Source organism: Fulmarus glacialis, unplaced genomic scaffold, assembly GCF_000690835.1.
Source record: "Fulmarus glacialis isolate BGI_N327 unplaced genomic scaffold, ASM69083v1 scaffold10497, whole genome shotgun sequence".
Taxonomy (NCBI): domain Eukaryota; kingdom Metazoa; phylum Chordata; class Aves; order Procellariiformes; family Procellariidae; genus Fulmarus; species Fulmarus glacialis.
In genome coordinates, this window is record NW_009222613.1 from 1 (window position 1) to 72,089 (window position 72,089).

At 38.3% G+C, this 72,089-nt stretch overlaps 1 protein-coding gene across 1 annotated transcript; it reads left to right on the forward strand.

Annotated features, from left to right (window-relative positions):
• Positions 1–386: 386 nt before the first annotated feature.
• Positions 387–44,891, forward strand: ACYP2 (acylphosphatase 2, muscle type). Its single transcript, XM_009581506.1, has 4 exons — positions 387–393; positions 486–502; positions 2,674–2,783; positions 44,777–44,891. Exons 1-4 carry the CDS (start codon positions 387–389, stop codon positions 44,889–44,891), a joined length of 249 nt encoding a protein of 82 aa, XP_009579801.1.
• The last annotated feature ends 27,198 nt before the right edge of the window (positions 44,892–72,089 follow it).

The window sequence follows — 72,089 nt, forward strand, 5'->3', positions numbered from 1 at the left end:
TCCCCAGCGGGAAGAGGAGGAAAAAAAAAGGTTGTAAATATGTCCCCACTGTAAGGCTCGCCCCGCTCCCTGGGGAGCACAGGGTGTTCTGGCAAAAGGACTTTCCGTTTCCGCGGCTATGGCCGCGTCTTCTGTCAGCGCGGTTATGTGGGAATGGCCCCTCCTCCCCCCGGGTTGGCAGCAAAATTTTAAAATGAAAATTGAGTCACAGGCAATTCCCATACTGCAACATCTACATTAGAGAAAGCTACGTGCGCTAACTGCGTTGATGAAAACAATTGTTTGTCCGAGGGAAGGCTCGAGGCCAGTTTGCAAATTCTGTGGAGTTTGCCCAATGTTAAAATTTCATAACTGCTCTCTGAAATTTCTGTAAGAAAAGACCACAGATGACTTGTATGCAGTTTACTGTAGCTTTAATATAAAGTGAAATTCCTAGAAGTGGCATTCTTTCAAATTATTTTAATGTCTTTTTCTTTCTTTTCTAGGTGTTTGTTTCAGGATGGTAAGGCAATGTCTGATTTACCCGTTCTACCTTACAGTGTAGTATTTCCAGTGCTAAAAATATGGCAGCAGGTCTGTAGAGCATAAACATATCCAACTGCTGTTTTGAGCTCTAGCTTAGATGGTTAGGTATTGCAGGTGGATTTAAAAGGAAAAAATATTTGGTTTATATTACTGTTATATTAAAATGGATTTTTGAAAGCTTACTAATGTGTTGCTTGTTTGTTTAGTATCTAAAGATTGTGTTTGAATTATTTGTGATCAAACAGCCACAAGAACATTATAACATGTTAATCTTTAGAAAGGTTAAATCTGAAGATCTTGATAATAGTTTCTGAAACAATGTGTTCCAGCTTGATTTTTTTAATGGCAATTATAGTACCAGTATTTAAAGAACCTTATTGTGTTTCCTTGTAACAACATGCTACAAACATGCAGTCTGTGGCTCGTATCCCAGCCAAACGTCTCCACCAGCTCTGAACATACAGCAGGTAGTTTTGCATTTCACAGAAACCCAAGAAACAAGAGGATGCGTTTCAAATAAGAACTGTATTTTGTCTGAAAATTATGGGCCATGCTTAATGTTAGACTTAAAAGGTTTTTATGCATAGTTTCTATGTATTGTGAAATAGTGCAAAATTGAAATGGATAGAGGATTACAATATAGTATGTCTTGAATTTAATTATTTTATCAAATGGAAAGTGTATGTCCACAAGAATAGGTGATGGCCAGGTGCAAGCTTGTTCTGCCTTGCTTTGAGCTGACCTGGAGCCATGTGAACACACACCACAGTGCCAGTCCTGAGCTAATAAGCAGTATTGAGAAACAGGTTGTCAGCTGCATTCACATGCTTTTGGACGAGTTTACACAGAGAAGCTGCTCATAATCAACTTGAAAATAACTCTTCATAGTTAGCAGCACCTTTTCATTGCCTAGATTACCCCAAAATTTTTCTTTTGGAACGTAGTCATATTCGTCTGAAGTTTGGCTGTCGGCATTCGAGTAAGTGTCTAAAGAGGCTGGTAGCACAGTGTGCACATTTAGTATCTGTTTTGGGTATTACTGCACATACTTTAAAATGTTTGGTGGCTGTTTCTCATCAAAATGTATTGAAAACTCTCAGATCTTACTGTTAGAGCCATTAGTCTGTTGATGTTCTGTAATACAAAGTAAAAAGAAGGGCCATGTAGTCTTATACCTTTTTACTAAATGTGCAAGAAGCAAAAAGGAGGAGGAGGTACCTTTGATGTAAATAAATTTGCTATTACTGAAATGAAGTACTATGTATTGGCTAATGGTGTTTTTAGGGTCCTCCATGCGACATAACTTTAATGGATTTCTGCAAAACAGGCTTTCTGTTCCCTACCATTTCAGTGTTCAGAGACAAATTATGCAAACCATGCATATATTTCATATGTACATGAAAAACAGAAAATGATAAAGTTTAAAAAACAAAACAAACAAAAAAACACAAAACAAAAGCAAAAAAACCCCCAATCACCTCAAAAAAACAGAGTACTTGGAAGTTCCTGATTTCATCACAAGAAGTGAATAGCTGGGAAACTATAATTTGTTGTGGTATTGCAAAAATATTAGAAAAACAGTATAATTAGATTATGACCTTTGCTGCTTTGTTGGTAGTGATGCAGCAGCTGGGTGTAGAATTTAAGGGGTGAAAGTCAGGTGGAAAGGATTTAAAATGAAACTGGAGAAAAGGAACTATGAAGTTTGTACATGCAGCAAACTTAATGAGTTTGGACACTGTTGAAGAGGCAAATGAGCAGTGATAGGAGCTATAGAAAGGAATAGAGTATGCACAAGGGAGTGGTGTGGGATTAGTAGAGTCCTTTGTGATCAAAATTGTGTTAATAGTCCCTGAAATAAGGGGAGCAAGTTTTCGGCCTCCATGTGAATGAAAAAAAGCCTCACGCCATCAGAAGGTTTCTATGCATGTACATAAGACAAAGCAATGGGGAAGATGACTTTTATTTTGAGCAGTGTAATGTCTTGGTAGGAGCCATCATATGTATAGTTTTTTGAAGAAAAGTATTAAAAGCTGTGAAAATGGAAGCGGGAATTAACACATGCATTGATTTTGTATATGTAAAATCTCATTCTTGTTCAAAAGTTGTCTGACACTGATTGTCCTCTCTCATTATTTTTCAAATCAGTACACGGAAGAGGAAGCTAGGAAATTAGGAGTGGTTGGCTGGGTTAAAAATACCAGTCAAGGAACTGTAACGGGCCAAGTTCAGGGCCCAGAAGATAAAGTAAATGCAATGTAAGTATTTTTTTGTGGTTCTTTTAGTCTTACTAAAGTCATTTACAGAAATATTTTTAATCTAAAGTGACAAGTAGATTCATATGTCAGTAATGTAACAGTACTTTCAATAATGAGTTTTGGTGTTGAGGAGGTAGACTTTTCTACAGCTTAAAAGAATGTAAGCTTTAAAAATAGCGTGTGGCATCAGCCAGTTTTAATTTCTAATGTCACACAGTTTGACAGTGTATTTCCCCAATGTGTTCTTTTCTTGCAAAATGAAGGAAAAGCCTTTATTCATACATGTGAGCACAGATCTGGTTTTTAATTCTTAAAACATCTCTGTAAAGAAACAGACTGAAGAACTTCTTGAAATACTTGCTCAATCTGTGGTTAAATCAATTTAAAGGAAACTGGGTTTAAGTATGATTTTTTTTTTCCTGATTTAAAAAAAAATAATACATTAATACACATTTCAGCAAAGGCCTGTAGTCTCTACCATCTGGAAATAAATTTTGAAATATTTTGGTGTCCTCAAAAGAATGAGTATGATTTTCTTTATTAAACTGCCAATTTCCAAATGCTTACAGCTATCACTGAGGAAATGATGTCGGGGAAAAACACAAAGCCCAATTCAGTTGCTTCTAAGTATCATTTTCTGAAAGTGTATATAGGGAGATTGTTGGAAGCTTTTAAAAATCTTTCAGTGGTTTGTTCTCTCAACAAAGAATGAGTGGTGGTAAAACTTTCCTTTGTAAGCTTTATTATGGATGGACTATGATTAGTGCAAATTCTGCCAACACTTTCCAATACAGGAATTGCTTCAAAACTGAACTTCAGTGAAGTGAAGTTGGCTTTTTGAAGAGAAAATAGTGTTACGCTTTTTGGTGAAGAGATTTAGATATTATTATCTAATGTGACAGAAGTATTTGTAGTAATTCTCTTTGGTCTTGAGCTTAACATTAGGTTGCTTATCTTGGGCTGCAAAACATTTACAAAGCCAGAGAAACATCAGTTGTTTGTTTCCTGGTCAAGTTTATACTTATTGTCTGGAAGATCTTTGTTAATAGCCTGATCTAAATATTTTGTAAATTTAGTATCTTGGTGCCATCTCTCTAGTTAATTTAGAACAAAACAAAAATGAACATATGAGGAAATCGGGATTTGGTTTCTATTTGTTGGAGTACTTTCTCATTTAAAAATTTCTAGTCGGTTGATTTATTCTCATAAAGCACGTTTCAGTGAAAGCACAGCTTAGCTCCTCGTATTTCTTGTATTTGCATGAACTAGGATTGCTGCAGAATGCAGTGGTTTTGTCCATCCTTTTCCCTTTCCTGTTATGTGTCGATGGGATTTAAGGGAAACTGTGCTTACCCCAACACCAGAAAGTTTGTGTGTAATAGGGGATCTTGCAGTAGAACTGCAAAATTAGACTAAGAAGACTAGGCTTGTTCTCAAAGATGTGTTGGCATACAGACTATTCCAAAAGGAAATAAAAGTTTTTGTTTTTCATTGTTATACAATTTTAAGTAGGGTCAGCAAGCTGGATTGTGACAAAAAGAAGTTGAAGCTTTTGATGTACATTGTGTTTGATATTCAGAGCAAATAAAAAGTTGTTTTGAGTTGCTGCTTCTTCATTTCATGCTGGAAATCAATGTTTTCCTCTGATGTGGGAATAACATTGCAATGCTGAAGTTGAAGTACGATTTTGAAGTGTGCATTGAGATATGGATTATTCATTTGGAGATCCTAGAGTAGAATGCTGAAGGAGAAACAGTTCACTTGTCCTTGTTCCCTGTGTGTGTTCTGATATATCAAAGGTGGTGAGTTTATTTTTGGCATTAAATTGGTGAACTTGCACGTGAAAAGGGAGCTATTGTATATGAACAGCTACTCTGAAAGGCCCTTATTTCTCTCTGCTAGTACATGTTAATAGAAGATCAAAACAGGTTTGAGTTTTTGAAGTTTTTTCCAGAGCTTACAGCATTTTTTTGTAATGCTCAGTCATGCTTCCTAGGAATTCATAATACTGGGTTCTAGATTCAAGGGTTATTTAAAATGCTATATTAAATAAAAACAAAATGAGGCTTGCTTCTGCTATGGCAAATTAATATAAACCAGTAATCCTAAACGTACATTTGTATTCAAACTGTGGTAAATAATCAGGAGTAAATTCTGGCACCAACTTCCTATGCAAGCTCTGGTTTGTATTTGCTAGATATTCAGAACTTAAGAGACTGTATGTGTATGAGACTTCTTAAAAATTGGAGATCTTGTATGTTCAAAGAAATTGAACGCTTTTCTGAAAAATACAGTGCATGAATCAATATTGTAAGATATTTCGAGAAAGGTTCCTGGTTGAGTGCTATTTCAGATATTGGAACAACGTGTTACCTTGTCGAAATCTTTCAGGAACAGTTTGTGCAGTGTTTTTTGGACAGGTATTTTCACACTTACATAAGTTTCCAAATTAAACTTTAGACACAAAATGGCCTGATTTTCAGAGGTGCAGCACTTGGACTTCTAAAAATCACATATTAATGGTAATAAAATTATTTGTCAGTTGTTTTACTGGTTCTGGCTTGTTAATGTTAGTATTTTTTAGGGGGAGGTGGAAGGGGTGTTTTGGTCTATCATAAACAATGTTACCTTTTCATGATGCTAAATAGAATCAAGAACAAAGACTAAAAAGGGAGTAGGGATGCCATTAGAAAGTACAGTTCTAGAACAGGTAAATAGAAAGAGCAGCGTGAGAGTGAGGAAAAGAGGGATAAGGGTTTGAGAGGAAGATAAAGATAGGGAAAGCATAAACAAATGTGGGAGAACCACCATGAGGCAATTCAATGTTACAAGAAGCATGGAGTGAATAACAAAGCATGCCTTTGTTCTGGAGCAGTAATGCGGCAGACATCTAACCCAATGGTTTTCCAGGAGCAGTCCTTTGCTCCTGATTTTCTGACCCTTTTTATTGGATTTTGTATCACTACTTGTATTGTGAGGCACAGCTAGGAAGCATCCAGTACAGGCTCAAGAAACAATGCCTTTATGTGATTTTTCTTATGCAGGCTGCAAGGTAAAATATAATCTGGGAGGAATTATGAGGACGGTCCTGGTGATCTATTTTAAGCATTATTGTAATGCATCCGTGGGGTTTAGATGGAGAGTGACCAGAACCAGTATAAAGCGGAGAAAATAAGATTTAAAGCAGGAGAGTTGGAGGTATGACTATCCACCCATACTTAAAGCTCTCTAGTGAAGTGAGAGCATGTTAGAGAAGATCTATTTTGAACATCAGTTGGCCAGGTAACTGATGATCTTTGGAGAGTCATGGGTAGTCAAATACAACTTTATTGCATTAGAACTGAGGGATTAGGTGTGGGAAGGCAGCCAGAGGCTGTGTATCTATTGCTGCAGATGCAGCAAGGAAGAATGTTTGCTAGTGCAGGCAGTGGGATTTGGGTTTGGTTCCTTCCCATCCTGCCAGGAAAAAGTACTGGCGTCTTTTACCTGAGCCTGGTGTAGTTTCTTAAGTAGCGTGCTGAAGCCAGGATTTTGTCCTAAAATGTGGAAGTAATTGTTTCCCTGCAGATATAAAATATGGTTATGATGAATTACTTGGAAAGATGACATGCAAAACAGAGTTTGCTCTGGAGCGTGTAACAACTTAGCAGGGGCATTCTGACTCTTGCAGAAATAAGTGGAAAATGATGGGTAAGTATGAAGGATTGGGGCCTGAAAAGTGTTGCACGTGCAAGTCGTTTCATTCCTTATTGGACCATTCACTTAGTGTTGAACATAAGTATAAATTTCTGTTGAAGTGGTGTTGGGAGGCTGACTTTGATTTACATTCTGTGGTGGTGAAATCTTGATCATACTGAAAACTGGCAAAATTTACTGACTTCCCTGAGGCTAGGATTTCAGTGTGAATTTCACTGACACGCAAGAAGCTTAAGGTATGAATGAGAAGTTTTTGATTTTAGATATTTTCATTTCAAGATTTTTCTTCAGTTTGTTTTTAATGAAACTTTTAGATTCTCAAAGATCAGGTGACTTTTACATAATGTATTTTGAAGTCAATTTTTTATTTTAATTGGGAGATCTTGCAGACTATTTTAGAGGGTATTTTTGAGAAGTCTTGAGAACCTTTTACCTGTAAGCTTGCTTAATATCTCTTGCTTTTTAACCTCTAGATGGAGCTGTTTGTTCTGTAGATAGTTTCAACTATACATGCTTAGTTTGAAGTGAATCTATTTTTAGACTGTTATGGCAGAATCCATCTTCTACCTTTTTCCTACTGTATTTTATAGTCCTGTTCTGTTTGCTGGTACTGCTCCATGTAATAATACCCATTATCCTTAGATACTAAAAGCTCATTTTCAGTCTTTTGCCTGTCTGTAAGCCAAAGAATACTAAAGTCACAAGAAAAGCAGAATCACAGCATTTCTAAAACATAATGACATAAGGTTTTATGGTAAACTGAAGGCTTTTTTGCCAGCCCAGGTATTGTTAAATAGGGTAGAGGAGGTAGTCCTTTGGTTTCTTTTTTTCAGGAAGACTTAGAGTACAGGGTTTTTCATTATAGTATCTTGTGATATTTTTTCCATTTTATTCATTAAATAAGGTTAGAGCCTTCATAGTCATTGTGGTTGTTGCCATAGCAACTTGCATTGACAGGCTAGAAATTGCTTTCTTATGAGAATTTTTTGAACTTTGAATCATGACATATCACTTAGTTATCCATTAAAAAAGGAAGATAAGACTCTTGCAGATTGCCAAGTTCAGAATTTATTCCAAAAATCAAAGATTTCAAATCAGGCTGACACTTTAAATTGTAAAATCTTAGGACATTTTTTTAGACACAAGTAGTATATAACAGCATGGTAAGTATTCTTCCTGTCTTTGTAGAAAGGCATGATATTAAATATAGATTGCTTGTCTTGGAAATTGTTTTTAATTCGTAAATTAATGCTAATTTAACATAATGCTTTAATTTTTAATATTAGTGTCAGTTAAGAAGAATTAATATTAAATATATAAATGACACAAGATTTGAAAATTACTTCAGTGTGTGTCTGCATAGAAAAATCTAGATTTTTACCATGTAAAAGGGGAGAAGGGAACTCTGTATTAGTTAACATTGCACCTGTCATTTTGTCTCAGTTTCATTAGTCGGGTGTATCCAAGATTCCTGTCTGTACCAACTGGCATTGAATAAATACTTTTTTCCTCAATATAATTTTTTAATTGTTTGCAGAGAATAGCCCTGATGGCGTGAAATGGAACTAAATGCTAGTAGAAAAATCCTCCATATTTAGACTATGACTGGGTTCCTTGAGCAAAACTCTAGATCTTAATACCCAATTTATGTTGAGATATAAAATGAACAGATTTTAGTCTGTATTTTGAGATTTTTCTCCATTTTAGAAGGATTTTTTTTTAAATTTTCAGCTCAATAGAAATGTTGTTTAGGAGAGGAAACTTTAACACTTCTTTGCACATGAATGTAGGCATAATGGTAGAAATTAATCTGCAGGGGACATTGTACAGACAAGGAAGGAAGTGGTTTAGGTTTTTAGATACATTAGAGACATCTGTGATATACCCATAAGCCTGCTATTGAAAAGAAGACAAAGGCAGCTGAGTGAAAAGTTCAGAGAGGTTGGAAATATTGATGGGTTAGGGGGAAAATATGGAAGTCAGTTTGGATTTGGCAACAGCTGATCTGTGAAATGTGATTGCAGACTGCGGATCAGTAGATTCAAGAAGTGGTGAGTAACATCAGACTAGCAGAAAAGGTACAAAACTTCCAGAGATACTGTTATGTTTAGGGGGCAGAGGGGCAGCATGATACAGTAACCAAAGGTGTGCTGTAATAGAAAAAAATCATAATGGGAGATGGTCCTAGAGATAGAAGGAAAATTGCAAAATATGTTAGTGTGGGAGAGGAGAATGTCAGAGGGATGAGCTAATTGGGGTGGAAGTGAAGTACCAAGGGGGGTTGAAACCAAGTGTATGGTCAAACACGGTAGAGAGGATTTAGCAAGAAAGATATCATTAGACTTTCTTAATACAGGTACTTCTAAAACAAATTAAGTAGGCTGTGAGAAACTCTTACCATTATTTAGAGGTGAATGCAGTTGTTCTCAAAATAGGCTCCAAATTTATAGGTACACATTTTCAGCGTTGTGTTTATTAAAAGGTTGTAAAAACATATTACTGGAATGATTTAATTACTAGCCATGTTTAACGAACACACTGGCTGAAATTCTATTGTATCTTTCATCTGATTAAGGAATGTGTAGGCCAAGGTGAACATGAGCATCCCACATGTCTAGAAAAGCATATAGACATAGAATTGCAAGCTAGATTTGAAGCTGATCATGCAAAGAACACTGGTCACTATATGTTTCAGTGTTACAGAAAACATTTATAAAATTGTGAGGACTAATACTTTTTGCCATGCTAATTTTCTATAAAAGTACATCTGCTCTAATGCAAAGCGTTTAATGTTTACCTTGTGTCTTGTCAGTGAGGTATCTGTGTGCCATAATAGCATGGCTGAAATATTTCCTGGATGTGCTGCTCTTGGGAAGCTGACAGTGATACATTTTGAAGGAAAGGAGAGAGGGGAAATTAAAATCACATTCTTTAAGCTTTCTTATTTACTTTGCTAAAATGTGAAATAGTGAAAAAGGGTTAGGATGTGTTCTCGTTTATGATTGTAATGAAGTACAGTTTTTACATGAATCACGCTGAAGATGATTTACAGTATTTCAGTGACTCAATAGCAGTCAGATGACAAGAAATATGATGGGGTTTTTATAGTTCAGTGTGGGTCCAAGTAGAACAAGCTCAGGTTTTTTGGTTTGGTTTTATTTTTATTTGTTTAAAGGTAAAATTAACCTATTACTGGAAAATTAAATTGTGTTAAACTATAATCTTTGTAGGTAGTAGAAAGGTAAATGTGACCATCTCTCTTCACACCGAATGTTTGAGGTGTTAATTTCTTATCTATGATTATTTGTTTATTGCTTAAAATTGACAGGCTAAATTGTGAACTATAAGTTATGCAGGTTCAGAGCTTGGTCCTGTAAATTAAATTTACTATTTGTTACTGATGATGACCTCAGAAAGAATGGAATTAAACCTTGTTCTTTGGGGTTTTAGCAGTTCAAAACTAGATAAATGAAAAACTAATTACAGTTTATTGTAGCAACTGTACTCTGCTTGCAAAGACAAGGAATGGGACAGGTAAGTCAGAAGGTGTAGTTTTTTGTTACTGGTTTCTGAGAATAAAACCAATAAAATATTAATGATACTTAGCTGAAGGAGAGAGCTGCATGCTTCCAACACAAAACTGGAGGCCTAGTGGCTTACCCTTATTCTGCCCTTGCCATTTTATTTTGTACAGCAGTTCTGATGGCCCTCTTGTTAGTCACTTAGGGGCATAGCAAAAGGCAATTCTCTCCCTCTGGACCAGGAGTGAATGAAGGAAGAGAGGCGTAGCTCTCCACTGAAGGTCACACAGCCCACCAGTGACAGTGCCAGAAATAGAAGTGGACTCCTGGCGCAGATCCTGTCCTTTAGACTGTGCTGGATTGTCACTGTTCTTTAGTTTGAAATGCCATAAACCACTAAAGCTTTTAACCATGGTTATCTCTTTCTGGATACGGAATAGTGCAGGAAGAATGTTTTCCACACCCCAATTTCTTCTGCTGGGATATTAAGATAGCTGTCTTGTATGACCTTGTTGGAATAGTGCAGGAAGAATGTTTTCCATACCCCAATTTCTTCTGCTGGGCTATTAAGATAGCTGTCTTGTATGACCTTGTAGATTTTTTCAATCTAGTAATTTTTACAGTCACTGTGAATTTGCAGTAGCTCAGTGGAATAAAGTGTCTGCTTTCATTTCTGATCACTGAAGTTTTCATAGTAGTAATATATTTTTGTAGTAATTAACAAATTATGCTAAATGTAGGCTTATAATACAAATAGTTAATTAGGATTTACTGAATTCTGTCGTCTTAGAGCTTAATCCTCATGTTTTCTTCACCTTTTGAGTACTGGATTTTTTGAAGGAGTGCAGGCTAAGCAGTTTAGTCACTTTTGAGAATAAAAAGTTCCTGTTGAAGATCACATGTTGACACTTAAGGTTACTAAGTTAGGGCATTGTTTAATTCTCACAGCTGTTATTCTAAAATATATGTTATAGTGTAGTCTCGTACCATAAACACAAGTCTACTGAGGTATTTTCATTTGTTGGAGGGAGGGGGCCACCTCTCAACAGCTTATGGCATTTGATGCTTGAATTGATTCAGTGAAAAATGTTTCTTCCTTCCAGCTCCCTCTGAAGCTGCCAGAAATGTCCATTTGCTTTACTGGGAGTCATATGACTCCTGTTGATCATTAAAATTTTAAGGTATTCCACACTTTGCATGTTTGTAGGTCTCTGTAAAGGGAAGAAAAAAGTTGCTGCAGGCCTCTCATACATACCTGGTCTCCTGTTCTTATTACTAGTGTGCATATTAATATTTGTTTAAATGTCAGATACAGAGAAGATACAAAGCTGCTTTCCTTTTATGTTTATAAAGCATCTACCAGATATTACTCCTGCATTTAAACAGGGCTGAATTTCTGGAATTATGCCTCTGGAGTAAGAAGTGTTAGTCTGTACAGTGTTTTGGAAAACTCAGTGTGTGATCTTGGGCAAGGTGCTTAATTTTTTTTTTACTATGTCTCTCAGGTGGCTTGCTTCTTTGGAAATGATGGTTCCACAGGGATGTTGCATTAATGCTTCAAAGTCCTTTAGCAGTGTTAATACATGAAGTTCTAATTTGCTACAGAATTCTAGGCTTTCATTTGCTTAGCTGATGACTCTCTGTATTAACATTCAATTCTCAAATCTCTGTTGCAGTTGAAAGCAAGTAGGATTGCGAGGGTAGGATTGTATTGGATTGTACTATAAGCACAGGCAAGTGGAATTGTTGTCTGAACACCCAATTTAGGGATTTTCTTCCTTAATTAGAAGAGTGATATGCCTCCCTTACTTTACTTTTTGGTGTGGATGTAACTTATTTTGACTCTAAATTAATCTTATTTCTTAAACCACGGTAACTATTCTAGAGCAACTCTGTGCAGGATTGGTTGAGCTTTCTGGGAAACTCTTTTCAAAATGCAAATGCCAGTAAGATGTGTGATTTCTACTGGAAACTTTATATTCATTTGAGCATTTTAAGCATTTATGCATTCTAACGAATGAAAATGATAAAGTTGGTATTACTGGGACCACGTGTAGTGCTTTCATATTTTCAAAGCAAGGATGTTTTCTTATTACTGATACAGTAGGATGTGGAACAGTTCAATGCCATTATTCTGGCTTTTTGTGCTGAAGAAAGATTGTTCTAGGTGTCTTTACTGCTCCAGCACAACACTCACAGAAATACTGAGTAAAAGTTCAGTTGAAACTATATTTTTAAGGAGGTTTTTGTACTCCAGCTTATCAAGGGGAATAACTGGGTGCACACAGTTAAAAATAGATTTTTGGCAACAAATTGGTAATTATCAATAAAAGCATGTACTTGAAAATTGTAGGTTTCTTTGAAACCTATTACAGATGCTATATTTGACAAATTTTTTTTTTATATTTGACTGCCTGGGTTTTTGTGGTAGGAGATAAAACTATACTTGAGTGATGTAAGATTATAAATGTTTGTCCCATTGAATGTGGCTTACTCCTCAAGATTGCTGAGACAATGTCTGTGTTGCCTTCTGAGGCACAATCTTCCTTTGTCCCTGTTGAACAAGCCAAAAGCTGTGGGACTCTGTTTTCACAGCAGTGAACCTAAGCTGCTGTACTTTGTTTCTCAGAATTTTTCTAGCTTGTTATAATTTCCTATGTAGAAAAGACTCGGATACTGGTGAGACTGAATTTATTCATGTGCATGGATTACACACATGCAATTGTATATAAACTCCAGTGAGTTTATATATAGGTGTCTTGGCCACAGCTTGCATGTGATGTTTCAAACAAGTTCTGAAAATAAGAAACAACTGATGTGGTTCTTAAAGAACAACTTCATTGTTTTGCTTTTTTATTCATACACACTTTCTTTGACCTCAAATTCTGAAGTGCTTTTTCTACTGAAAAAAATGGGGGCGTTTTCAAATGTTTTTTTTTAAATTGCATTGCTTAAGACTAATGTGTTTCAGCAGATTAGGCACAAAGATTGTGTAGGATGGCTTTGACTTCTGTCAGTGTTGTCCAGAAAGCCACACCAAAAGTATGATATAAATTCTGGTATGAAAATTTTTGGTTTTGGTTTCATGTAAATTCTGATGTTTCTCCCTAGGTAGGTACTAATTGACATTAGCATGAACCAAGAAATAGCCAGGGATACCTACACTGTAGCTGGATATCATAGTGGACCTTTGCCTTCTGAAAAGTGCAAGGCATAAGAATTAACAAATATTCTGTATGCTGAAAGGGTAACTGATACTATTTATACAAACTGAAAATTTGATAAGGGTGTCCGTTTGATGTTCTAACCTACAGAAGCTTACTGAGAAGGAAAAGAATTCAGCTAACTGGTCTAAAAACGGAGATTAAATGTGCAGAGCAATGTTAAAAGATTATTACTGAATTTCTAAAGCCAAGCATGCAAAAGTCAGGATAGACTAGAAATGAGTTTTACTACAGTACACTGTCTGTTTTGTTCTCTGATCTTCCCACTTCATGGTTGAAGGGGTTTGTTTTCCTTTTGTGTGTGCTGATTATATTTGAAGATTAATAGTCCAGTAAGTAGGGAACAAGCCTGTTATGACCACTTTTCTATCCTAAGAGGGATGAAGGGTGTTATTCTGGGTCTAGAGATTTGTGTTTATAATCCACAGGAGAAAGCAACATTAAACTAATATTAAGGTTGCATAATGTAAGGATGAAAAGACCTTAAAAAGAATGCTGCTGCTGTCCCCAAAACAAGTGTTATGAACTAGGCAAACAGATTGAGGATTAAGCTAGTAGTAGCCCTTGCTTCTGGTGAGAAATCAGGAGGGAATATTTTTCAGATGCATTACATCATGTGTATAGTACCAGATGCAAGAGCTCTTCCATAGAAATGCAAAGATTTTGTAGTCCAAATGGACAGCACACAAAGGAAGGGGCAGATAGTTAACCATGAGTCCTGTGTTGAGTGGGTGGATTTGATTTAGTTCTGAATTCACTAGTGTAATTATGCATGTATCTTATGAATCTTACCAACATTCTGGTGGTAAAAATGCTGACTTGGAAAAGCATCATCTCTCTAGAATTTAAGCACTTAATTAGCTAGGTAAATCTAGGACTTTAAGTGAAATCTTTATTATTTATGCCATGCTGCACAGATAGCCAGAAAGGAAGAGGAAGCTAGTTAGAGCTTGTTTTATGGGGAAAGAACTCTGAAGCCTTTTTATGTTGCTGACAGATACCTGTTTTTATTCCACAAATTACTGTAGTACTGATTTGATTCATGGGCAAGCTGTGTTCAGTTTATTTACCATAATTTTATAGAAGATGAGTATGTTTCACACTTATGTACTTAAGATATGCCCTTTGCCAACAGGAGGAAAAAAATCAAAATTGCTTCTGATGCTGCTCTTCTCTCTACCACTATTAGTGCATTGCAGCAGTAGAAAAAAAAAATATATTGCTGGGTAACTTAGTTATATAATACATAACTCAATTTTACCTTGTTCTTTTTTCCCAACTCCTCCCTCCACTCCCGTGTCTTACACTCCAGGGAAATACAGTGTTTATTTGCTTAATGTGGTGCCCTGAGATTTTTCCCGTGAACTATGCTGGATGTTACCAACTATCCTGCAGAATTAACATTACTTTTTGTATCTTTGCCTTTCTGTTTTATGTGGCCCCTCTGAAGGGGATACTGAAGTCTCTTTACAGAGAATCATGTATATAAACTTGGAGAAGACACTGGGTTTGGCCTGACATTCTTTTGCTCTTGAGTTGATTTACTGTATTCACTCTATGTTACTGTATTAGAAGCTTTCTTTTCAAAGCTGGTAGTCTTTGTAATGTTTTTTTCTGGAGTTAGGATGAAACAGCTGCCTGTTTTAATCTACAATGAATACTCTGCTTGTGTACCTTAAGTACTTTCCACTGGTGTTCAGACTTGTGCTCCTATGTTGTGATGCTGTGGGCTCTTCCTGCTTGTTTCCCTGCTGCTAAAGGAACAAAGAAAATCAGTCTGGAAAAAGTCTGAAAAGTATTCAGAACTTAATGAAAGAAAAGCAGGGTTTAAAATGGGCAGCTGATAGTGTGTTTGGAAGAAGATTCCTTGAACTCCCAATGACTGTTCTGATGGGAGAGGGTCCTGGACAAATAGTTTTCCTTCCTTTTTTGCCTCTAAGCTATGGAATTTTAATATTTACTAGGAAACAAACCATCTGTCACAACAAACCCAATCTATTCCAGCTCACAAATCTCCCAGGGATCATTTAATGAGATTTCAGTCATATTTTTGGATCTGAGCAGGTTTGATCTACCATATAGGAACTCACCTGAAATCCTGTTATGCTGTACAAACGCTAATCCTGAGCCTCTGGCCCTGCTCATTGTATAATATAAGCCATTCCTTGAAATTAGATTTCAAGGTGAAAACTAGGAATTTTTCAGACAGCACAGCTATACCCCACTGTCAGTCTGTGTAGGTTTAAAATCTTCTTTAAATTTAGACGGGTCAGTGTTTTGCAGAGGAGATTTTTAAGAGTTTAGGAAAATGAGATGGTTTGGCTCTGTATTTTAGGAGGGGTGGAGAAGAGCAGCTGGCTGCTGCCAGTCTGAGATCTCCCTGACCTGCCCTGCTTTTGCAGACTGTGGATCCAGGAGCTGGAGTCTAGAAACGGAGATCTTCCTTGTCAGTCAGGGGGCTGTAAGGACTCTGGCCCTAAGGGAGGTCTGCAGAGGCTGTTGCAGAGCCAGGAGTGTTGGAAGGATTGGTCTTGAGCAAGTCTGCATAGCACAACTATCTTGGGGCTGTGAACTTTGAAAGCTCAGGCATCCCAGCAGCCTCACACACAAACTGGCAGCATATTCTGATGAAAACCACTTTGTTGGAGTGCAAGTTCAGTTCCTTTTGGAGATGAATCTGTTCAAACTCTTAGGTCAGCTGCCTATTTTCCAGTGAATCACACCTGTAACCTGTCTGTGGTTTGGAGTACATACAGAAGGAATTTTTATTTGTGCCGCTGCAATTTACTGTTGCATGTGCTGTGGCCTACTTGGCTGGGAAACTCTGCTTGAGCAGTATTACTCTGCTTCGGTGATAGGAAAACACATTTGCTGTTCCCAGCTGTTCATCACAAACATCACTCATGTGATGTCTACTTATGTTTGAAAAAAGCTAGGATGCGGTCAGCTTTGCAACAGTTCGGGCAAACAGGGCTCCCGTGATGCCTTGCAAAATGACTGCTGTCCTCTTGGCTGCTTTTCCAGATCTTTTTGTTAGAGCATGAATTGCTATATTATATTATCATGCTGCCCTCACGAACACTCGGCAGTAATCCCCACAATGTGTTGTGCGAGACCTGCTAGGGAGAGCAAAGCTGATTGAATGCTGAGGGTTCTAGTGATGAACCCTGCTAACGCAGTTGTATTTATTTGTGTTTTCAGCTTTCCTCTAACTGCTATATCCTCTCAATTAGGGGAAAAAGTGCTGAATATTAGCATGAGTGAAATGATACATCTCTGTTTGGTTTGAAGATTGAAGTGCTTTGTATGCTAAGTGTGCCAGGGATGTCAGGATATGTATCGGGATCCCCTGAAGATCAAGATCTAATGGATTTCTGTATTGTCCAGTTCACACAACACATCAACAGTTTTATGTGAAGTTCAACTGTCAGGACCTACTGTTACCCAGCCTAGGGGCTGTTTGATGTTATTATTGCAGTTAATTACATCATAAATACATCAGTAGCAATGTAGTGTAACTTCAAAAAAAGATAGAGTTCATATTTACTTTATATTATTGTAATGATGCTGAAGTTCATAGCCGTGAAGGTACTATCTATATCTGGAATGAGGGCTGAGGCGAATTTTCGTAAATGCTTCTCTTTTCAAATTCCTAGCACAAATGTGAATTGAAATTGAAAACAGTTCCGTTGAGTAGCTACATATGGATTATTCCCATGCTGTACATAGAGGAACTGGGGCACAGAGCAGCATCAGTACAGTCTCATGCAGCAAATCTGTGGTGGAGTTGAGAGGGAGGTGTGGGACTGTTGATACCCAGTCCTGCACACTAATCATTATAACAAAGTTTCTTCCTTTAAGTTGTTGGGGTTCCATGCACTGGTTAGCTAAAGTCAATAAAGCACTGAAGAATAACACCTTGCTCTAAATTTCAGGGTATAGCATGCTTTTATCTAGTTTCCAGTAACTGCATTTGGGCTGTTTCAAACTATATCATTGCATTATTGTATCGGTTGATTTCTCTGGACCACCTGGAGCAGTCAGTTTCTGCTAGGTTCAGAAGAATTCATATCTTTCTACTTTCAAAATCCCCCTGATGTTAAACAGTACAAAGAAAAAAAAAAATTATAGGCTTTAGTCAGTAAGGACTCCATTCTGCTTATTAATGTGTTATAAGAGATTCCTACTACCAAAGAACAGATAATAAAATTAAGCAATAAAGCCAGAGAATGAGAAAGTATTAATTTACAAATGGAAACGTGTACCACAGAGATGAACTGATTGGCTCAATCACCCAGAAGTGTTGCAGACTCTGAATTCAAGTTGATTCCTGATTCCCAGTCTAGTCCTTCACCACTCTATTCTTTTTGTCCTTCTGATCCTCTAGTTTAAAACAAAACTGTTCAACTTTGTCAGTATTTTATAGCTATTGATAAGAAAACAAATGCCTTTTGTAGTTCTTGCACAATAGAAGTGAAGTGATTGTTATGTATGCCAGCTGGCAATTTTTTGTTAAATGCTAGCATTAATAATAATTGGATAATTACATACAAATTTTCTTTCTGGCTCATGTCCATATGGATAGTATGGGCAGAAAATTCTGAGCCATAGCAATGTGGAGTGGAAGGTATGAGCAATTAATCGTTTCAGTGAGTACTTGTAAACAAGGTCAGCTCAGCAGGCATTCAGGAAATCTCTTATGAAATGTGATGCTGTCTTCATTATCCTTTTAAAGGGTTTTGGTGTGGGACCAGAGCAGCAGGCAGGATTTATCTCTGCCATGCTGTTTGAGTACATACAGCAGATTTCTTGGGACTTGCAGACCTATAGATAAACATTTAAAAAACCAGACTTGTAGTCTTTTATTAAAACTGTATGTTAGTCTCATCTCCTGAATGCTGTTCTCTTGCCTGAGTTTAGTCATAATTATTCAGTGAATTTAGGCTAATGAAAGTCTATTCAACTTAGTGTCTTGTTTACTATTTTAGCTAATATTAAGAGATGTTCCTGTTATTCCCAACCAGAAACCTGTACAAGGCTGACAACGTAAATATTGAGCCCCACACATTCTGAGAAATGCTAAATATTTTGTTTGATTGTGTTGGGGGCAATCTAATAGACTTAAATCATCTCAAGTTTTCTAGTTGTCAGGCATGTAAGATATGCCTGCTGGAGAGAAATGGAAATTGCAAAGTATGGAGCGCATATGGGACGCGGGCATGAAGCAGCATGTTGATGGTATAGGTGCCAGTGTTTGCCTTGCCTGGCGAGTTAAAATGTCACATTGATGTGGGAGGGGATGCTGGAGCTTGTGGGACAGTGCTGTGACCTGTGCAGGGATCACTGAAGAATCCTTCCCACTAGAGACCTGCCTGATGCCTTTACCCTGACAACAGTGCCCCCGAGGAAGCCACGCTGTGCTATTGGCTCTCCTCTTCCTGACTGTGCTTCAGCTGTCCTCCCCAAAGGAGGTAAAACATGAAGTTGATGGCTTTAGTTGGAGTCTTGCATGGAAACTTGTCTTCTCCCGAGGGGATCGTGTCACTGAGAACGTGACTCCCTGTAGAAAGGCATAAAAGAGGTCTGCGTTACCGTGTGGTTTGAAAATAGAACTCACTAAAATGCTCCAAATGTTTTTCCAGCTAATGTGACTATCAAAAGTTACGACATTAATCTTGAAATTGATAGCTTCTGTACGAATATGGAGCCCAGGTGTCTTTAGTGGGACTCTATTGGTGCAAGGGTCTGTCTGTGCATATCTCCCTGACTGCATCATGGCACTTGTTATGGGAAAGGTTTGCCTTACTCTGCTTCATTGCCTGTTCAAAATCACGGCATATGCTTTGAGATACCAAAATAGAATATCATCTTATTCTTTGCCAGGTGTGATATGTGCAGTATTTTTTTTAGTGAAGAAAAGGAACAGAAATGCCAGAGCAGTAAATATGTAGTCCCTTTGGTTAATGTGAGTCAGTGTTCCAGGGTAGCAAAATGTTTGTTTGCAGCAGCGGTTTCCCCGGTAGGCGGTTGCTTATTGTTGCTGCTGTTAGAAAAAACCTCAAAGGACAAAGTGGGAAAGGACAGAGAATTTATAGTAGTTTCAATAATGCATTGATGTCAATAAAGTATATCTGGTATGTAGCAAGTGTTAATTTTAAACAGCTGTCTTTAGGTAGAAATAAGTTCTCTGATCTACACCTCCTAAAATGCAATCCAGAATTGTCATGTTCAGCTGGTCACAAGATTAGGCAAATCCACAAGTGAAAGTGGTGAAATGAACACGAACAGAGGTGACGCGGGCTTGCCGGAGGGTGGAACGTGCAGTCCATTTCAAGTTAATGTTGATGCCACTTGTTTAGAGCGCTGTGGTTGGTAACCCTTTTCTCCTCTCAAGCTGCCTCCCTGCTCTTAAAGTGGATCAGCAGCGTAACATGCCAGTGGCTTTTGGAATTAATCTCAAGGTCATATCTAAATACAGAGTACAAAATGGAAGGGCTGTGCTACATGTTCCCCTCAGTCTGCTGTAGGCAAGCATAACGTATACTCTGTATCATTATTATACAGTCATCCTGGTCTTCACAGTGAACTTACCTTTTTAAAAAGTTGCTACCTATTTAAAGGAAACAAAATTGTAGTCCATGGCAGTGTAACATAAGCCTCTTACCTTTGCTTAAAACAAGCATTTAAGTAATTAGTATGTAAGAAAAATTTACCACATTTACGTTAACTTGTGCATTATTACCATTGTGGACAGTATTTCAAACAGGACCTTGTGAGCCTGCCCTCTGCTAAGGATATGGGACTGTTAATACAGTAAGCAAAAAGATCTTTTTCTTAGCTTTGGAGCTGGTGGGGGCAATGAGATGGTGTTCACTTAAGAGGAAGGCATAAGATGAAGTACTCTAAATGCTAACATAAAAGAAAACGTTAGTTCTGGTTCCATAACCAGCTCCAAGAGGAAAGAGTAAGATGGGCAGAAGAATCAAGTACTTCTAAATGATTTTTTTTGTCCTTGATTCTGTCCCTCTCCAATAAAAAGAACAGTTGTCTTGAGGCCAGCAGACATTGAAATCCATGAGCACTTTTGCCCTCCTAGTTGTTCTGGCTCTACTACAGCTTGACAGCAAACAAGTTCCTCTTGTAGCAATTTAAGTTGAAGTTTTGGCTATGTTTATACCACTATAGTGGGACCAAGTGACTAGATGACAAAGAAATTCTGCCTTGATGAAATTTAAGCAATCTAGTGATACATTAAAAATAAAGAAAGCCAGCATCATAAAGGTTTTTTTCAAAGCATATGGAATCTTGATGGAAAGATTTTTTTCAAGAAAGGTGAAAAATTAAATCGCTTTGGGAAAAAGGGCTATAACTTAAGAAATTATGCAAAGAGGGCTATTCTAGCAAATAACTTTTGGAGTGTTTTAGTTGGTGAATAAAATAAAATGTCTAGAAAGGGAGGTTAGTTTTCAGTTAATTAACTCTATAGAGCAGAGCAGCAGTCTGTTTTGTGAAGCCTGTCTTCAGGCACACTGATATTTATTTCAGTAATGACTCAGTGATTGCAATCTCAGTGATTGACTGCGTTGCTAAAGATTTTTGTGACAATACTTAAAGTTTTTTCGTAAAGCCCAGTGCTTGGTACAAATCTGTTATGTAGGAATTAAAGCTCTGTTTTAAAGAAAGGTATACAGCCTTGCATATCGCAGAGAAAAAGTTGGCACTGTTAAGATAACGCCAAAACCCAAAGGCAAGCAAAACCTCTGAATTTTATTTTAAAGATCTCATAAGATTTCAGCCAGTCTCGTGATTTTCTGGGACTTGATTAGTAAATCTGAATGTGTGGGATTAGTAATAATCTTTAGTGAAAAGGAGATGTTAAGAATATTATGAATAGTTTCCAGGTATTTCTTGTTCTGTGCTATATCTGTTCAGGTTCATTGCACGTTTTGTTGTTCTGATGTCTAGTTCTCCTAATAAAGAAAAAGGATGGTAAAAAAACCAATTATGTTCAAGTAATGCCAAGATATATTTAAGTCTTTCATTTTTTTAATCAGACCCAGTGTAATACTAATGACAAATAAGAAAAAGCAGATCCTGAATCCATGTTTGGTAGTTGGTTCAACTGAATTCTGAATTGTTTTTCTGGGGAATGTTCAGCCAGAGCTCTACCTGAATCTAGAGAGGAGGCCCTAAATTTCTCAGCCTTACAACACAGTTAAAATATAGTGTGGTGTGTGTAGCTCATGAACCGATAAAGTATGGTATGAAATATCAACTACTTCATAATTGGAGATTCTCCACAGCGAGAATGTCATGTGTTGTTTCTGGGTGTGTTCACTTCTTTCATCCGTTCAGTATTCTGTTCATCTCCTGCAGTGTTTCTCTGAACTGTGGAGTTTTTGTGTCTTGGGATGTAGGGAGGTATATTTAATTTGTGGTTTGTGTTGTGTTCCTTTTCCTGTAGTTGCATATAAAATCTCTCTTGATTTCTTACATTTAAATAATGGTGGTCTTTAAACTGCCTGTGTCCAGTGAAAAAATATATGTGTACAGAGTAGGGCTGCTAGAGGAAGACTTGATGTGTCAGAATTAGTGTGTGAGGAGGAGATGACACAAACTGCTTTTGGTAGGAATAAGCTTTAAAAGTAACGTGATGAACTGTAAATTACATGTCTAATGTATAAGATATGGTGAATGGAGTCAAGTAAATGTAAAGCAACTTACTCCCTAGATGTTAGATACTCAAGGAAAACAAAACTTAAGCTGTTAGTTCTTAAAATATGTAATTTTCATTTGTTTTCAGTATGTTTCTGGAGTAGTTACCTTGGGTGCAGTCATGGATCTTTATAGGGCATTTCTCCAGTTAGTTTCATGTTGTTGGGTTGCTAGCACAAAACAAAAATTGACAAGATACGGATTTTTTCCTCAGGGTCTGCTTGTTTGCAGTTTCTGAAAATCCTTAGCTTGGGGAGCAAAACTGGATATATTCAAGATTGGCAAGGTCTTTGGTATTGAGCAAATTCTTTTTAGCTTTCTCTTTAGAACTCTGTAGGGCTTAAATGGTGGTGCCAAGAAACTATTTTCCAGTTGACTTGATGTGTACAGTATAGTTACTGTCAGGAAAGTTTTTTACTTCAGTGTGTAGGCTTACAGTTTTGTGCTCTGTGCCCTTGCAAAAATGGCACAGTGAGCAGCTGTTTGTTTCGTTTTTCCAGATGCATTTACCATTTCCAGAGCTTATCCTGAAGTCATCGCTCCCTTCTGACTCATCATGCAGAGGTTCCCTTGAGTCCTAAGTTTTCCTGAGTAAAAACAAGCCTTTGGTCATGTCTACAACATTAGCAACTGTCAGTTGTTTAATGATTAACATATTGAGTCAATGTCAAGCTAGGGAATCATATTTACTCATAAAAAAGAATTAATTTTGGCAATTAACCATCACTCAGGGCAATAGGTTATCAGAACACAACATAATCATTGATGCTTTTGCATCTGAGACTATCAACAGGAAGAAAAAACTTAAGAGTTGAGGGCTAATAGTGGGAAATACAGAAACTAATGGAAGATAATTTTTATTTTAGATGCCTGTATGTACCACATCTCTGCTGCTGACTGCTCCTTAATATCAGTTTGGTAATACTAGGTGATGCTAAATGCAAAATAATGAAATACTCTGTGTGGCCTGAAGGCTTCCTTGTGTGAATGTGGACAGTTACTCAGATATGTAAAACAAAATTTCTTTAGGTTGCATTGTCCCTGTGCATAATTATTTTCATGCCTCTGCCCCTCTTCCTCAAGGCCTTTTCAAGGGCTTTTCAATTCCAGAATTCTGTGATTGAGGGGGAAATGAGATAGCAACGTTTGTGATCCATCTAGTGTACTCGTACACTGAGCATAAGGATGGGGGTGGACAGGCTGTGAGCATTGCCTCTAAATACCTGGAGCGAGAGCTGAGAGCGTACATGCGGATGACATCTCAAACGGCTCCAGATGCTGCTGTGTAATTCCACTTTTATTTAGTAGGAGCCTTCTAAACTATTTTTGGCTGAAAGTGTGTGTTCTGTTAAAAGCTGTTTTCAACATGGACACTAAAGGGCGGCTGCACGGACAAGCGCCATCACACAAATATTAGCAATAGCTGATTCTATTAGTTTCTGGAAAGCATCTAATATCTAAACATATGGGTATGAAATGAATAGGCTTGAGGAGATTTTGGCAGGGGCCAGAAGAGATATCCTAATATTGTTATAGTAAATGAATCATAAGTGGGTTGGGAGTTGTAGTGCGAATGCACTTCTGTCAGCTTTTTAAGATACTTTTTTTAGATACTGCTTTTACAAAATTACTAGAGCCAAGAAGGTGCAAATGGGCCTGAAATGACTGAAACTACCAGAAAAATGTGTTTAGGTCCAAAATCTCTGTCAATGCTACCATGAACTTAGACATGATACTGGTAAGAATAAAAAGGTGACAAACGCTTTTGAGATTACATTGCAGGAATGAAAGCATCTTTGACTAAAGATGTTTAATAAGCTAAATACTAGGATAATGATGGGTTCAATCTTTAGCAGGATGACTATGAAAAGCCTTTTATCTATCTGTTCTACAACACATAGACTGTCTTTCATGGCTATATGCATTGTGTTAAAGAACATAGTTGTCTAGAGACTACTGACACCACTCCTCATCAGTCTTTGGGCCTATGTCACAGAAATGAAGGTATTAAAGATCTTTTTCAGTCAAACTCTAAAACAACTCATGCAATCATTCTGCCTTTGTCTCTAACTTTTCTACTTCACTTTATCCAAGGCTAGAAAAAGAACTTCTGCTTGACCAGCTAGCCTGTGCTCCTCTCCTCCTCAGCCTTCTTGTCTGAGTTTCTTTCCCGATTCTCTCATTGGCTTTTAAGATTCACTGCTAACTCTCATTTTTCTCTTTTAGAAATTACGCTTCCTCAGTCACCTGTACAGTGTTTTTTCGCTGTGTGTGGCTATTTGAAAAAAAGAAGATTTAAAGGTGCTTGTATTTGGAGGATTTGGTTCTCTTGTCATTTAAACAAATTTATATATTTTTTACTCTTTTTAAAATTCATCCTTGTTGATATGCGGTATAGGCTTTGTAGTTCAGTGTTTTCACACTAGATGTCAATCTACTTGCATATGTAGAAGTTATCTGTATTTTGCCTTCTAGATACTTCTTTTACCAACTGCACTAGTAGAATCCTGTTTTCCGTCTACTTTGCAGGGAAATTAATGCCATGAGAAAAGGGATTAATTTAAATACCAATTTTCTTTTGGCGGCTAATATTGAAGAACACTTTTTCCAAATAAGATAGCAGTTTTGGGATTGCCAAGTGTAATTAAAATCTTTGATTTCAGTAAAGCTGGTTGACAGCTTTAATTGAAAATGAAATTTCAACATGGAAGCAGAAGTTGGAAAGACTTAGGTAGAAATATTTTTCCTAATTGCTGAACAGCAATTTTATATACCTATTAATATTTGTTGTTGATAGCTGTTTCTTGCTATTTGAACATTGTAGGTACTGAGTTTAGTAAAAAGGCTGAATATTTGCGTGGCTAGTCTCTTGTTGGCTGCGTAAAACTTCTGTTTGCAGGAAGAAATTCTAAGTTCCCAGAAAACGGAAGCTGCAGAGATACGAATGCTAAGCGAAAGGGAATCACAGATGTGTGCTCATGTCACCCCACCTCTGTTCTGCTTATTCTATTCCTGTAGCAGGCAGTGTGTTGAGGCATGTAAGATGAGCCAAATTAAACTTAGTAGGAACACACATTATAATACTGAGTATGAGAGGGGAAACTTGAGTATGAAACATTTGGAAGTCTGAAAATGTTTATAATAAACATACATACAATTAATCTTGTCTACTGTCTTGTATAGAAAAATGTATAATTCATAAAAACGCAGAGAAACTTGTTTCAGTGCTTATTTCTTAATCTCTTTGCTCTTTTCAAATACTATTCTTGCAAGGTCTTATTGAAATGAGAAGATCTTTGAATTAAAGGAGGAACAGTGTGATATGTTGTGGTGTGCTTGCAAAACACAATACAATTTTAGGCTTACAGTAGCAGATGTGACGAGGCATTTGAAGTCCCTTTAACATGATATTCACCTACAAGCCAGGAGATGCAAGTCTTAGCTCACATCTGTACTTATTTAAGGATGAATGTTCTGGATGGAGGTATCTGCAGCTGAGATACTTAACTCCAGAGGAATTCTGAAATTTTTCAGTGATTAATAAGTACTATTTTTGAAGAGGTAGGAGGATTAGGAAGAACAGAAACACTTCAAAAAATCAGTTTTAATAACTTTTATGATATTGTATCCTGCTTCTGCTGTATCTCCTCTTTTTTCTGTTCTAATTCAAGAAATCATGGGGAGGGGGGGAGGGGCAGAAAAGAGTTGTCTGAAATGTTTAATACTGTATGGAAGTCAGGTCCTCAGCATCAACTGTTGTACCCTACAAACCTGCTCTTGCTGGTCTATGCTCCTGGCTAATGTAGATGTAACCATCCTGTTTCTAGTTAGCCTGTTTGTTTTAGTACTTAAATGCCATTTACAAAAGCATTTCCCATCTTGACATCGCAGAGACATTAAAAGGATTGGAAAACCTTTGAGACTAGCAGCAGTACAGGTAGAAGCCTCTGCCTCCCACTGGTTTTTCTACATACCTTAAATTGTAACTTGTTCTGAGTAACCGTTTGGAAGTAAATGGAACTAATTGCTGCTATGAATGCTACTGGCAGAATTCGGTGAGCTACACTGAAGTTTCTAGTAACAGAGCAAATAATACTGGTTGTACCAATGTAACTCCCTTCCTCATTACGTTAACCTCTTTCATTGTGTTACAGCTCCAGTTTTGTGGCAGGCCTTCTCTGCCTCTTCTGAAAAAGAAAAACTGGTACATTTTTAGATACTGCTAAAATAGCTAATTGCTCTAACAACTTGTGTAATTTTTTTGACAAAGGTAAATGTGATTCAATCTGAAACTGTTGCTAATATGTTTTGTCATTTTTGCCATCCTGATCCTGGCTGGCTTCCAAAACTAGTTACCTCTTGTAAATGGCTGTGGAGGCTTTCCATGGGCAGGAGGGCCTGTCTGGTGGGCTGGAGCACTGTCTGGTGTCTCTAAGGTTTTGCATACTGTCGCCCTCCACCTGAACTGTCTCTACTGATTGCAGCATGTCCCAGCCTAAACCCTGGAGTTGGAAAGCTTTTTTTTTCCTAGTCAAGCAGTGTTTTAAACATGTTTTTATTAGTGTCTGTGTAAGATGAACTTAACCCTAGTTGGAAATATTCAAATAAATTATTTCTACTGTGAAGATGTCTTGTGTTATACTCTAATTCTGTCAGATTAAAGCATTTGAACAACAGTAATTCTGCCTTTAATATCATGCAGGAGTCTTGTTATAATTTGGGTGTATTAGTAGTGGTATACCAATGTAGGTAAAATTCTTCTTAAAGGAACATTATATTGGTTTTTGCATGTCCCTACCTGTTTGGATCAGAGTTAACATTTTTGTATGTCTGAATAAATGAATGAAAGTTCACATACTTTTAAGTTTAATATGCTTTATAATTGCATCCTAAGTAATTGCATTAGCTACTGAATTCTTCAAAGCTTTCAGTGCTTTGGGGCAAAAAAAAATATCCTATGATTTTTTTTTTTAATTTTTGGAGTAAATATCACTAACTTATCATTAATATAATTATTTTTCAAGACTTTCCTATTTCTTTAAAAATTTAAGAGATTAAAAATTCCAAATATCGCTGAAGAACCAAAGCTGGCCAGTGTTTCTAGTGATTTGGGGATCTGGTATATTGTTTAAAGATTCCTGGAAGGTGTATGGTAGAATGTGGTCTTCATAGTTAAGCTTCATTTATTTTGTGTTATTTCATAGGGCTTAATATCAATTGAAGAGACAACTTTACACACTGAGTTGCTATCCCCAGGGAATGAACAGAACAGGGCCATCACTATTCCTCTGTAGCTGACTGATATCAACCCTGTTAAAAACTTTGCTAACCACCGCTCTGCTGAGCTCTTTCTGACCTATGGGCTGAGTGTAGAGTCACTTGGGCCGTATTCCCTGGATACTGCTGATAAAAATAGCTATTGAATGTATATTATTTTAACATAGATTTGTCTCAAATAACTATTAAGTGGCAAATATACATAAAGTAATAATCAATGAAAAATAATTTGCTTTAAAAAAAAAAAATTCTTTTGATCAGCTGGAATGATTTGTATCTTCTAGCCAGCATCTGTCATGCAGCAGTTTCATTATCTGAAAGAATTTTGTCATCAGGGAAGTGTTTTGCATTCCCTAGTAAACATAGTCTCTTCCAGAATTCACTGAGGTGCCCTGAAGAACAGTAAATAATAAGTCATTGCTTGGGACTTGGAATTTTCTTTAAAACTGAATTTATGTTAAAAACATATCAGGAAAGAATGCAATTTGAATGTTACATAGTAACATCATAGAACAGAGATTTAGGTGTGTTTTATCACATTTTACACAAAAATCCCCAGTTTTAAGAGCACGTTACTTTGGAGCAACCTACAAAGTGATTTCTGTAGAAGCGTGAGTGATTCTGTTTATATATGTCCTTATTTGAAAGTGTACTTAGTTCTTTGTTTTTCTTGCTTCCACATTGAGCATATGGATCACCTGTCACTTGATCTTCCATCATACACTGGAGATGCTCTGTCTTGGGTTTTACCACTGATGTGAGACTTTACTGTGCTTCTTTTATTCCTGCCATCTACAAACTACCCAGCAGCAAAGTAACCTCATCAGGAGGTTTAAGGTAGTGTCCTCATTCTCCATAGACTTTTCTGCCAATGTTCATGCAGATGGTGGTCGTTTTGAGCATAATGGTGAAAACCAGAGGATGTGAATGCTGATGTGTTGTGGGGTGCTGCGGCAATATGTTCTTCTGTCTCTAACTGTGCATATTTAGGCACGCTATTACTGTTCATACTTGCTTCTTGCTCTCTTTGCCACATTTAACTCTGCTTAAAACAACTTCCTGTTTTTCCTCTGTCCTTTTTGCTGGTGAGTAGTTTTCTTCTATCTTAAGTACCAATAGTTCTTAAGGAAACATTGTGCTAGCTGCATCTTTGATGCACTAGCAAGGACCTGTGATTTTTGAGTGTCAGAACTTGCTCATGGAGATAATGGCAAGCAATGTAAGTTAGAGCTGTGTTCACAGCGCTCGAGTTGTGCAATAGAGTGTGTATGCAGCAAGGTAGCCTTGATTTGTGAGTAACAGTAATAGAGATGGAGGAAAAACTGGAGGGACAAAAAGATTTTTCCAGAAATAAATGAATTGGAAAGCTACCCATTATTCTGAACTAAGTGCTCTTTGCATCCCCCTTAGCACCTATGTCTATGTTTGGGTCTAGTGTCCAGCCAGGTTTCTATCTGAATTTGTGGCTCTTCTGTTTAAATGTAGCAACTTTGAACTGTTTATGGTTTATGTTAAAACTACAGCCATGTAACCATTTTCGTCCCATGTGCTCATAGTAAATGTAATTGTATTAAAACTATACATAGAGATCAAGGCCTGAATTGTTTATGCATAGTTTTCTGTTCTGGTAATTTGTTCTCCTTAGGGTTTTCCCTGTTACATTTTTTTTTTCCCTTGTAAGTAAAGGTTGTGTATGTGTTTAGGTAAAAAGAAAAGTTTTTATTATCTTCCACTAAATGCCCTCTTGCTTCAGGGTTTTGTCTGTTTCCTAGTTGGTATTTGCTGGTCATACCAGTGGTGTACCAACTGTCTATCTGAGAAAAATGCATGACTTTTTCTGCCTAATAAAATCAATGTTCTGCATTTTGTGAAAGGTAAGAAACTGTCATCCCTTTATCCAGTTCCTGATGCCATCCAACCTTTTGATACATCAGTGCTGTGGGTTTTGGAGAAGATCTGCTCTAGTGATTTGGAGTGATCTTTCTCTGTCTCCAGACACAGTGATGGAGTGGTAAATGGGCCTGGGTAACTGTAACTCGGGTTTGAATGTGTGGAGAGGCGTCTTAGGGTTTTTTCTCAACCATCAATTACAATTTGATTAGTTGGGCAGGGTTTTTTCTTTGTTTTTATCATTTTATCGCTGCTCTAAGAGCAAGGCAAAGCAGTAGATACTAATATTTAATTAAATATTCTGAATCTCAACTGTAATCATATTGCTTTTTGTCTGGATAAAAAAGTGTTGTCTTTTCAAGTTCATACTGGATTTCTTTGTCTAAAAAGCTAAATCCAGATTTCATAAACTAATATACTTAACCCTTCAGTGAGTAATATTGAGATATGCTTACCAGTTGTTTGGGTATATTTGTAATGGATCAGGCTCTTAGGTTAAAAATTTTTTATAAGTGAATATCCTGAAGAGGAAACTATTTAAGTGGGTGGTTAGCTCTCATAAACCTTCACTGAACTGATCCTTAACATACCGTGAAGATGAAGCACTGTTAATAGCTGAAATAAGAAATGGACCCTTCGCTATTTGTGAATTTTGGGGCTTTGTCTTCCAGTTTTTAGGAAGCTAAGTCATGAAAAATGTCCAACAATTAAAACAAAAATGGGGTGGAAATAATTATTTTAAAGCTGAAATGTGGGGTTTTATCTATTTTGGGGGATTAAAAAATTAAGAAAACACGGTAGTGTTTTTCTACAAACTGTATCAGAATATATGGATAAATAAGCAAAATCGCACAAAGGTGTAAAGGTTGTTTCTATCATTAAAGCAAAGGAGAATGAAAGAACACAATGATTTGTACCATAGTAGTAAAAGATCTGTCAATACTTGAATTTTGAACTCATTTCCATTGTTTAAGTAAACAAAAAAAATGTAGGCAAGACTAACATCCTGTATTAAGTTTAAAGCCAAAATGGATGTACTGTTTTAATTAAATAAAAATCCTTTTTGCTGCTTTATATTATAAGAGAAAAAGTTGTTCTCTAGTAAGAGTAGAGATACATTTTTTACTTGCAGGCACCTTCATAATAACTCTTACAGCTCTTATACTTGAAATGCTGTATTTGTGTCATGTAACAAAGGAACAGGAGAGTGAAGTTAAACATGGGAACTTCTAACTTGCAATAAAGTGTTATTGCTTTATTGGTGCTACACAGTATACACTGAGAATTTCATGGAAGTGCAGGAGAGTTAGACATATGTTTTACTTTAATTTTAATCAAAGTTATGTGGCTAAATTCCCTGCATTGCAATGAAAACTGAGTCAACAACTGTGTACTGGATTGTTGATGGCATTATATGTTTAATTCTTAGAATCAGCATTAAAAGTATTCACTGTCTCATGAATTGGTAGCAGAAGTCCTTTGTGACTGGATTTTGACATCTATTGACTTCTGAGTACCAGGATTTCCAGTCTTCTGGAGTTGTTTTGTGCTCCTAAATAATTTAGCATGTGGTTTGGTATGTGTGTCCAAGGGGAAATGTGCTCTGGTGATTAAGATAGCATTGGTATTTGAAAGTTTGAGGTATGTTTTGTCTGACCCTTTTTCATTTAAAAATGCAGGTCTTTTGAATTGGCAACCTACATGTATTTGAGAATATAGTCTATCTAGAAATGTGACAGTAAGGATCTAGCTCTTTGTATATTGTTGTCTACACTATGTATGATGCAGGTTTTGCCCCATGTAGGATGTATCTATCCCTCTACACAGTACTAGGAGGTGTGTTACTTCCGACATCTTCGCATGAGTGTTTTCTAATGAAAATTCTTAGAGTACTAAGCTACTAATTTCTCCAAATACAGGAGGACAATTCAGTATGATGACAGAAATGAAACTTTTACTTTGCACTTCTTGTATTTCTGTAATATGTTGAACAAAACGGCGATCATGCCTGCTTGTTGGAGGTATAAAGGATGAAATTCTAATTCTGTGTCATTGGAAAGACTTCATGGATTTCCGCAGGATGAGAATTTTGCACAATTGAGCTCTTCTCCTATGGAGAATGCCCTGGCATGGCCATCTTCCTTCACTGAAAGCAGCATTGCTCCATAAAGGAGTGGCAAGTAGTAAAAAGACAAACAAGAGTGCGTTGTCTTATCTAGGGTAGGTGGAGCAGCAGAGGATTTCTACAGAAGTGAAGTTATTCCTAAGTTACATATTGAGGGAAGGAAGGGCAGTATTGGTGGTGGGTATGCAACCTGTAGGGTTAGGAGAAATGGCGAAATTGAGTATGTTTGTCTAAGACTTATTCAATTGTAATTCGTTCTGCTTATGTGTGCCTGTCCAGCCCAGGTTCAGTTATACCATCACAAGCTACACTTTTCATAGAACTACTGTGTTGTTGTTCAGTGTCCAGGAAAAGCTTGTTCAGAGGAGGCAGTGGGCTTTGTATAGTAAAAGGACTTGTAGCTTCTGGTCATGCCTTCTGTTTTCACCAGGTTATCAGTGAATAAGGAAGAAGAGAAGAGTGATCAACTAAGACTATTAAACACTGCTCTGAAAGGTGGGGATTTCTCTCCTGCCATAGATTTCCATCATGGTGCCAGTCAAGTAATTTAGACTAGGCTTTTCATATGTGATCTCTGTTTTTCTCCTTTTACTGGTACCTAGTTTGAGACCCTGGAGTGTGACTTGCAGAAGTGATGTGCACTGAGCTCCTTCTGAATTTGTTACGTCTGGTGATGAAATTTGTCATATAATCATAAGTATTCTTAAAAATCAGGCCTCGCTTATCTCTGAAAGGGCATTTGAATTCCTGAAGGCTTTTAGTGTCTTTATCTGGAGCCAAATCTGTGGTCTAGCCACCTTTTTCATCTGATGTATACTATATCCTGAATTTCAATGCAGCTATTGTAATGTAGAGTTCATATTTAACTGATATGATTTATATAAAGTGCTTGGACTATTTTTTCTGGACAACAAAGAAGCTGGAGCATACTCTTGTTTTTATAAAGTGCATAATGACATGAACTGTTCCGACATTAATTTTGCAAAATTATTATTTTAGAACAGCTCCCCCTAATCATATGCTGCTGATGTTTGTAAGCTTGCATAACTCTTCCTCCTAAATTATTCGTTTTGTGGTTTTGCTTCTAAGGTCTTGATGTTGCAAAAAAGGAAAACGTCTTTTATTCTCTATGCACTTATAAATGGCCAAACAGACCTTCACGAGCAAATTCAAAGAGCATGAGTGTGTGCCTTTTGAGAGGTTTTATTCTAGGAAACCTGCCAGTCTTCAATGCCAGCATTTCAACTCTCTGCCTTTGGAAATCTTTGTCACTGGAAGCACCAAGTAACTCAAAGTTTATTTTGAAATGAGCTCTTTGAAAAGAGGTATTTTAAATACTTTAGTTATTTCTTCATTTTAAGAAAGCAGTAACTTTGGACTGGAGTCCTGAATCCCTTCTTAATGTGCGTGTTAGCACAGTTGAGTTAGGAATGTTGTCGTTAACAAGGAAGGGGCCAAAACCTGCACACAGGTGATCACCACATCATGGCCATCACAGGAAACACTGAGTCAGGGAAGACATCATGCAGCATCTGACTATACCAGTGAATTATCCCAGTTCCACGAATTCTGTTGGAAAGCCCTTTCTGTGGGGTGCATGCAAGCTTTGTAATGGAAACCAAAATTTGTTTCAAAGTGGTGAGTTGTGACTAGCCTGGTAGCATTCACTACTCATCCTCTTGTGCCTTAATGAGGCACTGGCAATTAGCTACAAAACCTAAGTTTTGTCAAGCATAATATTAATGAAATATTTGTACGTAACAAACTTCAGTAAAATTAGCTGCTAGTGAAATTACTGTTTTTCTAGGATTTTTTTGTAGTTCTCAATTCACAGTACAAAACCTACATAGTCCCTGCAGCAGTCTACAGTGTGAAAGGGATCAGAAACACATCTGTCTGCTTCAACTGTCCAGGCAGAATAAAATTTCAAAAAAGGGGGAAGGGAAAGAAAGAAAATGGCATAAATTACAAAAAACATGAGATGTTTGATACTTTGACAGCCCCTGAAGCTTGAGGGAAAGATGAAAAAGTGGGAAGACTTATGAGTTTAGGAACATATTTATACTGTGCTAGTAATTCTGTTCTTAACAAGCATTTCACAAAATATCAAAACCTCTTGTATATTAAGAAATTATAACATATTACTCTTACTCTGCTGTTATAAAGAACCTTTGTGAGAGGCAGTAGTTAGGTGGCAAGGTGGCATTGCCTGAGCAGTGCTCTTAAAAATCTAGTAGTTGATATGCTTCATTACATGCATAAAAAAGCAGAGAGCTGATTTTACCTAACTCTTACTACTTAATTAAAAAAAGTCTTAGTGTTTCGTTATTAAAGCATACATTCTTAGATCATTGTGCATAGTTCTTCTGAAAATGTGTTTTTAAACAATTGAATGGAAACCAAACAAGTTATTTGGACTAGAAAATATTAAAGAGAAACTCAGATTTAGCTAGTTGATACCCATGTCAAAGGAATATGCTGTTATCCTGAAAAAGGGATCAATGTGTTTTCTAAAATGGAAGTTCTTTGCAGTGGAGATTGCTCAGCTTGCTGTGCATTTAATGAGTTGGAAAAGTGTTTCCTGGGCCTGTTACTGTGTTTGACTCAAAACACCTTTTTTCCAGATTTGCCTCCTGATGCACCTTTCTGCTCTGGCACCTTACATCACATAAAGCATAGGGGACAAAATTAAGAATTTGGTTGTGCAAGACAAGATGCTCATTAATAGTTAACAATGCCTATTTGGAAGGAATACTTGAAAATAGTATGGACCAATTGTCTTCCAAAGATGGTTTCCTTGGTTTGGGTTTTTTAGATGTTTATTTCTTACAAGTAGTCATAGATCTTTGTTTAAATTTTGTGAAAACAGGTCAAATCTATCTCACTGTCCTCATTAGAAGTGTTACTGTTGACTTTAGTAGAAATAAGGTGCTGTCTTCAGTAGAACCCTGCTTTTATTCTAGTTTTTGAAGTCTGAAGCTCTCAATATCAAAAAAATATACTGCTAAAGGGCAGATTCTAATGAGTCAGCAAAAAAGATGTCCAAAACTAGTGGAAAATTTAGGAGGAAAGATCAAAGATCAAGCCCATTATCCTCATAATAAAAAAAAAAAATTCAGTAAATCTGCTGGATGTACCATAGTTGCCTTGAGAAGGTGATAGTTCAGGATTTGCAGTCTGGGTTTATTTTTGTAGGAAAAAAGATTTTTTCCTAGAAAAAGAAATCTCTGTATCTTGATTCATTTTATCACTGTTGCAAATAAACAGGAAAACATTTTTTAGAGAAATAGTCTGAAAAGCAGGTATAATAAAGATATGATGTAGTACAGCACAGGAACCACTGAATAGCAAAGAACATGTATCAGATCCCATTTCAATAAATATTAAAAGCCTTGTTTAAAATAACAAATTTTTTTTACAGAAGGAAACATTGAACCAAAATGTGTTCATGCTTTGATAGCTTCCTTAAATAGCTTGGACCTTTAAGTGTGTTTATTTCTACTGAGTGAGTATATTCATAGTGACAGTTTATAGACCACAGGAATGGACTTTGCCATAGGCATGCTGCAGCATTGTTGCTGCTCACATGAATAGGTCTTTTTTGGTTTCTGTCGAGCTTCTCATGATATTGATGGAAAGTATAAAGCCTAACGGTTAGAGATGTTACAAAGCAGACTTGAATAACGTAGATATGTAGGAAATCAAGCAGTTTACAGTTGAGACTTACTTTTGTTATCTCTTATTCAAGATCTCAGCTGATATATCTAAGATACCTCCTATCAGTAGTTTGGGATCATGGCTTGAAAGGCTTCTTTAGATGATGTATTTAATACCTACCCACAAAGATAGCCTGTGTCATCTTACGGACTTAAAACCAAAGTGCCCACAAGTGATATGCTAAATTTATGGAACTTAAAAAGCCAGTAGAGAAAACCAATCTATGTTAGGTGTTTCAAGAATGGTATTTTTTTAATGTATATGGAGTCATATAAGAAAAACATCATAAAGAAGTAATATGTTAAAGAATGAAAATAATTTTCTTACTGTAAATGAAATACAGTTCTTCGGGATGTGACAATGTGGAAGGACGTAGTCACTTCCATAAGGTCTGTCTGCCCTTCCATGGCAGAGGCTTGGCACATCTCAGTTTTCTCCTCTGCTGTCTTAGGCTGGCTGTGTCTGGAATTTACCTCAAGGCAGAGGAGGCAGGCCAGTCTTTGGGAGGTATATGACTGTTTCTAAATGCAAGATCTATTTCTGTTTATGGAAACAATAAATAATACATATTAACAAATCCTAGTTCTTGCTAATCAATTGCAAGGAGGATTTTCTTTCCAGGGCATATTATATACACATCTTGTATGCCATGGGTAGAGTGTTACATTCCTTGTAAACATACCATGCTGGGTTCACCTCAAGAGCATGTTCTGGTGTGCTGGAAACCACAAATTGCTCTTGTCGAATAAAGAACATAATAGCTGTAACATATCCTTATGTTAATCTTTTGCTTCCTCCTTATTATAGCTATATTTATAATGCAAAAAAATACAGCATTATGAAAGTAAGTCTTGACAAAGCCCAAATTTTCTCATTGTGTAACATTTAAGCAGACTATTAGCTTGGTGTTTTTCTAAACAGTTGTGCTCTCTAATATAACATTATTAAAAGATTTTCCTGATCTTTTAATTCATTAACTAAAATGTCTACTATTTTATATCACAGTTGCTTTAAAAAAAGCTCCTTGAGATTGCAGGTTAAAAAGATGCTTCAAAGCTGCTTCCTTTGGAAGTGTGCAATTTAAATTACCAAATTAAATCACATAATGTAAAGTCAGTGGAAAAAATGGAGTTGAGCTAGCTGAATGCTTAAGAAAATTTCAAAACACTTTTGCAAGCTATAGATAAAAAGAAAAATAAATTTCTCAGTTGTTACATACTTTTCTGTCAGCAGCATCCACTTCTACAGGGGCTAGACACTGTGTGTTGCAGTTATCTTTTCTTTAAAGGTAATTTGTAAGTCCCAAGATGCGTTAATCAGTTGGCCTATAATAGTAAGAAGAAAATGTATGTGAAATACCAACATATTTAAAGTAAGTATTTCAGCTTAAAATTGTTTTGGCTGAGATTTTTGTGACAATCTGAGGGGTGGGTTCTGTTTTTACTATAAAAATGGGCAGGCAAATGTTTTGTACATGTGAAAGCAATTGTACATGCACTTCAGCACACAGAACAGCTGGACAACCAGCTACCTAACCTGTGCTCACATGTGTGGATGCTTGTACAAGGTACTTTTATAGAAACAGTCACTCATGTTTTGAATGCTTCAGGAGCTAACAGGTTAGCTTACTTCAAACAGTGGTATTCTAGGGGCAGGTAAATTCATGTACAGTCACTGCAATGCTGGAAATAATAGTCTCACTCAGACTAGCTCAGTGCTCTATAACATAATGCTTTAAAAATTGTGATGCTTCCCCTTTAAGAGCTCCTGTTTTTTTTAAATTGGAAAGGGCCAGTTTGCAACTTCTTGGTGAGTCTTTCTGGTTTTTTCAGTCTTAGCTGTCCTAAGTACTTGTAAAGTAAGGGAAACTTTTGAGGAAAATAGCAAGAATCCCAGTGGTGCTTGAAGGAATTCACTTTGTTTTGGTCTGGCATTATTTTTAGTTCTTGCATAAGAAATAAATCTGTGTTTTTCTGTGTAAATCTGTCTTCTGAGAATTACATAGAGAATACAGCAAGCGTGGTAATGGGGGGGGTTGGTCCTCATATGGCTTTTATGTCTGTCTCCCTTGCTGAACCTCATTACCAGAGAACAGAAAAGTGTAGTCTTGCAAATTCTTGATTGCTTTTGTCATCTGCAGTTTTCCATCTTATTTGAACACTTTCCTGGACTGTGGATGCATGTTGGTTTGATAGGAGTTCTCCAATGGGATGGCTGTAACTGGGCTCCCTTTACTGTAGTGGCTGTTTTGTTTTTACCGGGCTGTATAATGAAATGGATTTTATGTAAAACTGAATTGGTCAGAGTGATGATTCATTATGGTCTTCCAATAGAGTTGCTTTGAAATGGCCAAGGTAAGTGTTTAATTAACATTTTTAAGTATACAGTTGATGGTCAGAGGCAATAGTGCTTTATTCTTTGTTCAACTCTATAATACAGCCATTTGTTTTAAATACGGTTTATGTGGGTGATGGGTGCTAATCAGTTTCTAAGCATTAGAACTAGCTTTTCTTCTCCAAAAGCCTGAACTGCTACACTAACAGCAACAGTTCCTCCTCGTTTTAAGCTTCCTGTGGCCTTTGATTTAATAGACGTGGAATGAGAAATAACTTTCAATTGCATTCTGTGCAATGGAGTGGGGTTAGCCAAAATTCCTAGTCTGCCTTGTGAGCCAAATTGTACCCTGTAGAGGCAGACATATTACAAGGAAAAAATACAATAGGCCTTTTTGCTGCTTCTGGCTCTCTGGTACGATAACTGCTTTGGGAGGATAGGACACAAGCTTAACAGGAAATTCTCTTTTGTCTTGTACTTTCTGTAGGTCAGTGTGGACATAAAAGCTTTTTTGAGTTACTGAAATGGCTGAATCTGGTTTTACTTTTCATTTACTTCTTCACTCTTCCTTGTTGGAACAAATTTCTGCAACATTGCTTAGTTTTTTTCTGGTAAGATCTATGAAAGAGATCTATGAAAGAAGCCAAATGTGACTTGCCTAACATGGCTTAAACAAAGAGGTATTGTATTCTGATAACTTTTTTTATAAAAATACACTTCTTAAACAGTCCGTTTAAGTTAAATCATTAAATTCTACTTGAGGTTTACCAAAATGATTAATAGGAAAATCCACAACAGATCTTTGCATTGCATACAAGAAAAAACAACTTCAGACTTGGTTTCATTCATTCTGGGATAATTCTTCCTCTTCGTATTAAGAGGTGAAGATATTTAACATAGATCAGATACGAATAACAAAGTAAATTTGAGGTACATGGAGTCAAATTCTGTGCTAATGGAAACTAGTAATATTTAGATCATATTTACGTTAAACTCTTGCTAATAAAACATACACAATATGTGATTAACATACAGTCTTCTTTCTCAGGTTTATAAATAGAAATGTGACATCAAAATATGTAGTTGAAGCTTATTTGGTATTATCACACCTAATTCGTATCTTTAATAGATCACATTCTGCTGATGTGCCCTTGCTATTGACATTACTTTCAAATAGTACCTCAAAGAAAAGCTCATCATGTATTCTCTAGAGAAATGCTGGCCTTGAGTGCAGCAGGGTTTGACAGAAAAGGAAGAAATACAAACAAATTAACAACATTCATCTGACAGCTGTGTTTAAAAATACAAAGTCAAACACTAGTTTTGATTAAGCATCTCTTTCTCCCCTTTCTAAAACAGTTAGAGAACTTCTGCTAAATATCCAAAGGGCCAAGAAATTCCTGTTGTCGGGATGCCCAGAGCAGCTAGTGAAGAGGCAGCAGCAGTGCAGCCTTCCCCACCCCTACAGGCTCCAGCTCTATTCTGGGGCGCTGTGCCTTTGCCTGAGCAGGTTGTTTCATTTCTAGCCTGCCCACTTCTTGGCCTGTATCCCTTAGACTACTGATGGCTTTCTCTTTTTTGTTTTAATCCTCTGAAGTAACCTCTCACTTGGCTTTGACTTGGTGGACTGTAGTGGTGTCCTCTTGATAAATGTGTTAAAATTCCCCTCCCTTGCACTTTGCCTTGTTCTCCCTCTACTACTTCCCCCTTCCTTTTGCAGGTATGTATATGCAAACGGCATGGACCTGCAATGAAGTGCAGCCATTTGATCCTGACCTAGGGTGGGCTGCTGCCAGCAGTGGTTTTGTATCAGGCAGTAGGTACAACAGTTTAAAAACCACTCGATACCTTTTGCCTGAGGAGGTGCAGCAGTTTCCATGGCAGTGCAGAGGCCCCTTGAGCAGAGCTCTAGATGCAGCTGCATTTTGGGTCGGGTGGCTTCAGGTTTTTACCTCAAGCTAGAGCCTAGTTTTGAGAGCTAAAAAAATTACTAGGAACAGAGGATGAAGGCCAGTAGGAGAAATTTGACTGTACATATTGCTTGAGTTCTCTTGACTTTATCCTGCACCAAAATATTAGTAATTCTTCCCAGGGTTCTCCCCAGGATCTCTCATGTATTTTCTTCAGAACCTGTTTTCTCCACCTTACTAAGGCATTGATTACTTTTGCTGAAGTTAAAATGCTAAATGTCGTTTTTTTTTTCAGGCCACACTATGATTCAAATCATGTCAAACAAAACTATTTTCCAACACTTTTGTTACCAAGGTTTTTATCCTTCCTGCTAGCTTTTCCACAACACTACTGAACCCTGTAAATCTTATTTCCAGATTCCCATTTTACTGTTAGGCTCCTGCGGCAGGAGCAGAGGTGTAGGGACGATGCAATGGCTCCACAGTAAACTGTGAGATGTCTCTACTATACAGGCTACTAGAAGCTTTACCTAGATGTGAATTTCAGGTTTATAGAAACAAAGGTTTTAAGTAAAATGTTCCTAGCCCTTATGATTGTAGAGAAAAGCTTGAAAACCATGACTAAAGTTCTTTGCAAAAGCTCAGAAGCCAGACAGCAATGAAAAAGAATTCCACATTTCTTTTGCAAACATTTAAATATCAGGATTTATGAAAACTTGACAGTACTGTTTCAGAATAAAACAACATTTTGGAGGTATTTTATAAATATTTGCAATCCTAGTCTATACGTTGTCACAGATGTAAATACAATCTTCAAAAAGCAACATTCTCTCCAGTATTTTATCCCAAACAAAGGGAAATAAAGTGTAAACAAGCCAGTGCCTTTATTTTCTCTCCCTCTAAATAAAAGTGCACATTTATCTTGTTCCACTGTAAGTGACACTGTGGTTAAGGTGAAGAGAAACAAACATATTCCAAAGCTGTGCCTTGCTCACCAAGTATTAATGCCATAGGTCATTTTCAGGTTCATTTCTAGCACTATAGACTGTGAATTGCTCCAATCTCAGGATAAAATAGTTTGGCTTTTTGCATGCAATAAGTGAACTACTGCAGAAGCATCCTATATATATTGATGGTTTCATATAGTCTAGCACAGGAAAAATGCGTTGTTCATTCACGTGCTTGTTTGGCATGCCCGCTGTGTAAAGGTGAAGAAAGGCCTATTTCTTCCTGCATTAAAGTTACTTTCTCCTTATCAAACTAGGAAAAGATTTCAGTCAGAGAATAGTGCCAATCAAGCCATTTATTTTAGAGAAATCTGTTTTATAGCATAGATTTCAGTTTTTAAAAAAATAAATCTTATTCAGGGAAACCATAAAGTTACTCTACTGCCTGTAGTATTCAAAGCGTGGTGGTTTTTAGGGCTGTGCTAGTACTACCTTGTATTACAGAGGCAAGGCTCCTTAAATAACATTTCCAGAGAACTCTCCAGTTTTGACCTGGTCAGGCTTCATTCCGACAAGTTAACAGGTAGGCATGTGTGCCCCAGCTTGCAAGAAAGATGCCTTCTTGGAATACCGTACACAGCTGGGCTATTTCTGCGAGAACCTGAATTGGGACGGTGCAAACCCAGCTCTTTAGATGTTGTTTTCCAATACTATGTTGAACGGAAAGAGCCCGGTTGCCTAGGTAACAAGCCAGAGTCACTTAGCAAGGTTCGTTTCAGTTAATGAAATGATGAAAGGAAAAGAACGATGGATCCAATTGTTTTAAACTCCTAGGAGTAAGGCACTGTGAATATGGGGATAGAGAAAGCGTGCGTTTGAGTTCTGCTGGGAAGCTGTTTCAGGCAAGCTGTCCTGACCGGGCTGAGGAAGTAAAATCCAGAAGGGTGAGAAAATCCATGTGTTCTGAGAGGCGTCAGTAACGATGCCTGGAGTGTCGGGTGTGCTTGGGAATGTTGTTTAGGTTAGTTTTGGGGTATTTTTGTGAGCAGCCCTGCCCAGATGTGGCAGTTGGTGTGGATGGGGCCTGGTTGCAGGGGACAGCTCGGAGTGAGGGATGGTTACTGGCTGTGAGGCTGCAGAGAAGCTTCCAGAAGGAGGAGGGCGGCCCACGCTGGCAACAGCCAATCGTCAGGTGCCGCCTGTCTCAATGCACCAATCAGGTGTTCTCAGCCCTGTGGCAGAGGGCGGGAGGGGGGGTGCTAGGAGCACTGCACACCCTGAGGAGAGGCCCTAGGGCGCTGGCCTGCTGGGCTTCTGCCCCGGACAGGGAGGTGTGTGACTGGTAAATCTGTGATTAAAGTATATCCGAGTTGATCTAGTCCCCACGCTGCTGGTTTGGTTTTGAACAGGGAGATCGGAGCATGGCCAAGAGTGGTTGCATGGACATGCAGTACTTGAGAAATAAAACACGGTAGGAAATGGCTATTTGGAGAACTAATCTCTAGACTCATTGAAGCAGTGTAGCTTTAGAAATACATCCTTTCAAATTGAAGAGTAAGCTATAGACTGTCTTGTCGCAGACTAGTTTAAAGGAATGTCCTTATTTGATTCAGCCCTACCCCATGTGACAGGCGAGGTGTGGAGGCTGTCTTTCTCACTCCTGAAGAGAAGTGGGTAGCAGCAGTGAATTTTAAAGTGGATGCTGTAAATGGCAAGCTAAAACTCCAAATGCTAGTAATTGTAACAAATCTCTTCCACACATTGGATGATCTGAAATTCAGGGCGCATGTGAAAGAAAATTAAGAAGGCCGAGTGAAGCAAGAGGAGGATACAGAACTTTTTGCTAACTCGGGCCTATTGATCTGGATACTAATGAAAATTAAAACCATTTTAAAAATACTATCCTTACCAAAGATACTGGAGATGACATTTTCTGCAATGTAGATAAATGAGGAAACAACTATAACTGTGTACTACTTTTAGCAAATACTGATTTCCTTCTTTCTTAACTTGTGAAAAATGTGCTTCTTAATAGTGTTCGGTGAATGGTCTGTCACTTGAGCAAAGTGAGGGGAGATCAATGAAGAAAGTCCTATTGCGAAGTATTAGCATTTGAGTGAAGAACTGAGCCCCTATAGTCATGCAAATCCCAGGTAGGGAGCAGTTCTGTAACACTTCCTTCCCTACCTCTTGCATTAAATAAAGAATAAAATACATGCATCCTATAAAGAGTTTTCTTGGAGCTGGATTGTTTTAATTGGATTTTTGTAATTTGTACTTTATCCTTATATGGGGCTGACAATGAATAAAGTTTGCTCTGTGCGAAGTTTGCAAAGTTACTTTCTTCATACAGTGGAACTTGGGAATTGGAAGCAGCCATGGATGAATTTTGGTCTTATGTACGGTTGTGAAGGCTGGGCAAGGAATATATTTCTTTTGGTTTTGTCTAGGACAAGCTTACCTTTAAAATGAGAAGAAAAAAAAGGAAAAGAGTGTTCACTTGTGGATATCACATTAGTCTTGTAAAATAGTACAGATTTTTTAAAGTAATTCAGTATTTCAAATACATTTCTTTTTTCTCACTCAAGGACATCCAACTATTGGAGACTTTTCTGCTAAATAAACAAGGGGCTTTTCAGATATTTCATAGTATGGAGCAAAATGGACTGGTCTATTACTAGGCTTCTTTCCTTCTGTTGAAATACCTGGTCTGCCTTTAGGGCTCCAGTGTAAAGTTGGATTCTCCTATTTCACTCAGGTACTCCTATTCCTGTGTTGTACTCCTTACTGGAAAGGCTTCATCATCTAAAACAGACAAGAAGGGAGGCTGTTCACAACATGAAGCAAAGAACAAGAGGTGTGAAGATGTGTAAACACCTGACAGAAATACTTATTAATTTTAATTGCTGGTTACTAAATTAAGGCTTGTCAGCTTTGAACATGAGATATCCCTATCTGGTTTGTGTTTTCTAGACAGTCTTTCCATATACAGCCTCTATTTTAGTCAAGTAGGAAAGAGCTCTTTGGCACTGCAAGTCCATAATCCACCAAGCATACTCCTAGGGTTATATTTCAAAATATACGAGTAGTAGGACTACCTGCTTTCTAATAAAGTATTAAGGCTGTATATTTCTTCATAATGAAGAGGCTGTGCGCAGAGTTTCAAGAACAAGGTTAGTTGTGTAGGTCCTAAATACATGTTTGGAACTGTCTGTGCTAGTGATGAGACCAATCTTATGAAGGACTAGCACAGCTTGGAGAAAATGACTTGTCTCTAATAACCACCTGAGACATTTGAGATGTTTGGCGGTGTTATGTTGTGTCAGAAATTGTCTTAAAACAAACAAACAAAACAAAACAACAAAACCCTCTTGTTGCATAGGGTCTTTAATAAGATACATTTCTATACCTCAGGTGTGTTTTATTTACTGGCTCAAGATAAGCAATCTCTATGCACAATTTTCATTGTAAAGACATCAAAATTAAGTCTTGCTGCAAGAAGATTGCATTTTATAATGCTCAGTGTGATTTTTTGAATGGATTAATTAACATAACTGTTAATAAGACATAACTTTTACGGTCTTCAAATTGGAATTTAAATGAATAATGATATTTTTTAACACTAATCACGGTTATGTGTATATACGAGTTTATGCATCATTAAAGTTATAAAAAGTAATTGTGTGGAAATGTATTTCTCCTTAAATATACTACACTAAAATACTTTCTCTTTCCTATTTTTGAGACTTTAGTACAACAGAAAATACCGAGAAAGTATTTTTTTGTAAATAAATCTCTCTGAAAGCGGTGTCATCTGCTGACTTCCAGTGTTTGTGCACCTCCTGTTATCACACAATGGTTGATCAGTACTGTGAATTAGCAAATTACTGCAGGATGGGAATATAGTGGGGGTGTGTGTGGGAGCAGCCATCGCACTGTCAGCTTCCAGCCTCGATTACCTTATGGTAATTTGTGTTCAATACTATGTTCTAGTCTGCCGTGGAAGAAGGCAAGCACCAGCATAATTAGAGATTGGATCGTAATGCAAATACATGCAAAATCGCCACTTAAGAATTAAGAATGCGTGTATAAAATTCAGTACTTACTATTATAATTTAGTATTGCTTTGTGACATCATTTTAATTTGTTTGTTATGTGTCTTTTTGCTGATTTTGAACTTAATCATTTTCATTTGTTTCCATTTCTTTTAGTTGTCAGAAAAGGGTAAACTGGCTGTTAGAATTCTTTTTTCATAATATTTTTCAATTATGAATGGCTTTTAAGTCTTTACTAAATGTACAGTATTGAATCTGCAAAGGTAATATATACCTATTTTAATGCTATTAATAAGTGATTATTACAGTAAATCTGCTTTAGCCTTTTGTCAGGTGTATTTTTATGTAATATTGGGTAATACTTTTGAAATACTGATACCTTTTAAATAGTTTGGTTTGCTTTTAACGGAGAAAGGGAGGGAAAACAGAAAAGAACTAAACATATTTGGGGTAGTTTCCTCACTGAAAGACTGCTTCTTATGGCTCTTAAAGAAAAAAAAAAAAAGGGGAAAGCGTGATAGGAGAATAAAACCACACATGTACAGTTCTTTATATGCTAACCCTCTCTTATTTTTCTTGCAGGAAGTCCTGGCTGAGTAAAGTTGGAAGCCCAAGTTCTCGCATAGATCGAACAAGTTTTTCCAATGAAAAGGAGATTTCCAAGCTTGACTTCTCAGGATTTAGCACTAGATACTAATAGAAAACATCACTAAGCACAAAACTATGACGTTTCTGCTGCATGATATTTTCTGTGCCTCCATAAAATATCACAAGAGCATTTGGATGCTTTCTATACTAGAGATAAATATAAATGGTCCCTGTTCCCACAAAGTAAGAATTCTTAGTTGCTGTATTAGAAGTTTTACACCATGAATGTCAATATCTAGTATCTAAAATGCCGATATCTAATTTGTTGTGTCTTGAAAGCTAGATAAATGGTTAAAAGTGACAGTGATTATTTGTGCACAGTGAGATTTGTTATATATAACCATATGGAACCTAATCTTTACACTGTGATTCATATTTTAGATGCAAAATAATAAATTTATGTTCTACTGTTTGTAATCTCACCAAAAATACTTAACTACAGAACTGGAACTCTGAGAGATCTGTTTTAACAGCTCTGTATTATAGATGATGTTATTTATGATAATTATTTAAGATATAGTGGTAATTAAAATAAATTTATGTTGCCTCAAACGAAGATTATCTAATCGGCTTTGGTTTAAAATTCTCTATATTAATGCAGATAAGCCTTGGAACAAGATGATGAAATGTGTGGCCTCTCAACGCTTTTTCCTTGTCTACCTACAGCTTACATCCATACTGACTATAAAGGAAGTTTTGATCTTTTTGCTTTTTTGATGTTCTTGCTAAAATTGAAGATTTTGGTTATTTTCCTTATGGATCTGTATTTGTTCCTTAGTTAAGAATGCATGTTGGAACCTGATTCAACATGATGTACCCATGTACATCATATCAATAACATGAAAGGTCCTGAGAAACTTGAGTTATGTGCTTGCAATAAATATTGGATAAGTCCTTGTAGTATTGGATCTAATTCTCATATACAGTGCTCTTTTCACAGGCACCGAGGAGTCTGTCAGGGCTGGAACAACAGACCTATATCCTCGCTTCTAAAGTACTTCTGTGTCAGGATTAGTACATACTGGAAGACTTTGGTTAGATCTCTATATCCAAGCGGGCACCTGCGTGATCTGGCAGTACTCTTAGTTAACAAGATTGGTGCGATCGTGCTATGATGGAGGCTGAAGCTGTAAGTCCCTGAGAAGTGTATAGTACATAAAGTGCAGTAAAACTGCAGTCACCTGGCCTCGGGCTGGCTCTAAGCACGGGCAGAGCCTGTTGTTGTCTGCCTGGGCTGCATCCTCTAAGATGCCCTTCATGAGAATACTTAAGCTGGTATTTCCACTGGCTGATCTGTACCTCATCTAAGGGTAGATAGCGTCAATTTAGGCAACATCCTCAAATTTGTAGTTCTTTTTTTTTTTTTTTCTTTCAGGAAAGGACATTTCATAATTTAAGCATTGCATTTTTTCATCTGTGCAGAGCAAGGTGTGCATAGAAGGGTGTTTCTACTGACTAGTAGATTTATTTTCACTGGGCCTTTGTGCATTAAGCAGTAAAATCTCCTTTCTAGGAGATATTTATAAATTGTTATAGTTCAAACCGTGCTTGACTTCTGTGATTATATACAAGCATCCTTTGTTGAAGTCATTGTCAATAATTCTTGTTCAACTCAAATGGTAAATGGCAAAGTTCAAGTGTAGCGGCAGCTCAATAGTTGTTACATCCTCTCTGAAAATTGTATCCTGCCGAACATAAGTAACTTACATTTTCCTTGAAGCTACCTGGCAGAAGATACCCCCTCAGTCAAAGGCATTTCCAGCCAAGTTGCTTTGCTCATATTTTGAGCAACAATGATAGAGGAAGGCAGAAAATAAATAGGATATTAGATACACAGGAAGAGGAGCCAAAGATGAAATTGTTGTTTTGATTGTTGTGTTGGCATGGGTGGAGCTGCATGCTCACAAGGACTCAGTAATTTTACCCCGATTCCACTAGAAATGCAAGGGTTGAGGAGGGGGAAGCATCCATTTAAAGTGCTCACTTTTGGGGGGAGAAAATGTGCAGGTGGAGAACTTTGAGAAAGTTGAAAGGTGAAGAAATCTGTATGTAACTCTCTCACATATCGAAAACCAAAAAAATATTTGAAGTCTTGATATGAACACTACACCAAGGATTTTAGAATGCTTTTTCTAACCGAGCAGTATTTTGGCAGAAGTTATTTCTAATATGGTATTAAGCAAATATAATTCCTGTAATCTGCAGCCTATGTACTGTAGGCCAGATCTCTTGTTAAGTCTGTGTCACAAGGGGTTTTTTTCTATGTCTGTGTAATAACACTTGGCCTCTGCTTTTGTGCTCGTTTTGAGCCTATCTGATGAAAAGGTTGATTCTGGAATACGTCTGTACCCTTCCTCTTTGTTTGTGGGTCAGCAATACTGATGTTTTCTGTTCTTAACATCCACTTCCCTCACATCAGTGATACGACAAGAGGCAAAAAAATACGTGCAAGTTCTCTAGTGAGTTTAGCTCTGAGTGTTTTTGACATTCAAAACTAAACTATGTGTACTTTGTGTTGTGCCATAATGTATTTAACAGTTTTCTGACAGTGCTAAATAAATTGCACATAGTATGCTTTTCATTCTTAGAAGTTAAGATTTTGCTGAGCAAATAAGCATTACAGGTGTGTCTGTTTCCCAGAAACCCTGGGCAGGGTTTTCAGAGGAAGAAGAAGAGGGAATAAATATCACATTGCATACCTTCAAAGTTTTGGGAAGTCTTATAGCCAGTTATACTTCTGGAGTATACCCATGTAGAGTTTTCTGAGGTAAATAGAGTTCCAAGGGGCAAAGGGATCTCTTCCATTATGCTTCCTCATTCTAGCTGAAGGTAGAGGCCCAAGAGGGTGATAAGGGTAATAATAACATAACACAGAAAAATGTATGTCCCTGTGAATTCAGGGGTTACTGAGGCCAAAGCCCATCTGCTATCAAGTTGAGGAATTAATACTTGACTTACTGAGTGCTGCTGGCATCCTGATGCATGGCTGTGGGGAAATGCCTTTACAGACATTTTAGGCTCTTTTTACATTGCATTGAAATCAAACTTTAATGCATCATATCTATTCTTAACTGTTGTTGCATAGCCATGTTTTATTCATGCAAATGCCTGCAGTACAGTTAGTATTTGTTGAGGCATACAGCCGGCTTGAGAAGTAACTTGTTTTATGCACAGGGAAATGCTTGATTTGCACAAAGCAGCACCTGCCTTACTTGTTGGTAAATACAAGTTTGTAGGACTCTTGCCCAGGTGATCATTGGCAATAAGCAAATAAGTCTGCATCTCCTTGGGGATATGCTGTGCACAAAATGGAGGCTTGTACTGACCGCAAGAAAGAGAATAGATTGAAGTTTGTAAGTAGCTTACATGAGATGGTGTTGTCAAAAGCACGTTGAAAAGAAGTAGTCTAGGAGACAGTGTGTCATTGTTGCTCTCCTGAAAAGGCTATTATAAGTGAACAGATACCAGTTTGTTTTTTATAACTTGGGTGATTTTTTCCAAAACAGATACTCGGAGACTGTTCAAAGTAACTTCTGTTCTCTGTCTGAAAGATCCTTCAGATCGAGGCAGGATGCAGTCCTGCAGTCTGAGCAGGTCAACACTTAATAGTGAGCCTGTGGCATGGCAGGAGATGGTGGTAACTTCTGTCAGCTTCCTGGGTAGGCTAGTGAGGCTGGCATGTGTGCTGGTGAATTCAGGGGTTCTGAAGCTGGGTGAAGAGCTTGTCAGAGGGATTGGATGAGTCTGGGCAAGATGCCTTCACATTTGGGGAGATTGGAGCCCTCTGTAGAACTTGGTTGCTTGGACGTATTTTTCCATGCTGCAAGTCACATGTTGCTGTGTTACTGCAACTAATGAAGTGTCTTCCACTGCATGCATTAATCTTCTCATTTTATTTAATCCTCAGATTCTGTTAAAGTATCATGAGTCCAAAATCATTTGATTTGTGGAAACACTGTGTGCAGAACATCAGAGCAGTATCTCTAGATTTAATGAAAACAACATTGATTCTGAGGAGCCAAAGAATTCCAATGGTAAGATAGAAAAAAAAAAAAGGCAAGAACAGTTGGCTAATTGGACATCAAAACTAAGTTGACACCTCTTTCCTTTTCTACTACATACTAATATTGCTCAGTTATTAGTAGATATCCTTTAGTTTTATTTTGACTTATTTTTTAAAAATGCAATGCAGCAAGAAGGAATTATGTGTAGGCCAGCTCCATTCTTGCTGTAAGTGGAAATAGTTCCCACCTATCTAAAAAGGGTCGAGACTTCTAAAAGTCTGTTCCCATTATTTCCAAGTTATTTGTGAATTTTGGACAATGCTGATTTTTTTGAAGGAAGATTTTGTGCCTGACTTGTATTCTACCGTACTTTAAGAAAGTTCACATCATTAAACCTTAAGACCAGATATGTTAATTAAATTGGAGCTTAACTCCTAAATGGCCAGGCAATTTCAAAAATGTATGGGTTTGTTTATATTTGATTAAAGAATAAAAATACTAAATCTTCCTTAAGCAGTGAACAGAATGAGAGCATTCTGCCTCATCAGGAATGATGTAACCTTGTATTATGCTATTTACTCTCAATACTTACAATGTTGTAATACAGAATAGGAATGTTCTATACCTACTCATTCTTGAGCCTTCATACAGAGAAAAGCATGATGCTGTCTCCTGCCATACTTTCTCTTATGTGACACCAATCTGTCACTTTTTATTTTCTTTATGTCCCCTGGAGCTGCCTTTCTTGGCTTGCTTTCTTCTTAGAAAACTGTATGCATGTTTGCTGCTGGAATCCTCTTACTAGACAGAATGAACTGGATTAGTCAAGAGAGCTTACTGATTAATGCATAGCTACATACTACTACCTGCTGAAAGTACTCTAATTTGAAAGGAAGGCTGTAATGAAAGATGATGAGGGCAAAAATTGGTGTATGCTATAATTTTTTTTTTAAAGTTTGTTTATACAATACTGTAAATTGGAATTTCTGTAGTAGTGTTCATTTTTCAAGGCTCCTCACAGTATCTTGTGTAGAGGGTATAAGTTCTGGTATTAAAGAGTCAGAAGTTAGGATTTCTGCATCAAAACCAAAACACATTGCACAGACTTAAAATAACTACAGTTGCCCCAGTTCATTTGATATTAATACTGACATAACAGAATAAGAAATACTGAAATGGAAGATCAGAGGAGGAGCAACCTCACTTTTGGTTAAAAGGGCTGCAGAAATGGATTGAAAAGTTTTACTAGTCAAAATTCCAGAATTGCTTTAAGTAATTATGAGGATACTAGTCTTCCACAATTAATGTACATAAGTACAAATGTAAATATATGAAAATCTTTTCTGATTAATCACTTAATAAATCAGTTGTGAAATGTAATTGCCTTTATATCAGAAGGTAGCAGCACAAAGAGGTGCACTCTAAACAGCATTAATGGAGGAGTATGAGAAGTTTGGCCCAATATCATCAGAGAAGAGATCTGCTGTTCGAAAAGGCAGTGTGGGCTCTTTTGTAGCTGTGCAAATAGCTTCTTGGTGTTAGCTAACGCCCATGATTCTTCTATTTTAGAAATAGGACAGTCTTGTAACATTTCTTCCTGCATTTGAGTTGTTCCTGAATGTGGGCAGTAGGACAATACCACACTTTCTGAAGATCTTTTTCACAGCAGAAACTTACTGATGCGCACAACCAGCTAGAGGCACAAATTTGTTTTGCAACACTAAAAGCTTTAAGCCATGTTTTTGATTCACAGACACTCGATCAGTGTCAAGAAGTAAGTTTTGTCCATCATAACCGTGCACTGGTGTCTATTCCAGAAAAAAGGGACAGTGCCCTTCAGGCTTTTTGTGACCAATTCTTTTCCGGATCTGATATGCGTAGTACACTAAAAACAGGCTGAATGAGAGTTATACCCAGAATCCCTAGGTTTCTCCATTAGCTGTAAGGTAACCTGGCATTGACTTGTATTGGGCAGGAAGATAACAAAATAAACAACGGAGAGACAAGTTCTGTCCTCGGAGGCACTAACTTATGTTCCATTGGAATGCTGCCATGGACTTCAGTGAGAACAGTAATTGGTCATGCAACTGGAGGAACACTACCAAGCAAGGAAATGCATTATTAATGGGACAGTGTTTGAGAAGTGGTAGATAAGATAAAGAGACTAAGTCACTTGGTGCTGGCTTTGTTTTTTCCTACTTAAAGAAGTATCATTGTGGCGTCAGGAACGTTATAAGAGCCTGAACTTTTTTGCATGAAGTTCACCACTTGAAAACATGCCAGATACTGTGCTATCCCAAGCAAACAAGCAATTACCAATTTGTAGTTACGAAGTTGTTGTGCAGAGTGGGAGCAGAGATAAGTGGATACATACAACCCTGCAAAGCATTAATACTAAACCAGTACAATTCCAGCTGAGGCATAGGGATGGTACCTAGAGCCGGAAGGGTGTAGGAACTGGACTTTTACAAAAGCTCAACGTGCAGAAATTTATCTGTGTTTGTTTGGAGCTGCAGTCATGGCATCACTGGAAACTACTTCTTGGTGAGCAGCACAAACAGAAAAGGGCTAGCTGGGGAAGAGGGTCTCAGCAGAAGAGGTCTTGTCTTTGAAGGAGTTCTTGACCTTGAGAAGGCATTCAGGAGATAGAGAATCATAGAATAGAATCATTGAGGTTGGAAAAGACCTCTAAGATCATCGAGTCCAACCGTCAACCCAACGCTACCATGCCCACTAAACCATGTCCCTAAGTGCCTCATCTACATGTCTTTTAAATACTTCCAGGGATGGGGACTCCACCACTTCCCTGGGCAGCCTGTTCCAAGGCCTGACCACTCTTTCAGTAAAGAAATTTTTCCTAATGTCCAGTCTAAACCTCCCCTGGCGCAACTTGAGGCCATTTCCTCTTGTCCTATTGCTAGTTACTGCCAAGAAGAGACCAACCCCCACCTCTCTACAACCTCCTTTCAGGTAGCTGTAGAGTGCGATGAGGTCTCCCCTCAGCCTCCTCTTCTCCAGGCTAAACAACCCCAGTTCCCTCAGCTGCTCCTCATCAGACTTGTTCTCCAGACCCTTCACCAGCTTCGTTGCCCTTCTCTGGACATTCTCTGGCACCTCAATGTCCTTCTTGTAGTGAGGGGCCCAAAACTGAACACAGGATTCGAGGTGCGGCCTCACCAGGGCCGAGTACAGGGGCACGATCACCTCCCTCCTCCTGCTGGCCGCACTATTTCTGATACAGGCCAGGATGCTGTTGGCCTTCTTGGCCACCTGGGCATACTGCTGGCTCATGTTCAGCTGGCTGTCAACCAGCACCCCCAGGTCCTTTTCCGATGTTTAGAGCATGAAAAGAGAGGTCAAAATGATATATCAACTGTTAAAAGAATCATGTTTAGATGGCAGCATCTTGCTGCTCTGGGCAGATCACAACAGGGGACACTTGAGACTTGCTGTGAGTCTTGTATGACTGTTGCTGATGTTTTGTGGTTTTTTTTCCCCTGTTTAAGAACAACTAGCCTCATAAAATTTCTATGACATGTACTACTGAACTGTACAACTAGGGTACTGCTGAGCAGCTTAGTTCACTTGGGTGGAGAAATCTTAGAACCAGGTAGGAAAATACACATGAATTGTGATGTGTATCTCTAGATAAGGGAGGGGCTATAACAGTAGCATCTCTTATCAAAATGGCCATGTCTGCTGTCAGGAAATAGGCAGACAAAAAATTTGCAGACCAAGTTAAAACTAATTAATGACCCACTATATAACTCGGAGAAAAAAACCTGTTCAGTTATCTAAGTTTGCTGACACTTTCAAAACAAAATGATGACTCAATAGTAATGTGTACTCCAAAGAATGAGTGATATAGCAAGATGAATAGGATTTAGGCACTATTTATCACAGTTAAGCCATAGCCTGAATACCATAATGCTGATTACTTAAATTCATTATGCAGACAGTATAATCTAGCAGTCAGTAATGTGCTTATGAGAAGGAAGAAACTATTTCTATCGTTTTAAACTGAGTTGTAGGCACAGTGATTGATGAGATTGTGCTTTCTCTTATTTCTAAGATATGATACATTTGTAACAATGCTTTTGACTGAAGCAAAGTCCGTTAAACCCACTGAATTCTTACATTCTACCGTTTAAAGTATTCAGAAGAACTGTGAAATTCACCACTGCTGATGAACGACCCATTTTCTACTTTTGGTCTTTTAGTAATATCATGACATTTAACCTACTCTGAAGTTGAAGTTTCTCAAACTGAAAATCCATTTTTTGATTCCTCTAGACTTCTAGCTCTTCAAGTTTGCTGGATCCAGATAAGCATGCAGTGTTTTGTGATAAATGCCTTCCCAAAGCTTTCCTGCCTAGAACCACCAGATGAATAAGAATACTTAGTGCCTTTCACCTTCCAGTCACAGAACTACTTTATCAAAGGTAGGAAGTGTGATTTGCCAGGTATGTGGAAACTAAGGCACAGAAAGGTTAAAAGTTTTGGTTTAGATAGTCGTTTCAGCTGTAAAAAGGGATCTTTACACCTTTGCAACTCTTAAACTTTGGGATTGTGAAGCTCACTCAGCCCCAAGGTGCAGGTTAGGAATAGACCACAGTACCTTCACATGCAAGAACTTGAGCAAACTGTTGTATATTTCTACTTAACAGATACAGAGGTATGTCACTCTGTACATCTAAGACATATTGGCGATGCTTGCATCATCTGTGTTTAAATAGCCGGCAGTGCATGGGTGCACTTCCAGCTTCTATGTATGTGATCAGTCTTATCCTGTGGAATAAATAATAGTTCATTTCTATGATGTTAATATTCCTAAGATTCTTGTGAGCAGTGTTACAGCTCTGCACACAATTATTTATAGAAATTATCATGTATGAAATAACAATTTTGTTCTGACCTAGCCATAAAATTTACTCTTTGGGTAGTAGGAAATGTTGCACTCCTGAGCTGCCCGTTTCTTCAGGGGAAATTCTATAATATTTTGGGAAGGAAAAGAAAAAAGAAAAAGAAGAGACAGAAATAGTCAGAAATAGAAATTTTGGGCTTGGTTAAGGTACCTTTAGGACAGAAATAGTCAGTCACAACTTCTGAAATTTTGGGCTTGGTTAAGGTACCTTTAAAATGCACACATGTTCTGAATGAACTAACTTAATTGTTCTGAAAATACTGAGATGACAGTTCTGCTTAAGAGAAATGCTTACAGGTTTTCAGCTAGGCAAAAAGGGGCAGATCCTAATGAATAAGACCTGCAGTGCTTATTTTGCTGATTACACTATCTAATACTGAAGTAAATTAGCAAAGTGTTTTATATGCATGTGCAGGGTGGGTTGCAGTGACTGCTTTTAACCTTTCAGTTTGTGATACAACTGAACACTAGGAGCTATTTTAGTGCCTGATGCAAAGGCTAGTTAACCACTTTAGTATTGCATCTTCAAATATAGTGTTGGCTTAAAGAGAATGGGAAGAATTCTGCTGTTGTACACCTAACGAATGTCTCCTATGTCAGTGGCGCAAAATTTCCCTTTCCATTTCTAGGTGATGTACTTCCCCTCCTGCCCAGCCCCAACCAGTTTCCTCTGAGTCATGCACATACCATCCTCTTTACCCTGTTAGCAAGAAATTAGTGAGAAGGGGAAAACATAAAGCCCAGTGGCATATCAGCTTCCTATCTGGCAGCTCTGCTGACCAGCAGCTGTTTACCTCGGGGTAGCATTCTTCACTCCCTGGTTGCTTTTTAAACTTTTTAGATAGTATTCATGGAGCATAGGGAATGAAATCACATGGGAAAACTGAGATTTTTATTTAATGTCCTCTTTCCTTTTTTCTAAAAGCCACGACCAGGACTTATTTGCATTTCTTAAAAACTGTCTGTGGGAAAATGGAGACACTAAAAGCTGTAGTGGATGTGACATGGCTGTGATAATTAACATGATTTGATATACTCAATCCAGACTTGCCTTGAAGCAAATCGCCATAGAAATCCAACTTGTGTTCGGTCCTAGGGGAAAGGCCTGGATACCTTATTTTGCTTTGTAGCGAGCGAGTAGGGTAAGATACTCAAGTGGTCTGAAGGAGACAGTTTGCAGAACCAGGGCTATTCTGCTAATAAATGCTACAGAATTATCAATTTTGAAGAACCGTAGCAATAATGTATTATCTTTGCTGCCATTACTGCAAAGTGGAAGAGAAAAGTTGGATTTTTCTCTCTGATGCTACTGCAATATAGGAGGCATTAACTTCTGGAAACTAGGAGGCAGACTTAACCTCAGATGCTCCTATTCACTGAAATAAAAAAAAGACAAGATGTCAGCTGTACATTATTTAGCATCAAAAAACTGATGCATCTGATAAGAGAAGCAAGGGTAAATACCCTCTGAATTTTAAAAATATGCTTTAATTCAGACAGTAAACAAAATAACCACAAATCGAAGACTTGCAGCTATGAGAAAAATACTTGAGAGAACAACCTATTTAAAAGTAACCTGAAGCAACCACTGAAGTAATGCAATTGAAACAAGTATTTAGAAAGGAAAGGAAATGTCCCTGCTAACTATTAGAAAAATAGGTAAAGGGATCTTTTGAAGCAAACCTCTTTACTGATGCTGCCACCCCTAGTATCAGTGTATCTTTTGTCTTAATTAGTACATGTAATACTTGCTGCTCAATGGTCATGAACTATTTAGTTATGCTTCCATATATCACAATTGTTACAGCTAATGCTTGTCTCGATGAGAGAAATCCTACCAATTTACTGCTTCATACTTCCCCACTAATTTATTTTTCCTCAAACACCTCTTTTCATGTTTTGAACATCTGAGCTGTGATCCATCTGTCTCTGACAGAGATGTTTATTCTTAGTCCAAGATGGAATTTCAGACTTCTGTTTCTTAGTTACCATTTTCCTTCACCCAAGACCTATATATTTGGACGTATGATATTGACAACCTAAAATTTTAATTAGAGCAACTTAAAAAATTGAAACACCTGAAAACAGTTCTAAGAGTCTTCTGAAGTATGTTGCTGAACTGCATCTTTTGATAGTAGCTACAGCATAAAGTGTAAGGATTATATGCAGACTTTTCTACACTGACCTGCTTCCTTTTTTTTTTTCCCCAGTCTTTTGTTGCTTCAGATTAGAGTTGTCATATCCTAACAGCTAATTCCAAGACACTCCCTTCTTGGCAGTCTGTTTTAATTCCCTTGAGTCTGTGAGATCAGCTAGAGTTTTATAGTCCACTAACTCCCAGAAACCTTTGTAGCTCTCCTCTGTCCCTCTGAGATTTGCCTTTCCATTTTATTTCAGGCATTCACCATTGATACAGCTCCCTGTGTAATGCTCATCCAGGAACAGCCTTATATTTCCCCTCCTCCTCATTCTTCTCCTCTAGCTGTTCCATTTCAGCTGATAGTGATCACTAATGGCTTAGGTTCCTGCTTGTGCTGTAGTTACAGTCTCTCTCAGAAGTCCTGCCTCAACAGCCACACTCCATTGGATACTTAGGGGTGATACTTCCTGACAGCGTAACACCGCTGGGGATTGCATTACCCAGCCATGCAGAAAAGAGAAAGTGCCTGTCTAGCCAAATACAATAAACACATGAGTAGAAAAATACAAGCTAGAGGTAGAGCTAGGGCTGCACTGATCAATCCCAATATAGTCTTCCGCTTCAAAAATCCTTCCCTACATAGCTATATTTAATATAGTCTCTGTCTTTGCATTATTCTTCTTAAAGAAAGAAAATGCTAGGGCAAAGGAGCTTTGCTTGGGTCAGTATATCTGATCCCTCTCATTCAGGGCACAGTGTGTGCTGTGTTTCTTGCAGGGGGAAGCTTTAGAGAATACGCTCCAAATAGGGGCAAATTGTAATGGCAAATTGCAAATGTTTTAAGTAACCAGTTTATAAGGAAAATTCTGACATGGGCACCACCATGGCAAAACATACGCCATAACTATAAATGTGGGAAGATAAAAGGTAGCTTTGGACTGGCCTTCTCTTTGAGGAGTGACTCAAACAAATGTATTTTGCAATGCTACAAATGAAGGAGGCAGACTTTACAGCCAGTCAAAAGTAGCGAAGCTGTCACTTACTGATTAGAACTAGTTTCCTTGAATCTGAAAGCTTGTCCATAAAGCTTGTGACTTTTTTTTTCTATAGGTATCTAGTGAGCTTTCATCTGTTCAAATTGCTGTTTTCTTTCATTATGAAGAAAATTTTGATATTAAGAAAAGTCAAGTCATGTATGCATAGGCTTAGGGAAGTTGAATCTCAGAACTGACCAATCAGTTTAAGGTCAGAGTCAGGTAAGTTTAATCCAAGAAAACAAAACTACACGAACCAATCTTATTTCTTCTTCAACCCACTTTACTATAAGTAGTGTTACTAGGGTCCTGAAACTTAGTTATCCCTCCCTAACCACCTCTAGCTCCTTCCCTGAAGCCCCCACTAAATCCCTCTGTGAACGCATCTTACAATTCTTTCAGAGGCAATGGGCTTAAAACAAACAAGTGGAAGCCCACTGTGCCACCTCATTGTTATTCTGCCTTTTCAGGAAACGAGAATGATTAAATCCTTCCGCAAGGTACCAAGCTTAGAAAGTTATTTTATTTCTAACTTTTGGTATAGATACAGTACACAATTTTCTCTGTGCCTTTATATGCAGTGCTGATTTCTGCAGTGCACCTACTTACATTTACATAAATTTACATTACACTTGTGATTCTGCATGGGGGGGAACAATTCTGTCATCAAGAGAACTTAAATCCACCTGTGATCAGGAAAGTGTCTCCAAAGTGACTCCAGTGACATATTAAGGGCTGTTTTCTTCAGATACTGGCTGTAAATTTTTAAAAACCCAAACCCTCACATATCCCTTAGGGATATTCCTTAGGGTATGCTTATATTTTCTTGAAAATGTGTTTGTGGGAAGAAATGGACAGGAAAATTTGAACTTGTGGCTTTGTCTATACTGAGGAAATTTACCAGGGAAATCTTTTTTCCATAGGTGAGCTCTTAATATAATTGATAGGTTCCCTTTTTCTTTTGAACTTAAACTTATTGTCCCCTCCTTTTCGGATAAGTTATTTCTCAGGACTATATGAGGGTTCTGAAGGAAGTACTGACTACAGTTGTCCAGTCACAGGAGTAGTAGCCTCCAAAAGGGTAATGCAAACTGGGGGTGGCTGTGTCATGGTTTATGCCACAGTTAAATGTCTAATAAGGAATTGGAAGTTGGGTCTGGCTGTAGAAACATTGCACTGGAGGTCATAGTCTTCCTTTTTAACTTGTTTCTTCTTGGAGCTGAAACAGTAGCAAGGTGTCTTTTGATGTAAACTGGAATTATAGAAGAAATACTCTATTTAGGTTGCTTTTCAAGGCTGTGAGCACTCATATACTGCTTGAGAAGTGTTGAATCAACTAGGTGGTGATGGAGATGCTGAGCAGAGTGCAGGAAGGTAACCTCACTGACTTCCTTACAAAGTAGTGATGCAGCTAACCAGTATGAGAAACTAAAAACGGTGAGGCTAAGCAACTCAGCATATGTAAGATCAAGAAACATATGTATTATCCTAGATTCCATCCCTAGCTGCTGAATGGGGAGAATCTATCAAGGCCATTTATCTCAATCAATATATGTTCCTTCACTCTCTGCAATTGTGGCAGTCTGCATGAACAGTCCCCATTCAGCAAATGTTTCCTCACAGCCAAATAGGAAGCCTCCGCTTAGTGCTCTGTATTGAGCTGATCTCCAGTTCTGTACTAATTGCTGATGTGTTTCAGGCTGGGGTAACAAATGGGGATATGAACTAACTGCATGTATGAGTGAGAGGGAAGGCAAGAAGGCAGCACCCAGGGAGCAGGCTGGGCTGAAGCCTTTGTCGGCAGAGCCAGCGCAGATGCTGCCGTGCTCTCCTGTTGTCCCTGAGGCTCAGTCCCATTGCTGTCTTGCTGCCTCAGGCTTCCTGGATGGGGTCTCCTAGTGTCTGTGCACTAACAGCCAGGATGGCGGGGATAGACAGAGCACTCACTGTCTTCGGAGCGCTCAGCCCCCATTGCCTTCCACTCACAAACCCTCTCTGGATCTTTCCAGCTGCTGTGCGCCATACCCTGGAGATCTGCATGCTTCACAAGAGGAGGGCACCTCCCCACCTGCTTTAAGTGCTCTTGCCAGTGCAGGGTCCCAGCTTTAAGCCCTCAGGAGCAAAGTGGACTGGTGAGATTGCCCACCTGCCAGGCCTGGGTCCAGAGTGAAGCAGTATAGTGCCATTATTGGGTGGAGGTCTGCCAGAGTCTGAGCATTTCCCAGTTTAGGGCTCCCCATTATTACTAGAGAGGTCCTTAGTTCTCAGAGGAGTGACTTGCAATGCAAAGAGTGATTCAGGTACCTGAGGACTGGCAGAGTCAGGAGCTTGGGATGGAAGACGCACCTGCCAGGCCTGGGTCCAGAGTGAAGCAGTATAGTGCCATTATTGGGTGGAGGTCTGCCAGAGTCTGAGCATTTCCCAGTTTAGGGCTCCCCATTATTACTAGAGAGGTCCTTAGTTCTCAGAGGAGTGACTTGCAATGCAAAGAGTGATTCAGGTACCTGAGGACTGGCAGAGTCAGGAGCTTGGGATGGAAGACGTGTAGGGATCTTCAGAGTACATTGTTTTTGTGTGTGTGTATGCGTGCGAGTGTGTGTGCGTGCGCCCAAAGCAGTTCTGCAAAGTGATATCTCCCTAAGTGATTATTTAGCCCTCTTGAGAAACAAGGGAAATTGTCCAGGCTATTGGCACTGCTAGTGTCAATTGGAACTTGAGCTTGGCTGGCTGAGTATGGTATCACGTGCTGGGCCACAGAATCATATCCTGACTTCACCTAGGTGTTGTGCTCCTTGGGCTGTGGGTGTTACAACAGGTCTCTGAGAAGCTGTCTTGGAGAAGTGTCAGGAGGTGGGAAAGTATCTGTCACTTACAGTAGCTTTTCTTATGTGAACTGTGGAAGAATTTGGAGGTTCCAGGCATGGAACTGGGCACTGGTAGGCCAGGCAGTTTGTAAACGAAAAATGGAACAGAAACAGAAAAAAGTAGAAGAGAAGAGAAAAAAACCCTTTTGTTCCATAAACCTTATTGCTGAACTAGGAGCTGAGGTAGAAATTCAAGAGCATTGTTTTGGGGCCTGTAACTGGGATGTCTTCCCCCCATCCCCCCAATATCTTTCTCAGAGGGACTTCCTCTATAAAACTAGCTATTTTGTATTTTTTTCCCCTCTCTTTTTTTTTTCTCTCTCTCTTTTTTTTTTTATTTTTATTATTCAGCCACTCACACACTGGATAAACAGAGTTTCAAAGAGCTTTCAAAATCCCAAAGGTGGGGACATTATACTAATAAATCTTATGAAGCAAGGTATTTCCTGGGAAAGCCTTCTAAAGGAATTTCTTTTTCATTAGCAAGTCCCTCATTACAGGATTAAAAGCTAAGCTCCTTTCTCCCTCATTTCTTCCACAAATTAGGTTTTCATAAGACGTTTTATGTGTTTTTCTAAGTACCACAGGTCTCACTACTTCTGGCAGAAATATAAATGTTAATAACACTAATTACTTTACACTAATCAACTACATTTGATAACTTTGGCTAGGAAAAACCTTTGCTTGGAAAGTATAGGCATTCCTCCTTTTCAGTTTTTTACTATGATATACTAAGTGTAGTTGAAAATACTCAGGGCCATATAGTGGATGAATTTCATTGACTTCAAATCAATCTAGATCTTGCAGAATAACCCTGTTTTGGCCTTGTGAGGTCTTGCCTAGCACTTCTAATACTGGTATTTTGAGAGGGGATTTAACTTTGTAATGGTAACTTGGGCCCAAATCTGGCAAGACCTCACAAGGTGGGGTGAAGCCCAGATTCTCTGGAGATGTTTTTATGTCAGGACTTTCCAATATGGGGCCAGTGAAGGATCCTGAAGAGGGAGAATGTAACAGATTGCCCTGACTCTAAGGGCTCAAAGTTGGCATAAAGGCATTCACCTCTTTTGCCTTCTTTTGTGTTCATGTACCACTGTAGAATGAGATTGCTTCATAATAAAACTCTTCTTTAGCAGACAGGCAGGGAGATGAGTATCAGGCTGAAAAGCAAAAACATCTGCTGGAAGATTAATGAGAAGATTATTGGCCAGGCTTTTTCCACTTCATTATCTCTGCCTTCCCCAGAAATCATCACTGCAATCCCGGTGATTTACTATGGAGCAGAAGGGAGTCAACAAAGTAGGACTGAGTTCTCTAGCCTGTGAGCTGGACCTCAGGGTCCTATCATGCATCTAGTAACTGCATGGAGGGAAAAACTTCTATTCATTGAAAGTGCGTGGCCACCATTATGGTAAAGTTTCCTCTTGCCACAGACCTCTGTGGAGACTTCTGTGCGTGTCCAGAATTTATGGGGGGAAAGGCAGAACAACAGACAACAACTAGCTGTAAACCCCAAGAAAGGTCAGCCTCTTCTAGGCCCTTTTCTTTCCCTGTGAAGGTAATGCCTCCATCCAGGTTGTTATATAATAACAATTAACCTAATACAATTCCAGACTTCCTGCTTTGCCTCATCCAGTCTCCAGTTAAACTACAGTTAAACTGTAGATGAACAAAAAAGTGAAAAAGCTAAAAATACTCCCAGGAGTAAGATCACGAGAATATTAATACTCATTTTTGTCAAATCAGATAGATATGTGTAAGAAGTATAGAAGTTGGAATATGTAAGGTTTAGCAGCCTGAGAAATATGGATGATGTAGAAATTGCTGATGAATGCTGAGCATTTAGGATGCAAGGGCTTACCCTCAGCAGTGATAAAACATGCGCAAGAAAAAAAAGGTTTGTGCCTCAAATAGTGTAGAATTCCTGATATGAAAATGTCTGAATTCCAATAAAAAGGTCGTTTGTCTTGTAGTCCGTATCCACATAATGCTGGTCAGTGTGTAATGTTCTCACAAGTTTCTCACTTAATGAGGTAATTTCACCCCGTGACAAGATTTCATTATTACTTCATTTAGGACTCTAGAACAAATAGAAAATAGAATAACAGTTAACCTAGACTTCCTAACAATTTTGTTAATATATCTGATTTTCTGGACAGGAAAAACATGGTAGCGCAAATCAACATTCATTTACAAGCAACTGATGCAGTAATTCCTAGGTAACATGAGATCATACAAGTAATACTAAAAAAGATGGGCCCTGGTTCAAAAATTGGAAAGCGGGTAAAGAGCTGATGAACAGAGAAAATGAATGGTATGACAAGTAACGGGAAAGTTCATCAAATTCAGTCCTACCGGACTCTTGCACACACATACATGTGTGTGTATGTTTAGTATTAACATTGGAAAGAAGTGCAAATGTGCTTATTTAAGAGACATAATTTAGAGAGAGTGTCAGGATGATGAACAGAAAGAGCTCAAAGGCTATATAGTAGAAATATCAAGTCCTATGGAGCCCTGTATGAGGTCTTCCTAGGAGAGAGAGAGGTGTTAATACTATTGTACTGTATGCAGTCGGACAGTTGAGAATGTACAAGATGTTCAAGAAATTGAACTGGAGCAGGTTCAGTTGGGGTGAGTATGATAATCATAGGATAGAAGAGCCAGATTTGTGAGAGGAGACAGAGAACCTGTCTTTTTTTAAACCCATTCAAAAAGAAACAAAAGTATTAGAGAATGTCATTGCTGTTTCTGCTATGTTATAGGGGTAAGCACTCGGGGTCACAGCAGAAAGAATAACCAATTTTAGCTAAAGGATAATACTTGGATAAGAATGACTGGGGCTTTATTGGCCCAAGAAATTGATCGCTCTGAAGATGAGGTGGCTTTTGACTTTGAGCGGTGAGGCTCTGGTTCAACTAGAGTAGGAGTAATGGGCAAAACCTGAATTAGTAAGATAGAGTTAGCGAATACATGAAGGGGATCATATGGCAGAGTTGCCTGCAATAGCAAGTTTGTTTGAATGATCAGGATGTCCTATGAACACTATGTTCCTGAGAATTTATATATATTGCATATGTAAATATAAATATGTATGAGGATGGCTAACTTGCAAACAAAAGTGCCTGATAAGCAACCCTGAATTGACACGCACTGGTGTAGCTACATGTCAGAAAGTCACTAAAGGAAAAGCTGTGATCTTTGAGTCCAATAAAATCTGTTAATAAAAGACATTTATTTGTAAGTAGAATCGGTATGTAGAATAAAACTAGACTGGAAACTTTTCAGAGAGATGATCCCCCTCTTCCATCAAAGAGAATGGAAGAAATTACTTCTTTGAGAGCTAGATGAGATTTCTAGGTGAAAGACTGGCTTTCCACTGCATATTTGTGTACTGGGTGACATAGGGCCCAGTTTATATGACAGTCCTCCAAGCACAGCAATAAGGCTAATGATTACTTTGATGTTTCAGTACAAAAGTGTGCTGTTGGAAACTTAACAGTGTGAATTTTTATTGGCTCTTATTCTGCTGCATATTCTGAGACAAGAAACTGACATGTTGGTCTGTGAAGTTGATTTCTTGTCTATGATTTCAAGTTACAGCTTACATAAGACTTTTCTTATTAGAAAATAGCATTTGGCCTTGGAAAGCATTTCTTTTTTTAAATATTAACTGTATATTTCGGTATCAGTTCTATTCTGTTTATCACTGTAATAAAAGTGCAGTTCACTATTTCCTTGAAATGACTGAACTACCTGGGTGAATGTTTTGTAATTGAGAACTATTTCTTTTTGTAATGTAAATGCTTAATTGCTTCTAATTGGTTTCTATTGAATAGGAGGGTCGGATCAAAATGATAGACTACAGAGGAAAGGATGGAAAAGACAATGGTAACTGCATATTATTGATGTGTCAATAGTATGATCAGAGATGTCATTATGGGGCGCTACAAAGAAAAAGGAGTAAGAGACTAAGAAGAGAATATCTGGGAATAGTCACAGGGAGGCGGTTGAGGGTTTCTGGGAAAGATTACTAAGATAAGTTGAAAGAAACTGCTGGCAAGCAGAATCAGAAAAACAGTATTTGATGATGCAGTAGAGACCTCAGCTAATCAGTGTCCAAAGTAGCTGATAAGAATAGTCAAAACCTTTGAAATTGGTTGTTAGCAAGTCATTATTGCTTGAGAGAGCTGGCACCATGGCCAGATTAAAAAAAAAAACAAAACAAAACAAACAAACAAACAAAAAAACCCAAAACAACAGTCAACAACCAGCCCCACAGAATTAAATCAGGAATAAAAAACAGTGTTTAAAAATCTCAAAAATAGGCAATCTAGTCCAGGAATTTGGATCGGTTTTGTGCCTTCAGGATCAAATAGTAGATGTGAAGGAGTCATATTCTTAAATTAGAAGAACCAAGAAATTAACACTTTCACTGCAACTATTTGTGCAACCTGACCTTCATTTCTCTCGTATGACTCAGGAGTAATTGGAACAAAATCGGTGTGAATGAGAACAGAATCTAATTTTTGGCATTTGCTGAGACTTAAACCCAGTTTATACCAGAATAACTGCACTGAAACAACTATTATCAATGAGTAGAGTACATGTATTGGTGTAAAAATTTCTTCCTTGTCTGCTTTTGTCTTCCAGCCCAAATACTTACGGAATATTTAATATTGATGCGCCAGAACTATGCACAAGAATTGTCAACAGAGACTTTATATCTCTCCCAAGTAAACGCTGCTCATGTTCACCAGTGGTGCAATAATTCCCAACCACGTTATGCAAGATTAATTAGCTCCAACGTAAGGATGCTAAACGAACCAATATACTGTATGGGAGCAAAAGACACCAAGACAAAACAGGTACGAACAATTTGCACTTCCTCTTTCAGCTTTGTAGTAGATATGTATGTGGCATGAAATAACCATAGTAAAAAAATTCTAAACATTTGAATGAGACCATCAACCTTAGAGCAACGCATAGCTAAGATTTAAAATGAGTTTGGGACTTCATGTAACCACAGAATTTATTTTCTTAGAAGGCTAGTATTAGGTGTCAGAATGGGCTTAGCAGTAGTGACAGGGTTTTGTTGTAGTGGATAGCGTTCTGAGGGAGCGCTTTAGAAACACTGTAATATGCTTTATGTTTAGCTGTGTATGTGGAATTTCATCTTCTTTCTTCTTATTTTAAAGCATCACTGGTGGCCAGCTGAGGAGTCCCATATGTATCATTATGCTCCACAGAATTACAGAGCACCCAAAGAACTGATCTTCAGAAACCAATCTATGCGTTGGTTTTGCCAGCTGAGTTCAGTCAGCGACAGCCTTTGTGTGGAATAGGTGAGAACCCTCCAAGTTTTTCTCTAATATTAGATAACGTTACCTGACTGGATTGCACTGTGTACACTGTCAAATAGTTGCTATCTGCCAACAGACTTATAAGTTGTATTTTTTGTTTTTGTCTATATTCAGAAATAGCAAATAATGTACGTTTTTCAAACTACACTTTATGGGGAGCACCTGTCTGCATTTATTTTTGTCTCCTTATAACAGTATGCGTTAAGAATTACCTACTGATATCACTCGAGGTGTTTCCTTCCGACTACCCACCATCCTGAGTAAATAGCTATAAAAACTGAATGCCTCTGCTAGCTGAGTTCACCTGTTAAATAACTCTGTATTAGTAACAACTGTTCCTCTGGCATGAAAAAAACCCAACCTTTTTTGAGTTATCACATAAGGAAATACTTCTACTTAAAAAATACTCATCTGGAGGCTGTAAGAACCTTCCTTCAGCTATTCTTAATGTATAGATACTGGAAATTATTTTTGAGAGAGCTTGACTGAATTCTGCTGTCAAAGGGCAATTGTTTGCAGTGTCCGCTTTAGCTGACTGAATGTCCTCCTACCCGAGTGCTTGCTTGTAGCTGCTGCACCGCACTTTCTGCAGCACAGACTAAGACAGTGCTAGTGAAGGGCTGAATCACTAGGGCTCAAGGCAGGCAGAATACATCCTCTTGTCCTTTTCCCCAGCCATCTCTAAAGCAAATTAATGAGAGCAAGTCTAGACCAATTTTTTAAAAACTGCTCAGACAGGCTCTCTTCCTCTTGCTAGTGTTTTGTCAGCATAATGACCGGTGTTTTATTCTCTGCAAGTAGGATATTTGGGGATCTAAGTCTTCCATAAAATCAGACTTATGTGAGGGGGAAAGACTCATCCAAAAGCACATCTATAACAGCTGAGCTGACTGGCTGGAAAAGCAGTACTAGTTAAATGTGTCCCTTTATGTGCCTGATAGCACTGTATTATCAGCAAGTCAACTCGAACTGCTGGTACTGTGATTTTCATCACTTATTTTTACAAGAAGAATTTGCTGGAGAGCAGCTGCAATTCTGCATTTCTTGATTCCATGCATATTTATTCTGAGGAGGCAACTGGTTGGTGAGCCAACACCCTCACTGACTATGCCAGGAGGATCACAAGAGACTACTGCTGTCCCCAAATGATATTGCAAGAGAGTAGTGTGGCAAGCATGTAACAGCGCTCTTGAAGACCAGTGTGTTATGGCTGAACTGCATTGTCTTCAACGAAAAAAAATTGTCACGTGAATTACTATTTTAATGCTAGAAGACACTTTAAACACAACAATTACATTGGGTTCTTAAACAGAGTATATTTTCCCAACTATCAAAGCCTGATACAGTTGAAATAAGTATAATACTACTACTCTGATGCTCTGAGATGTTCAGTTTCTGTGGGCTAATAGGAAGCTTAGATTTTCAAGTCTGGAGAGAGGGGCTCTCTAGTTGGCAATTTCAGAGCAATCTGAGATGTGAAGGGATTAGGGTAGAGATAATGCAGTGCTAAAATCCTTCCAAAAACCCTTGACAATTATAGTAATGAAAAGAGAGAGGAAGAAGGGGAGATGTTTCCTTGAACAGAGGGACAATTTCTTGTCTGCCCTGGTTTAAGGAGGAGGGGCTGCTTGCTCAGGGCTCTTTCTCTTTAGTAATTTATGAAGCAGATTCATTCTGCAAGACACCAAAAAGCCAGAAGCAAAGGTGATGCTCACTGGTCAGATTTTGGAGCTCCCAAGGTCGCTGGCAGCAAAGAGAGGACAATGGCATTAGAAGAAAATAGGGTTTTTTACATTACAGCAAGAACTAGCATGTGCTGGCATTCTTTCCTCCAGGATGGGAGGGGAAAGAGAATGGCAGCTGTTGGCTCTTTTTCTTTGCTAGTGGAGAACATAAAAAAAGAATGTCGTAACACAGATAGGCACAAATCTTTCAGCAAATCGGTACTCTTGGCTCTTCAGGGGGTCTCTGTCCAAGTGTTAGCATACAGGAGTGAAAGCCAGAGACAATAGTTAGTTAACTCATATGTATAGTTCTTGGTGTATACAGTATCACTTGGTGTTAAGAAATCAAATGGCTGTTGTTATAATCTAACTGCTGCAAGTTTTTTATTTGTGTAGACCATTTTGCATTGAATGCATAGCCAAATGTGAGGGAGTTATGAAACAATCTTTTAAGATTTACTGTGTATAGCTAAGCTTGTGTAGTGGAAAATAAAAAGCCACATTTGGAACCATGACAGCTTTTGCTAAAGGCTGAGGAGAAGGGTGAAAGAGACAATTGGGGAATTATTTACAGTTTTCTCATTCTTTCGCAGCAAAAGTAAGAGTTTTTGCAAAGATGACTGGTGAAATTAAGAATGATTTTTGAGTGTGGTGATTATGTCTACCTTTACCTGAAGGATCCTGAAGCCTGTGACACTCTTCCATGTGTCATGTTCCCCGACTTGGTGACCTAAACATGTGCTGAACACAAATAATATGTACCCTTGTGGCAGAAATCTTTCGGGCTCTTCTAGGAAGGATCTTGGCTCTCTTGCCTGTTTGATGTTGGCCATGCGTCAAGGCAGATGGAAGCGGCCTGTAGCAGAATGCTGCGATCATCCATCCATGTCCAAGGAAGGAGAATGCTCTGAAATGCAAGCCCTTCCCCTTGGCAATACCATTTCACTGGTCCTAATATGACCCTGGTCATTGCTCCATGGCTTTGATCAGTGATTTTTGGCCTTGTGGGAGCCCTTAAATAGACTTTGTATGCCTGGAGACTGCAGACTGTACTAAACTGGTAGTGCTGGAGCCCCAAATGAGAGACTTGTGGAAAGCTTCCATGGAAGTACAGATAGAAAATATTGGGGGGAACATGTTTCATTGTGTTAGCCAAGCTATGGAACAAGTATCATTCTATTAAGTTCCAAGTGGTTTATCCAAGCACTGTTTCCCATTGAGAAAGTTAAGATAATCAGCTTTATTATGAAAGAATCGAAATAATCAACTGAAAGCAACAGCATTTACACAGTTAATGGTTGGATCCTGGATCACATCAATTGGTGTGAAGGAGCTTGAGCAGTCCTGCTCTTCATGGAATGGTCTCTGGGCAGTGCAGGTTTGCTGTAGTAGCTCCCATGTAACTCCATTTCCCAACAGTCAGCGTGGGGGCATGGCAGGGGCAAGGGGTTATGACTGATCCTGCTGATTGTCAGCTACTGTGACGGCAGGCTGGGGCCACAGAAGACTGGCATAATCTAATCTAAATTGCACCCTGAGACCCAACTGCTGAGCAGTCCCAGGACCGAGAGCGAGTACAGGGCACCCTTGTGCCCTTTACCCCCTCAGCTACAGTTGAGCAATGCTTAACACAGCTGAACGTCTGGCCCTCCCAGACAGATACAATAACTAGTCTATGAGAATGTTCATACCAATTAAATCTTATCATCAAATCATTCTGTTCCATCACTCCACTTAATTAGCCATGGTCTTTGGTATTTCAGCAATGCTATACTATGCCAAAAAATGAAAGTATTCTTTGTGTGGTACACACCCAACAACTGCCTGTCTGCCAGCTAGAGTCAGATCAACAAATATTTCTCCTGCGCCAGAGCAGTATCTGCTGAAAAACGTAATTGCCCACTTCTGGTTTTTCAAACCAAAATCAGTTAGAAGCCATGATCTTTTCATCTGGGCGGTCAGCTTTTAGTATAGGAGAAGCAAGCTGGTTTCTCATCAGCTGTCTTGTGGGTTTGGTGTGACTCATCACAGTTTATATTCACAACTAAAACACAGTTCCTCGAGTGTTATTTGTTAATGTGGCCTTTCTGTTTACAAAAGATAAATGCAGAAAGACTGTAAAGGAACACAAATTAACCACTAGTTAGCAGGCAGCAGCAGTGATCAGAGCTGCTGCCTAGATCCTTGTCCGCAGCAGCGGCCATTGACTTTATGAATGTATATTAGTTGAGGGTCTGACCTACTTTTATTTTATACGACTGAAAACATCCAAACCCAGGCAGATCATCACACCCTGCTTTTAGCAAGAAAGGGCCTGATTTTGCAACCTGTGCTCTAAATGACTGCAGTATTTTTTATCTCCTTTCATTTGAGCAGCTCTTGTGAGTAAGTGTGGATGAGGAGCTTTGTGGCCCGCAGAATCCAGCCTGGAAGAGCTCATCAACAAATGGCAGTGAAGGGTTGCATTAGGAACGAATTCTCAAAACCGTACAAGGGTTCGTTCCCTGATACCCACTGATGTTGAGACCCCTTTTCACTGCCAGTGAGAAAGTGGCTACCAACCTACCTGTGACAAGAACTCAGTTTATTCAGTGGAAATATAATCTATTTTAATAGCATCACCACAAATCTGTGCTATGCCATCTGAGGCATTTGTCAGATGTGACAAGGCACTCGGCCTATTTTTGTCATGCAGCAAATCCTTTTTCCTATTCTACTTGGGGCTAAGTCCCATCCTTAGATATGAGCTCACTTCTCTCTTTCACTTACATGGAAATGTTGGGCGTAGGACTGAAGGTAGAATTTGGCTGTGACCTGAATAGATGACATCTGTAATCTTCTTGCCAATGGGGACCCAAAGGACACAAACAGGTGCTGATAAACATCTAGCCTGCATAGATGCATTTGTAAATCCTACCTGGTGCTTGTCTGCATCTTCAAGTGCCTAAATACATTTGAAAATCTGCCTTTAAGAGACTTGTGTTTGTTCTTGTAGGAAGGCCATACAGAGGTGGGAATTGAGTCTGTTTCTCTTGATTTCCCATGTAGGACCTTAACCATCATAATTTTCTTCCTCTTGCCAAAAAGCCCCATTGATGGTTTCTGTCTGCTGTACGTTACAGCTGGATGTGCTTCTGCCTACTTTTCCTCCGTGTGAAAGCCTCTCTCTTTCTATAATCCATAGAAGAACTAATTTCAGAATTTACATTAACACAAAATAGTCCTACCACCAGTAGACTTCAAACATTCACGTGAACCCCTGGCTTTATTGAAAGCAATGGAAAAATGGACTGTCACCTCCACTGTGCTACAATTTCATTTTCAGTTTGTGGGCCTGTTCCTGGGATGCATAGGGCCTCTGCCCAGAGTAACTCCAAAAATATATCCCAAAGTACCACCATCACTAGTATTTACTGATTTAAAAAACAGACCTCTCCTGTCTTTTCACTTATACTGGCAATTCTTTAGGAAGTTATTTGCCTTTGTTTCCCCTCACTATTCTTTGCCATATGAGCCCAGAAAACTGTTTGAACCCTTTCCTTGCATTCTCGGCAGGAATTTGCCTTCCTGATCTCTCTATCTCCAGATCAGCCACGCGGGTTCAACAAAAATCCTCTTGATTTTTTCCTTGTGTTGCAGGCCTTCTGCCATTGCAACTTCATTGAGACAGATGGGCTGTTACTGGTGTCAAAGCATGTAATCTATGGTCAAATATTCACTGTTAAACTTTCCCCTCACTTCTCTTGCTGAGACTGCCAATGTGTGGAGATTTTCTGGAGTCCCAGGGGTGATTAGCAGCCGGCACAGCCTTACTATGCAGGTATAATTTCAAGATCTAGCTGCTTTTGCATTAAGCTGAGCAACATCAATGCTGGTGCGTGAAATACAACCTTGTACAGAGAAGGAATCAAGCCTGGTCAGGATGCAGCGTGGCTCAGACAAGCTATCACCACGCAGAGGCTCTTTTGCTTTCTGGGGTGTGTAAATATCTTTCCTACCCTTCACACAAGGCTCTAGGGATCTTCTATTGGATAATAAGTTTAAGTCCAAATAATGAACCATTTTGGATGATTGATGGGGGATGTTGTGCACACACCCAGAATATGTCATTTCCAATCAAAAGGAAAGCAATTGTTTCCATATGTTGGCACATTTGTGATCTTGGTGTTGAGCCAGTTGTCTGGCTGCGATCAGCCAGCAGCATCTAACAGTGATGGAAGATTATACCTTGGAAGTGGGGTGCTAACTTTAGGCTGTATTCCTTAAAAGGATATAAACTCTGAACACTTATCCAGGATGTAATTTATGGTTCCAGTATGTTTTGACTTTACATAGATGAAAAAATAGTCCTTTTGTGTATGCATATATGCATAAAAATTCCTCCCTGCTCAGCGCTCCCCCCTGAAAAGGAATCCAATAAAACAATAGCTGGTGCTGGTTTATGTGCTGACTTGGCTGCATGGGCTATTGCCTGCTGAGGCTTATAAGGATTCCCCCTCTTTTTAACCCAACTCCTTAGAGGTATTTTAACAGCTAGATCTAGTTTTGTTAAGTTGCTCAGCTGGAATGCAAGCTCTTTGAACTGATTTTTAGAGATGCCCTGCACCTACCGAACCCATCTGTTTTGTAGGCTTTTTTTTTTGTAAAGTGTCAAACTAGTTGCATATTGCTGCACAAGCAGATTAATATAATTTTCAAACTTCAGCGATAAGATTTCTCTTTGCCAAGACCCTACTGACTTCTGCTGCATCCAGTAGAGGTATATATTCCCCAGGGAGGTGATAAGTTAAAGGCTGCTGGAAGAGAGTATTTTTAATATATGAAGAAGCCACCACTAAAATATTCTGCAAGTTCCCCAGCTATCTACAATTCCCTGAACCACCAACACTGGAGCCAAGCTGCTTGATCATAGAATCATAGAATTGTTTATGTTGGAAAAGACCTTTAAGATCATCAAGTCCAACCGTTAACCTAGCACTGCCAAGTCCACCACTAAACCATGTCCCTAAGCGCCATATCTGCATGTCTTTTAAATACCTCCAGGGATGGTGACTCAACCACTTCCCTGGGCAGCCTGTTCCAGTGCTTGACAAACCTTTTGGTGAAGAAATTTTTCCTAATATCCGGTATAAACCTCCCTTGGCGCAACTTGAGGCCATTTCCTCTTGTCCTATCGCTTGTTACTTGGGAGAAG

What these genes read in the sequence shown, in the direction of transcription:
- ACYP2 (XM_009581506.1), top strand. An exon ending in GAAGATAAAGTAAATGCAAT is followed by an intron (nt 2,784 to 44,776) that starts GTAAGTATTTTT and finishes TTTTTCTTGCAG; the next exon opens with GAAGTCCTGGCTGAGTAAAG.